Genomic DNA, 72,089 nt, shown 5'->3' on the forward strand with positions numbered 1-72,089 from the left:
CATACCGACACTGACTATAAATGTTACAGTGGAATTCAAATTCTTCTCTATATATTACTAAACAAAGTAAAATTTCAGAACCACTCCTCCAAAAAGAAGAAGGGGAGGATGAGGAAGAAGAGAAGAAAGAGGAAGCAGAGTAGGAAGAGGAAGAAGAGAAGAAGAGAAGAAGAAGAAGAAGAAGAAGAAGAAGAAGAAGAAGAAGAAGAAGAAGAAGAAGAAGAAGAAGAAGAAGAAGAAGAAGAAGAAGAAGAACTAGCTATTTCATCACCCATCCACTTAGTAATACATAGATCAGCCCACAGGGAGGCAGATGCCATTAATTAGTTTTTTTTCTCTCAATAGTAAGCATGCAGTATCCCACTGGTAACTTCTTGACACTCCCATTTTTTTTTTTTTTTTGTAGCATTTGGTATTATGTCACTAAGCTTCTCAGTGGATAATGATGGTGTTACCTGTATCACACACTTATCTTTTCCTTTTACATGAATTTCAATCTTCCACCACAGCTTCTATCTTAAGAAAACATGTAGTGAGCTCTTCCCTATTTATTTTTGAGGATTTTAAAAAATAACTGTAAAACTTTCTCAGGTAGAATCTGATATTTTCAGGCTGAGGAGAAATTTTCCTGGCCAGATGACCCTCCCCCCTCTCTAAAAAGGTTTTGGTCAGTGTAAATTAGAATATAGAAATTGCTTTAAGGAACATTCAACTTTCTTTTTTAAGTTTGGCTTAAGAATTAGTTTGATGGCAATATGAACTTCATTCAAGCTCAGGGCATGTGTCAGATGACTACAAATGTCAGCTCTATGACTGCTGTTTGACTAAAACAATGGATATGCATTGCATATGTGGTGCAAGTTGAATTATAAATTCAAGAATGAAAGACAAGTGGATCTATAAAGATTCTTAACCCCACACCAAGCTGAATACTCAAATCACCCAGGAATCTTCCCAAAACACTGACATCAGGCCCCCACATCAAGACTCTCTGACATAGTTGGCACATAAGCTTGGCCTTAATGTATTGAAAGCTCTTCCAGTGTTTTGGATCTGCTGTACATTATGTGTGTAGGAAAGCAATAATCTGAGAAAGGCATAATCCAGGAATTCCAGAGCCTTTCAGTTTCAGCTGGGGTTCTCTGCCCCAGTCTGAGTTACTAGAACATAAAGGTTATGAGGTATTCAACTCTGACATTTGATTGGATGGAATTTGGCTTGATTTTAGTTTCCAGAATTCCAAGAAGGAGTTGACAATATCTTTCTGTATGTTTGTCTTTGTTGTCTCTTGTATTCTACAGACTTTCACAAGAGCCAAAGGCTTTTGTTTTGTTTTGTTGTTTTTTAATGGGGATTTAAGAGCCATATCTTTTAAAAATCACTAGTAAGGCAGGAGCTATGTCTAATTTGTATTAAAACATTATATCCTTTTTATCTGTGCAGCTTCCCTCCACCACTCACTGTTAGATGGTCTAAATACTCAGGAACATTTTGGCAAGAAATACTTTCACTGAACACTAAAGGGATGGTCTCTAAGCAACCATGATGGGTGTAAGGCTTTCCTGGAATAGGTCCACTATAAAGGAACTCAGCCATGGTAAAGCCAGCTGCACATATTGAAAGACAATCAAAAAAAAATGGGAAGGGCAATGCTTCTTGGTGGATTAATATAAACTGGGTAGAGAATTCAAAGGTAACCTCAATTTTAATGTAACTGCTTGGAGGGGAGTATGGTGCTGTGTGTCAACACCAGCACAGGAGGAGCAGAGGCAGGAAGATCACAAGACCGAGGCCAGCCTGGGTTACACAGTGAGACAAAAGCCAAACAAGTTCACCTTTCTCTTTGAAATGGCATTTTGGTCACCTTTCTGATTATGAAAACGTCAGTTATTTTTATGTGGATCTGATTCACTTTATAGTGTTTGAGATTAGCAAAGATGAGCTGGAGATGAAAGCAAAGTAGTTAGGACAAGCCAGACTTTCCAGACATAAATGTCACCTTTCACTTTAGAATTGGGTGCTGGCATGGTTTCTGTGATTGGAGAATCCTATTACAGGGTAAGAATTCTGAAGGAAAACAGTGCCTTAAGGGGGTTGAATAAATACATGGCTTGGATTTGTTACAAGCATATCTGAAATACATTGCATTGACTTCTAGAAAGTCCCTAGAGGTTGCAGGGACAGGAAGATGCCGGCCTATGATAGATGAATGGTATGGAATTTTCAGACCAAAAGTAACAAGGAATCTAATAACGTTTCAGACAGTTTTTGCTGAGCTCAGCATGGGATCAAACCCCACACAGTAGGCAATGCCGAAGGCCTCTTACAAAACTTCCTGCTTTCTTCCCTCTGGTGTTTAAATTCTGTGAAGGATGATGCAGCTGTGAGCCGGTGACTGAGATGGGAGTCTGACTGGCTGTTCCTTGCTACCGATTGCCAGCTCTCAGTACCTAGAGTATACACCAATTTGTCAGGGTGTTATCCTCTTCCTGAGACTCTCGGGATACTTGGAAGAACTTTTGCTGTCCGCGGCTCTTCAGGTTTCTGTTAAGCAAGAGGCTCCTTAACATTTGGTTTTGTTGAAGAATAGTATTCACATTTTGTGAGTAATATGAGGAATAAGTCATGTGGTCTCAGGAAAGGCATTGCTTTGCGAAGGGCAGACTAATGATCATGAGGAATCTGGTTAGAGGTTCATATCTTTTACAAAGCGCCCTGTAAAGGCTTATTCTTAGAGAAAAGGGATCTTCAGAAGGCTCCGTACGCATCGCCTCTGGTGGTCACTGCAAAAGTAGGGTAGACCTCATAGGTTGTGTATGCTGCTAAGTCTTGTCCAAGTGTCACTGCTTGCTTGAGCTGGGCTGTAGACACAGGAACGGTGGCACTGGGGACAGCATATCCTAGAGGAGAAGGCAGAGAAAACTTTATGAAAGGAATTCAGATTTCCTCCTTCTTTGGCACATTGCTATAGCTTAATAAGAATTAGCATATTGCTTAAAACTCGGGAGTATGTATGGTGAAAATGTGCTCTGAGGAGATACAGTATGTGGGCTTAGTTGTGTAGAATAGCATTGGTTTTGCTCTTTGTAGGGTTTTTGAAACAGGGTCTCTCCATGTAGTTTTGCTAGCTATCCTAGAACTCAGGTTTTAGGCTGGCCTGGAACTCATAGAGATTCACCTGCCTCTACCTTTCTTGGGCTGAGACTAAAGGGAAATACCATCACACCATCTGGAATAGCATTCCGAGTGAACATGGCATTCTGCAGAGGAAATCAACTTCCTTGTGTGAGGCTTACTTTACCCCAGCAGAGAGAGAGACATGAGAGAGAGGGTCACAGAGAGGTACCTTATGTTGCCAGCTTCTAATGCAGAACTTTCTCAGAGGTGTCTATGCAGGAATGTATATGTGAGCCAAGATGTTGAGGAGTTGACATGGTAGCATGAGCTCTGTGGAGCTAGTTCTGCTGGACACTACATTGGCATAAAGCCTCACCCTTAAAAAAGTGTCAAGGCATCCTGGTTCATGCCTTTAAGGCCAGGGAAGAACATGGAGACAGTACCTGGAGGATCTCTGTGAGTTTGAGGCAGCTTGGTCTACACAGAGAGTTCAAGGACATCCAGGGCAAGAGACAGAGACCATGTCTCAAAAAAAAAAAAGATTAAAAATCACTCTCTCAGAAGGAGAACAGATAGAGACAGGGTATTCTAGTAGATGAGATACCGTACTGTTTTAGAGCATCTTAATGTATCACCCTAAAAACAAAAAAGATATACTTTGTAAAAAACTGCCATTTTGGTTTATTTTTACCTATTGCAAACGCATGAAAGATTCCTCATCAAATGCTGCTAACGGAGGCAGTAGAACGCTGAGAACCAAGCTTTGGGTTTTCTTTAGGAAAGTACCGCAAATCACATGGTAATAGTTCTTGAAGTTAGCACAAAGCCCTGTTGTAATGTTGCAATACGAGTCTTAGAAGGTCAGCGACTAATGGTGGCAGCCAGAGGTTGCAGGGACAGGAAGATACCAACCTATGACACCTGGAGAACTGTAAAAGCTATCTCATTTAACCCGCAGAAAAGATACCTTTTCCTTCTCCGATTTTTGGATAAAAGCTACACATGCTTTCCCTGGTATTCTGGGCTTTCTCCTTTTTCTCTGAAGTCCCACCCACTTCCTTTTGCTATGTGGCTTTTTGTAGATATCCTGGGCAAACAACATGGCTTACTTTCCTTCCTTCTCGATTGCCCTTCTAGCAGCTGTCAAGGTTTACCACTTGCTTACCTGCTATGTCTGTCTGTCTGTCTATCTATCTTCCATCTATCATCTGTTTGTCTATCTACCCCTATAATTTAACTGTCCTCAAGCGTCTTTAATCTACTTAAATTTTTTTTTTTTGTATTAAACAGACTAAGATCTCAGTATTTCTGGTAACACCAGTTTCAGTGAGGGATTTTCCTCAAATGACTTAAAGGGGTTGGAGATGGCTTGCGGTTGAATACACACTGCTCTCACAGAGGATCAGCATTCATATTGGCTGGCCAACTGCTAGCAACTACACAGATTCAGTGGATCTAACACCTGTGCCCTCTTCAGGAAGTTGCACTCATGTAAATGCACATGTGCACGCACTCACACACACACACACACACACACACACACACACACACACACGCACGCACGCACACACGGACACATGCAAGTACGTACACACCACATACATAGTTTATTTTTTAAAAATGAGGTAGAATGTGAGTGAGCAAAGCAGCCAACCCTGACCTTGGGGCTTCTCAATACACTTGCATACAAACAAACGCATTTTCACGACACAGAGATACACACATGTGTATGCACACACAGGCATACAAACACAAATATTAAAAAAAGTAGAAAAATCTCAAGCAACAACTGAAAGTTAACCAACAGTGGTCAAACTGCTTAACTTCCCAGCTCTAGATATCTTTATTTGTAATACAAAGGGATTGTGTTCTAGGACAACTGTTAAGTGCCATAATGGTCACTGGGGAACCCTCCATGTGTACTCTTTGGTTTAGCCACATATAACAGAGGATGGCATTGTCTGGCATCAATAGGAGGAGAAGCCCTTGGTCCTGTGAAGGCTCCTTCTAAAATGTAAATACATAAAATATCTAATAAAATGCAAAAAAGGGTCATTGGGGGAATATAAAGCTTGCTGAGCACTTCAGTGAGTACCCAGCTCATATCTAGAGCTCCGATAAATACCAGCTAATTATAGTACCAAAGTCTCTTAATAAGAGCAAAAGCCAATCCACACCAACACAGGCTCCTGGGTGTTGACTCATTCAGATCCCCATAGTCATTTAAAGAGGCAGACAACAACCAGCTTAGGCTGCACTGGCTCAGTTTCCCCATCTCTTTTCTGTCTATATGTAGTTGAGGAGTTGAGTGCCCTACACGGGACACTCCCCTCTTCAACTGCCCCCTTCCCCCCATCCCACCCCAGACCTTCTGCAGCCTGCAGTTTCTGGCTTGATTGATCCCTGCTCCCCAGTACCTGGGAACACAGTGGCAGATGTGGCAGTGGGTGCTGTAGTCCCAGCGTCCCCTCCATCTGTGGGGATGCCTAGTGTCTGTAGAGTGTGCTCTGCGGCATACCTCTTTGCTTCATCCACGTAGGCGCTTAGCTTTGGAGGTATAAACGGGTAGCTGGAAAGCACAGCCAGTCATTTTAATTACTTAGAAATCTGAGTACTCAGGTGAAAAACCAAAGACACCTTTTTTTCTTTTAAAGATGGGATTTTTATGGTGGGGGTATTTTTTTTCCCTGTTTGTTGTACAAAGCTTTTACATATCAGCCTACACAGGCATATTTGTGAATTGATTGATCTAGCACTTCAGTAGCAGATGACATCCCTGGGAACACATATAATTTTTACTACATGACTCTTCTAAGGCAAAGATGGTTCCTAAAGCATACAAATGCTGCCTGGAGATAAAATCTGGAAGATGATATCTTCTGCTGATCAGGTCTTTGATGTGAAATTTAAAAGGTGGGACAGAGGGTTATGTCATGATGTGACAATTTTACACAGGTCATTTGTGTCAACCTAAACACTGCTGGAAGGAACTACTGACAGTCTCTAACCATCTCTCCTTTCCAGTAGCCCACTATCATAGAGAGTCTTCCCGACGTATGGAACGTTGTAGCTTTTAGATGCCAGTCTAACAGCCGGTACATATCTACCAGTTGAGCACCTGCTGTATTATTTAATAACAAGGAAGCAGGTTGAGTTTGGTGCTGGGGTGATGATCAAACACAAGTTAATACCCAGGTTATTCTTATCTAAGATGTCTGTTACCAGGAGCTTGGGGAAGGTACCCACATGGCAGGATTCTGGCTGGCCAGCGCTGGGATTGTTACTTTGTATAGGAATAACTGTCTTTGGTCTTGTCCAATGGCAGAATGGAGCTGGTACACTGGCTGTCCCCAGTTATTTTTCTGACAGATTTCTTCTAATATCTACAAGAGAAAAACACAACGGTTTCTCCCTCCAAATGGCACATTTGCATTACTCTGAGCTCTGAACTTCAGATTCAACTAGTAGAAGAAGAGAAAAATGTCATAAGCTGTAATGACTCATAAAATTTAAGTTGAACTCAATCTGGACTCTATTTGAACTGTGAACATTTATTATAGCTCATAAAACCATTTTCACACCATCTACTCTAGTAATTTTAGCTTACTCCATATATATATATATATATATATATATATATATATATATATATATATATATATATATATATAACCAATAGCTCAGCTTAACTTGACTTTTATGTGCATGCATTTATTACAGTTTTTATAGGAAATTGGGGTTATAACAGTATGTAGATAGATTTCTTTCTTATCTCCACTTAAGCCCTTGTACATAGGCTTAGGGTTAGAGTTATGTTTATTACGGTTATGGTTAAGGTTAGGGTTATGGTTAGGGTTAGAATTAGAGCAATTAACCCGAGAACCATATCTTTACCTCTTGCCATTCATCAAATGTTTCTTTTAACTGATTTTTTAAAAACAGGAGGTCTTACAGGTTAGCATTTATTTTCTCACATATTTCATTTTATTAAATTTTATTTTATGTATATAAGTGAGTGTTTTGCCTGGATGTATGTGCATCACATGCATGTACCCTTAGAAGCCAACAGAGGGCATCAATCTGGAACTGGAGTTACAGATTGTTAGCTACTATACAGGGCTGTTAGGAATCCGACTGTGGTGGTGTAACCTCCATCTCAGCCCAGAGCCACAGACAGATCAGGCACACTGACATCAGGACTGGTGGCCTGCCCGCAGAGAACTGAGTGTCCAGGGAAGACACAGGAGCGCTCTCCCTAAGGAGCCCACAGGCCTTCATCTGCATCCAGAGCTAGTGCCTGCCCATTGCCATCAGAACTCACAGACTGCTCATAGAGAGCTGAACACCGATCAGGACTGGTGGCCTGCCCTCAGGCTGCTGCACACTCTGAAGACCCACAGGAGGGCTCTCACTCCTGAGCACTGGGGCAGGTTCACATTTCCTCCCCACTGTCTATCCAGGGAGAGGCCTCCTGGAACTCTCAGTATGCAGAGGGTAGTGCTGCCTGTAAACAGACACTTTCAGCACAAGGTCAGAGCTGGCCCAGTTGCATCAGGACTGGGCACTGCCTTTGGAACTCACAGCCTATCCAGAGAGCTAAACACCCAGGAACAATCTTCCTCTGGAAACCCACAGGAGAGACAAGCTCCAGTAAGAGACAGTAAGATCACCTAGTATCACCTATAACACGATGGCAAGAGACAAGCTCAAGAATCTAAGAAACAAAAACCAAGACAATCTGGCAACATCAGAACACAGTTTTTCCAACACAGCAAATAGTGGATATCCCAACTCACCAGAAAAGCAAGATACAGACTTAAAAATCATATTTCATGATAATGATGGAGATCCTCAAGAAGTGCATAAATAACACACTTAAAGAAGTGCAGGAAAGCCAGGAGAACACACAGAAACAAGTTGAAGTCCTTAAAGAGGAAACACAAAAATCACTTAAAGAGCTAAAGGAAAGCACAAACAAACAGGTGAAGGAACTGAAAACAGAAATAGAAACAATAAAAAAAAATCACAAAATTTTCTGAAGTTGGAATACCAAGGAAAGACATCAGGAGTCATAGATGCAAGCATCACCAACAGAATACAAGAGATTTAAGAGAGAATCTCAGCGGCAGAAGATACCATAGAAATCATTGACACAACAGTCAGAGAAAATGCAAAAATCAAAAAGATTCTAATCCAAAATATCCAAGAAATCCAGGACACAATGAAAAATATCAAACCTAAGGTTAATAAGTGTAGAAGAGAGTGAAGATTCCCAACTAAAAGGTCCAGTAAATATCTTCAACAAAATTATAAAAGAAAACTTCCCTAACATAGGAAAGAGATGACTACAAGCATACAAGAAGCCTACAGAACCTCAGATAGATTGGATCAGAAAAGAAATTCTTCCTGACACATAATAGTCAAAACAACAAATGTTCAAAACAAAGAAAGAATACTAAAAGCAGTAAGGAAAAAAAGGACAGGTAACATATAAAGGCAGACTGATCAGAATTATACCAGACTTTTTTAACAGAAACTATAAAAGCTAGAAGATCCTGGACTGACATCATACAGAACCTAAGAGAACACAAATGCCAGCCCAGGTTACTATATCCAGCAAAACTCTTAATTACCATAGATGGAGAAACCAAGATAATCCAGGACAAAAGAAAATTTACACAATATCTGTCCACAAATTCAGCACTATAAATAATAGATGGGAAACCTCATCACAAAGAAGGAAACTTCACCCTAGGAAGATCAAGAAACTAATCTTCTTGCAACAAATACCAAAGAATAAAAACACATGAACATCATTCTACCTCTAACAACAAAAATAGCAGTAAAGAACAATCACTATTTCTTAATGTCTTAACATCAATGGACTCCATTCCCCAATAAAAAGACATAGACTATCAGACTAGATACATAAACAGGATCCAGCATTTTGGTGCATACAGGAAACTTATCTGAGCAACAAAGACAGGCACTATCGTAGAGTAAAAGCTTGAGAAAAACTTTCCAAGCAAATGGGCCCAAGAAACAAGCTGGAGTAGCCATCCTAATATTGAATATAATAGATTTTCAACCAAAAGTCATCAAAAAAGACAAGGAAGGACACTTTTTACTCATCAAGGGAAAAAAAATCTATGAAGATGAACTCTCAATCCTGAACACCTATGCTCCAAATACAAGGGTACCCACATTCATAGGACAAACTCTACTAAAGCTCAAAGCATATATTGTACAACACAATAATAGTGGGAGACTTCAACACCTCACTCTCATCAATGGACAGATCATGAAAGCAGAAACAGAACAGAGACACAGTGAAACTAACAGAAGTTATGAACTAAATGGATTTAACAGACATCTATAGAATATTTCATTCTAAAACAAAAGAATATACCTTCTCAGTACCTCATGGCACCTTCTTCAAAACTGTCCATATAGTCGGTCACAAAACAGGCCTCAACAGATACAAGAAGAACAAAATAATCCCATGCATCCTATCAGATCACCATGGACTAAGGCTGGTCTTCAATAACAGCAAAAACAATAAAAAGCCCACATACAAATGGAAGCTTAATAATGTTCTATTCAATGATAACTTGGTCAAGGAAAAAACAAAGAAAGAAATCAAAGACTTTTTAGAATTTAACAAAAATGAAAGCAAAACATAACCAAACTTACAGAACACAATGAAAGCAGTGCTAAAAGGAAGACTCATAGTGCCGAGTGCCTTCAAAAATAACAACAAAACAAAACAAAACAAAAAACTGGAAAGAACATACACTAACATCTTGACAGCACACCTGAAAGCTCTAAAACAAAAAGAAGGAGATACACCCAAGAGGAGTAGACTTCAGGAAATAATCAAACTCAGAACTGAAATCAACTAAATAGAAACAAAAAGAACTATACAAAAAATCAACAAAACCAAGAGCTGATTCTTTGAGAAAATCAATAAGATCGATAAACCCTTAGCCAGACTAACTAGAGGATGGGGAAAAAGTATTCAAATTAACAAAACCAGAAATGGGAGACATGGCATAACGACAGAAACTGAGGAAATTCAAGAAGTCATCAGATCCTACTACAAAAGCCTATACTCAACAAAACTGGAAAGTCTAGAGGAAATAGACAATTTTCTAGTTTAGCTGAGATCAGATAGAACATCTAAAGAGCCCCATAATCCCTAAAGAAATAGAAACAGTCATTCCCGCCCCCCCAAAAAAACCCAAGACCCTGATGAGTTTAGTGCAGAATTCTATCAGACCTTCATAGAAGACCCAATACCAATACTCTCCAAACAATTCCACCAAACTAGAACCAGAAATAGAAATACCAAACTCATTCTTTGAGGCCACAATTATGCTCATTTTTAAACCACACAATGACCCTACAAAGAAAGAAAACTTTGGACCAATTTTCCTCATGAACATTGATGCAAAAATACTAAATAAAATTTTTACAAATTGAATCCAAAAACACACCAAAAGAATCACTTACTATGATCAAGTAGGCTTCATACCAGGAATGCAAGAATGGTTCAATATACAGAAATCCATCTATGCCATCCACTATATAAACAAACTCAAAGAAAAAAAAACACATGATCATCTCTCTAGATGCTGAGAAAGCATTTGACAAAATTCAACACACCTTCATGTTGAAAGTCTTGGAAAAGTAAGGAATTCAAGGCTCATACTTAAACATAGTAAAAATAATATATGACAAACCAGTAGCCAACATCAAACTAAATGGTGAGAAGCTTGAAGCCAGCCTACTAAATTCAGGGACTAGACAAGGCTGCCCAATCTCCCCTTATCTATTCAATATAGTACTAGAATTCCTTGCCATAGCCATTAAACAACAATAGGTCAAAGGGATAAAAATCAGAAAGAAAGAAATCAAAATATCACTATTTGCAGATGATATGATAGTATCATATACTTAATTGACCCCAAAAATTCCACCAGAGAACTTTTACAGCTTATAAATACCTTTAACAAAGTGGCTGGTTATAAAAGTAACTCAAATCAGTAGCCTTCCTTTACTGGAAGGACAAACAGTCTGAGAAAGAAATTAGAGAATTGACACCCTTCACAATAGTCACAAAGAATATAAAATACCTTGGGGGTGACCCTATCCAAGCAAGTAAAGGATCTGTATAACAAGAACTTCAAGTCTCTGAAGAAAAAAATTAACCTCAGAAGATGGAAAGATCTCTCATGCTCATGAATTGGAAGGATCAACACAGTAAAAATGGCCATGTTACCTAAGGCAATCTACAGATTAAATACAATCCCCATCCAAATTCCAACTCAATTCTTCATGGAGTTAGGAAGAGCAATTTGATAATTTATTTGGAATAATGAAAAATGCAGGATAGCAAAACCTATTCTCAACAATAAAAAAACTTCCTGGGGGAATCACCATCCCCGACCTCAAGCTGTATTACAGATCAGTTGTGATAAAAACTGTATGGTACTGGTACAGAGACAGGCAAGTTGATCAATGGAATAGAATTGAAGACCCAGAAATGATCTCACACACCTATGGTCTTGATCTTGGACAAAGGAACTAAAAACATTCATTGGAAAATAGTCTCTTCAACAAATGCTTCTGGTTCAACTGGCAGTCAGCATGCAGAAGAATGCAAATCAATTCTTTCTCATCTTCTTGTACAAAGCTGAAGTCCAAGTAGATCAAAGACCTCCAAATAAAACCAGGTACACTGAAACTAATAGAAAAGAATGTGGGAGAAGAGCTTAGAACACATAGGCACAGGGGAAATTCTCTAAACAGAACACCAATGGCTTACGCTCTAAGATCAAGAATTGACAATTGGGACCTCATGAAATTGCAAAACGTCTGTAAAGCAAAGGGCACTGTCAAAAGGAAAAAGGCAGCCAACTAATAGGGAAAAGATCTTTGCCATCTTGCATCTGATAGAGGACTAGTATCTAATATATACAAAGAACTCAAAAAGTTAAGCTCTAGAGAAACAATCTTATTAAAAATAGGGTACAGTGTTAATCAGAGAATGCTCAACTGAGAAATATTGAATGGCTTAGAAGCACCTAAAGAAGTGCTTAATACCCCTAGTCATCAGAGAAATGCAAATCAAAACAACCCGGAGATTCCACCTCATACCAGTCAGAATGGCTAAGTTCCAGAAACTCGGGTGACACCAGACGCTGGAGAGAATGTGGAGAAAGAGAAAGACTCTTCCACTGTCAGTGGGACTGTAAACTGGTACAACCATCATGGAAACCAGTCTGGTGGTTCCTCAGAAAATTGGACATAGTACTACCTGAGGACCCAGCTATACTACTCCTGGGCATATATACCACTCTTGGGCATATACCCAAAAGAAGCTCCAACAACTAACAAAGATACATGCACAACCATGGTCATAGCAGCCTTATAATATCCAGAAGCTGTAAAGAACCAAGATGTCTTTCAAAAGAGTAATGGATAGAGAAATTGTGGTACATATACACAATGGAGTACTACGCAGCTATCAAAAACAATGACTTCATGAAATTCCAAGGCAAATGGATGGAACTTGAAGCTATCATCATTAGTGAAGTAACCCAGTCACAAAAGAACACTCATAGTATGTACTCATTCATAAGTGGATATTAGCCCAATAATCTTTGAATATCCAAAGAACCATCCATAGAACTTACGAAGCTCAAAGAGAAGAAAGGCCAGAAAGTAGATTCCTCAGTCTTTCTTAGAAGGAGGAATAAAAGGTTCATGGGAGGAAATAAAGGGACAAATAAAGGAGCAGGGATTAAAGAAAAGATCATCCAGAGACTGCCTCACCTGGAGATACACCCCACATACACCCAATAAACCCAAGCACTATTGCTGATGCCAAATAGTGCTTACTGTTAAGAACCTGATATGGATGCCTCCTCAGAGGCTCTACCAGAGCTATACTGATACAGAGGAGGATGCTTACAGTTAACCATCAGACTGAACATGAGGACCCCAATGAATGAGTTATAGGAAGGACTGAAGGAGCTCAAAAAGTTTGCAACCCCATGGGAAGAACAAAATGATCAACTATACAAACCCACCACAGCTCCCAGGGACTAAAACTCCAACCAATGTGTTCCTGTGGAAAGACCCATGGCCCCAGGTGTATATGTAGCAGAGGATCACATTTTCTGACATCAGTGGGAGGATAGGCCTTTGGTTCAGGGAAGGCCCATTTTCCCAGTGTAGGGGAACTTTAAGATGCTGAGGTGGGAGAGGGTGGTTGGGAGGGAGCACCTTCATAGAGGTAATTGGAGTAGGAAGGGGGATGGGGTTGTGGGAAAGGGTTAACATCTGAAATGTAAATGCAGAGAATTTTCAATAAATTTGTTTTTTTGGGGGGGGGTTGGGGAAGGAATCTGTGTCCTGTTCAAGTGCATCAAATGTTTTTAACCACTGAGTCATCTTTCCATTCTTTGGGGCAATATTTATGAATAAGCATTAATAGGTATTCACAGTGGTGATTTTTCTATTTAGTTTGCAATGTGCTACTTTTAGTTATTTTTTATGAGAACCTGTTCTTATTACCCATTTGCACATCTACATGATTGCATCTGTAATTGCCGTAAACTGAATTCCCCGCCCCCAAAGATGCATACTTATTTTACCCTAAATCTTTGGTTAATGCTGAGGTCCTGACCCTCCATTCACACACCAGATTCAGTACCAGTGTCCAAAGAAATGTGTAAAGGAACAATGCTCCCCACCCATGGGTCTCTGGAGCCTCTTAGCTCATTGTTCTCATATCCCAGCTGCTGTCTCCCAGGACATTTTCCAGTTTATTAATTTTGAGATTGAGCTTATTTTTTCCCATTATTAAAAAGTACTTAGTAGCATCTTCCATAGTTTGTAAGCATGCTCTAAAGTTCCTGAGTAATATCAATTAGACTGGAAGATATTCTGTCTGCCTATTTATGCTTTTGAACAAACACACTGAGAGGCATGGTCTCTCTAGCTGCTGGTTGGGCAGGGTACTTCTTGAACCCTGTCTACTGGTTGGTGATGCCTACCTCTAATGGGAGATTAGTTTCCAGCCACATCGGCTGGGATGGCATAGTCTTCAATTTTTCAACTCTATTTGTACAAAGTCAGAGACATCTTGGTTAAATATCTCTCATTATGGCTAACCTCTCATTTAGGTTTAATGTATAGGCAGAGAGCTTTGCTCAGAATGTCTATATTCATAATGACACTTAATCTGATCTCATTGTAATAATCTGTTCATGAACCAATATTTTCCTACTGGGTTGCCACCTGATTTATGATAGCAAGGACTTTCGTTATATTCATTTTTTTTCTTTTTTGCATCTCTAGTGTCTAACAAACATGTTACACCAGAGAAGCTCAATAAATGTTACTTTTGAAACAAATGATTCCTGTTTGTCACTGGAATAGACATTCTTTCGCTTATTTATTTAATTTTCTGATTGCCTGAATAGAATCTGAAGAAAAACTACTTAGAGTTACATAAAAGAAAAACGTTGACAATATACCTGCTTTTATTCTCGGGCCAAGCCTCTAGATACTATGTTTGGCTCTTGGTTGCAGTTCTGAGGCTACTTTTTTTTCTTGAATCAGAGTTCTACGTTCTTCCTGAGAGCAGGGTTGTTCAGTGTTACAATCCACAGCCCATAACTACAGCTATTTGGCCAAAGTGGCTTCAGAAGGAGAGCAGGTGATACACCCTAATGGGAGAGCCTGGGCTTAAAAGGGATCGAGTCTGTTTTGTTTTCATTTATCAAACACGGTATGTTGTTTCCCTGTTTGGATAATAACTGTCACTTTCAGTTTCCACTAATTATAAAAACAAAACAAAAATAAAAACCAAACAAACAAGAAAAACACAGTCACACAGAAACACAGACTATTAAATGAAAGCAAATAGCAGTTACCATCACGAAATGATCACCACTCTAACCCTGCCCAGGACAGAGCGTGGCAGAGGCTTTGTATAGTTAAGGAACCACGAACGTTCCATGGTAGAGATCATGATATAATTACAAAATTTCTCCCTCCTCCTCCCTTTCTACGGAGCCTCCCACATGTCCCTTCCTACTCATCTTCCAATTCATTCGCTCTGTTCTCACTAATCGTTATTGTGTGCCTATATATATCATGCGCACATATATTTCTAAATGTGCTATTTTGCTTGTGTGGTGTTACTTGCATGTACATTTCCCGGCAGACCATTTGGCCCTGGACAACCAATTGCTGTGCTGTTCTCTAAAGCAGCCTGTCTTTCCTGCTCTCCGCTTGGCTAGAGTTACTCAGTTGCTAAGGTTCTTTGTGGAAAGAAAGAACTTTTTATAAAACTGGGGTGTACAGGACTGTTACCCATCCACGTTGGCATGCCCACTGGTGTTGTTCTTTAATGGCATGTTTACAAGAAAAGTCCTGAACAGTATACGTAGGGATTCGCCTGCGGGGCCTCTTCTCTGCAGATGTTGACCAACGTGCTTTAGTGAACATTTATCCTGAGCTGGCATCTGTGCCTTGTTTTATTTTCATTTAATATTTTCGTTGACATTCCTTTTGAGGATTTTGTTTGTTTTTCATTTTGCTGGGTCACGATAAAGGTCCATTTACTGCCATGCCGGTCTCAGCAGCCCCTCCGAGAATGCTGAACTGATTACCACAGAACAGTAGCCCAAATAAAGATCAACTGTAATCATTTGAACAAGGTCCGGTCCCTGGTCCAACTGGGGTGGGGCCCACTAGCTCTGGAGCCATCTTACCTACCTGAGGAGCGAGTTTAACGCCCTGCGGTTTTAAAGAGATAGCGTTCATTGGGGTGAGCTCCATCCCAGGCAGAAGGTCATATAGTTTGTCTTCTCTCTTGTCTCCTTTGACTTGGTATCCTCGACCCAGGCCTGTGTATGCCAAATACCCACGGCCGCCCAGTCCTCTCACTCCCGCGGCCCCTACAGGGACATTCATGTAAATTTCTAGGGATGTAAGAAGGCATTAAACCGAATCAAACCACCAGAAAATCACCCTGAATCTTACTGTAATGGAAAAGTTAGCCCGAGACACATTGATTATTGCCCTAAGGATGAACAGATAACCTAAGATTCTAATGTAATGAAACTCAGCATTAGGTAAGGCTCACCATAGACTCCTGCATTCTTAAAAGCTCCTTTGGGAGAAAGCAATCCCTTCAAAGAGATTGATAAGTACACACCACTTAATTTTTTTTTTTTCAGAAAGAAAAGTATTTTTTACTGCTGTTTTGTTAATTTTTTTGGGGGGGGATTCACTAAGGTTCATTATATACTTATTAAAACGTCTCAAATAATATGATGATTTGAATTATAGTTAATCTAGGATAGAGACTATTAAAGTGAATGCCACTCTGCCCATAAAGCAGAAATGAATTTGATTATCATGCCCCTGGTGGGTCATCACACAGACATGTAGAAAGCATCTTTTCTTTAAGTTCACCACTCTCTTATGCACTGTTGATGTGAGGCTTACTTTCTGTTGAGTTTCATACACAGATTCCTTTTGATTGTTGTTTATCCATATTTCTATATTGATTTCCTTTTGGTGACATAAAGGAATAGACTATTAAGTGGATCACTCTTTACCCATAAATATCATTCATTGATTATGTTTTTGTTAATGTTATGTATCATTTTCCCTTGGAGTGGAGTTTGTTTGTTTTTTTCTACATCACAACTGGTTGATAATATGTAAGATATATTGATTGATTAATGATATGTTAGATAAACGCATAATGTCTCACGACATAATTTGTTATATAGAGAAAGTATTTAAAAAATCTTTATCATTACTTTTGCATTACAATTTTGGTGGGGGTGATTGTACTGTGAGTATAGAGATTTTAGGCTATTAAAGAGGTCTTAAGATGCTCAATTAATTTTTTTTCCATTAAAAAAAAATGATGCTACCCAGTAAGGGAATTGTTTCCATAGTAATATCGATGGGCCTATTCTAAGTTACACCCAAGGGTGGATTTAAACACATCCACTGTTTGTTTCTAGTTGCCAGATTGCTGTCATATGCGGAAAAACAGGATTGGGATTCAGAAAATATTGGCTATAGCCAAGAAAAACTACAGTAAAAAATACCACTAGGCAGAGATAAACTACCTTTATAATTTGCTGAGCTCAGAAACCTGCTCAAACTGTGAATCTGTGTAGGATTTAAACATAAAATACAGTCTGGCAGTGAGATTGAGTTTATTTTTCTATTTTTAATTTATTTGGTTTCCATTATACCAAATAAATATTAATCTCCTTAAGTGGCTTTTTCAAGGTTATTGCATATGTGTGTGAAGTACAGCTGCCATTGCAGCAGTCAGGAGACAGAGGCAGATGCTGGGAGTTCCTGAGCAGCCTGGAATATATAGTAAGCTCTTGTCACCAACATACAAACAGACACATGGAATAAAAAAGTTATAACGCACATATTTGGGAGAGAGTTCACATGAGAATGCCTCATTTGAGGCAGTTCCCACTGGGCCGTGATGCTCTCCCTTGAAAGTTCTGTAATCAGTCTAGTTGGCCTAATAAGAAAAAAGAGGCAATGGTTTATAGAGCTAGGTGTTATTCTGTACGTATTTTGTGGATCCAATTTATATAATAAAAGTATATCATTTATGTACTGGGCTCTTTCATGCCATGTTCTGACAAGTATTTTCAATAACCAGTTGTAATGTGAAAAAATAGATTCCTATAAAACAAGAGATGCTGATGTATTTGATTTTTTTAAAAACAGTTTTCTACTCTTTTTTTTCTCCCATTGATTCCATCCACTCTATTTAAGGCTACTGAACTATAGTTTATAGTTCATTTAAACTATAATTTATTAGTCATTTGGAATTTAGAGTTATGGAAAGACAAGAACTAGCCAGTGTTACCTCTGACAGATGGGGTCCGGATGAGAGCCCTGTTGCTGAGATGTCCTTTGGTAGCTGGGAAATGAAGACTTGGAATGGCCGTGTAGGCTTGGGGGGTGTAGAAGACAGGAGCTCCAAGGTAGGTTGTGGTAGGGTCATAAACATGGCTCAGAGGGTAGGTGTATTCTCCTTGAAGCATGGTGTTCCTGCCACCGGTGCCCCGGGTGTACCTAACGTAACTGTCCTTGTCCACTGGCTTGGCCAAGGTCACTTCAATTGGGGAGCCATCCAGCACCTGTTGTGCAGAAAAAGGAAGAGCCAAGCTGAGAAGCCATCTGACAACTGGGTATCACAAACATGTCTATCATTTTCTGAAATGCAATTCTTAATGGCTTCTGTATCAGTTTACTATTCTCTAAGCAGTCTTGTTGATAACTGCACAAGATGCCAATATGTTTAAAAATTCCATTTTGACCACCACCGAATTTATAATACAGAGACAGTTACAGAGACAGAAAATTATGCAATATTTTCTTTAAGTGTGATACTTGTGTTTAAAATGACATAGTTATTCCAGTATAATACGTTGGAGATCTTTGTGGGTGAAATACAGGTTATGCAGCATGGTAAAATGATGGTGATAGAAATCAGTGAAGATATCTTATCTTTTATTAACACCATAGTGAGTACCAGGCTCAACATATGGCTCATCATAGCAGAAACACAACAGGTACCTCCTAGGAAGGGAGAGGAGCCTAGTTAGAGCCTTCTCAAAGCAGAGGAACCTAGTAGATGACTGCACTGTTCACATAAAGCAACTGTTTTCCCTGCTGAGAAGTTGGACATTTCTAAACAGGGATGGCAAGGATTGGGATATAGGTAAGAGGGATACTGAGAACTCTAAGCCATGTGCCACTTAAAGCATGTCCTTAAGAATTATTGCAATAGTCAGACAGGTTGCATACACTTTTAATTGCAGCACTAGGGAGGTAGACAGGAGAATCTCTGTGAGTTTGAAGCCAGCCTGATCTATATAGTGAGTTTCCAGAAAGTCCAGACTACAAAGAGATACCCCTCTCTATCTTCAATACCCAAATTTAATTTAATGAACGAGTCTTAAAGAAAAAGAAAAGAAGCCATCTTGCTAGCCACCCTGTGGCATTTCACTCATCTCCTTAAATTGCAATATAATCACTATCTTACAAAAGATTCCCAAAGCCTAACTTTTTCTAATAAATATAAATACCATGGCTATGATACGCAGCTTAGGAAAACTTCTGTTAGTTTTATATTATGATTAGACATAGCAGTTAACAGTATTTACTAGTAATGTTAAACACATATTTGGTTACATATCAGTAAACATTGTTATAGAAGTGTCTGGGGACAAGTAATAAATGAGCCTCCTGACCGGATACAATGTAACTAGCCACCCCATGCTCTTGTCATTGCCTCCAGCTACTTTGGAAGAAAGCAGTACACATAAGTGCAAAAGCAATTTTAGCTATTTTCAGTTACATGTTTGTTAATATTTATCTGTAGATTTATAATATTCAGTATGCACTTATTAAAACATCTCAACACAATATGACCACTTGAACTATATTTAGTTTTGGCATAGAGATTGTTACAATTTTAAGTCAGAGAAGAATTAGACTAGTTCATCCCTCCCCCACCACGATGGGCTATCTCTTCTTAAACTCTTAGCCAAACAAATCCTCCCTTCCTTAAAACTGTGAATAAATTGAACACTTTTCCACTGGCACTATTTTCGTGTATTATTTAGCACTGGGTTTATGATGGCTGATGTTGATAAGATGTACATTCTGGCATCTGTATCAAGAGAAAACAACCTTAAATGTTGTTTTTGAAATGCTATGCTATCAATTTCCTTATGCCAATGTAGTAATCAATGAAGAAATAATGTTTTGTTCATAGAGCACATTTAAATATCAATTGATTTTACTTTATTTTATTTATTTATTTTTTTACTGCTTCAGAGTTACCACTTTCTTCCATACAAGATTTAAGAATGTTGAAAGTCCCTGAGGCTGCATGCGCCATAGGCTTCCCCATGTATGGAGAAATCTGTGCTGGGAGGCCTAGGGCACAAGAAAGCCTTGTCCTTCCGATCCTGCAGTCTGTTCTTGTGATTATTCTATATAAGTTCCTCTTCTGGCTCTTGGACCCTCAGCTTTGTCATTGAGTTTGGTTAACCAAGAACCTTGGATATGGGGAGAGAGATGAGACAACAGTGAACATGGTGTTTTTTCCAGACTTCCTCCATGAGATGTCTTCTTGGACCCACTGTATTCCTTGACCAAAGACCCTTCAGAGAAGACCCAGCATCCTTAGTGTAGAATGATTCTAGATCAGTGTTCCTTTTCAAGGGGCCTGTTATCCATAGTTCTCATTTGGGTTTCTACTAATTCTTCATCTCCCGTAGGAGGAACCGTGGTGGCACCTTTAGGTAAATGCCAGAGGTCAAGCATCTCCTGAAGAAGAAACTAACTGATGACTGCCTAAGAGATCAAGGATGGCTGGCACAGACAATGCCCACCAATCAGAAACTGTTAATCAAGGAGTGTATAGGGAAAGATTCATGGCTTCAGATACATTTGTAGAAGAGGATGGCCTTGTCTGACATCAATGTGAAGGGAGGCTTTTGGTCCTGTGGAGGTCTGATGCCCCAGTGTTGGAAAATGCTGTAGTGATAGGGCAGAATAGGTTATGTGGGTGGCGGAGCATCCTCATACAGACAAAGAGGAGGAAGGAAAGGTTGGATGTAGGATGGGTGAGGAAAGGTAACTTGGAAGTGGGATATCATTTGAGAGGTAAACAAATGGAATGATTAATAATTAAAAAAATATGACATCAAAGACAGACAGAAAGAACAAAAGAAAGAAAGAAAGATGAAAAAGGAAGAAAGAAGGGAAGAAAGAGATGCTTTCTTGGGACCAATGGAGCATGGATGGAGGGTATTAAAGGAGCTTGCAGCAATGTTCAGATAAACTTTCTGCATCGTTTCTTACCTGCTCGCTCCTTCTGTGGTCTCTTTACTGTCAGAAATCTATGACTGCTAGACTCTGACACTGTATTTTTAAATCTCCCTCTCTCACAAATGTGGAGTAGATTTCTTTCTACCCATCCTCTACTGGAACCTGAACTGAGAGAAAACTCAAAGGACAGACCAGTCTCCCGTGTATTACACTCTGACCCAATTAGCTGTTCTCAGATATTCTTTTGGTATTTCAAATTCTGCCATTAAGTCAGACTCTCCTGGCTGCCATTACCCTTTGAATGTATATCCAATTTTCACAGGTTCTTTTGCATAGAATCTTCTCATCCATGACTGTTTTCTAAATGTTGATGACCCACTTCTTCATTTGAATTTTTTACTTTTAAATGTCTTCTAATATGATTGAGTCAACTACTTTGCAGGAGTGTTTGTGGCCCTGACTTAGCTTTCTAGACTTTCAACTCCTTTATAAGCATCTTGGCTTTGAGTATGTTGCAACCTGGATATTACTAACAGCTCAGTGGCACATATATGGGTTTTGTGTTTGTACTTTTATATAGACAAATAAACAGTAGAAATACAGAAGTTGATTTCCACCCAGGATCCACCTCTAGCAAGAAGAGGAATTCTAAGGCTCTATGTGGGAAGATCAAATACCGAGATCAGAATGACAGCTATCTTGACATTTTTTTGGGCTAATGTTCCTAAAGTTACTGCATTATAAAGTGCAATAATTAGAAATAATTGGAGGTTAGGGAATATGGAGCTTTAATGAGAATGTTTCCCATTCCCAGTTGATGACCTGTTTGGAAGGATTAGGAGATGTGGCTTGTTGGAATAGGTGTGTCCCTGGGGCTTTGAGATTTCAAAAGCTTACACCAAAAAAAAAAAAAAAAAAAAAAAAAAAAAAAAAGCCCACAGCAGGTCAGGTCTCTCCCCCTCTCCCTCTCCCTCCCTCCCTCCCTCCCTCCCTCCCTCCCTCCCTCCCTCCCTCCCTCCCTCTCTCTCTCTCTCTCTCTCTCTCTCTCTCTCTGCCTGATGCCCACAGACCAGGATGTGAAGCTGTCAGCTACTCTGTCTGCCTGCCACTGCATGCTTTCTGTCATGATGATAATGGACTCACCTCGGAAACTGTAAACCTCAATTAAATGGTTTCTTTTATAAGAGTTGCCTTGGTCATGGTGCTTCTTCACAGCAACAGAACACTATCGAGTACTGGGGAAACATCTGGAAAAACTTTATTCCCTTCTTCACACAAAATTGAGGCCAGCAACTTGTTTAAGTCATAAGAAGAAGTATGAGATAGGATTAGCTACCTAGCCATTTTTTTATTCGCTGTATCTTTTTCTGCCTGTTCTCTATTGTATATTCCTAAAGCACTTCTGGATCAGTGATGGGGAAAGAGAGCTTGGCTAAGATGGACTCCAGAGATTATGCTTTGGTAAAGCATGCACATACCAGGCTTGGACGGAATCTGTGCATTTTCTTCTCTCTGACATTACCTTGCCATTCAGAGCCTTCATAGCTTCAACTGCATCTTCTCGGTTACTGAAATGCACAAAAGCATAGTCTCGGATCTTCTTCACCCGTTCCACAGCACCTGTAGATATAGTGCCAGCCATACCTTTAGCACACTTGAGACAGTGATGTGGCTAGCTTCCAAGAGTATAAGCATCTTATGAGACTTCTTTGTGTGTCTAGATTTAGAATTCTGTATAAACAATATAAGCCTTTATTTGCCATAAAATGCTTATAATATGATCTATTATGAATAGTTATGAATTATGTTTTCTAATTCCTAGATTATAAGAAATGTAAAGATAAAAATGACATCTTCATAAAGATAGAAAAATATAAAAGATAATATTGTATACAAGGTAACATGTTACTAAACTGACTTGATATTGGTCATTTTTATATGCATATATGTAACTCATTTCTTCTAAACACTGTTGTATCTTGGAAGTTCAAAGCAAGATACAGAAGTAAGAAAATGCAATTGCAGCTAGAAAAAAAGGATGGACAGGGAACTACTGCATGCAGCCTTGGAGAGGACAGGTGGGTGTATCCACTGGGTACTAAAGTCTTTTCCCAGTCTCTGTTGTGGATAAGAAACAATACTGTTCAATGGGCAGGAGAGAACTCACAATTTCCCATCCTATTCCTATCGATCAAATTTCACCCCAGGAGTATTGCTGCTCTGTTTTTCCTACCACCACCTAATCTGGGTTAGTGTGATTCCATGGAGTGCCTGATCCTATTTCCTGTGGTGGAACATTCATGAAAATCTGCTGGGAAGAGAAGGGTCATTTGGATAGCCAATGTCATGAGGATGTGACATGGTTGGTATCTGTGACACATCCTTCAAAGTTCATGACTATCCTTAGTTCTAAGATGACAGAAGCACGACTTTTTACAATGTCATTTACTGGTAAGTGATCACGATGTCAGTGGAGTGTGATTCAGGACACTGTAGAAGCCTGTGGGTGCCGTCAGAAACGTCACACTCACTCTGCTGAGAATACCCTATTTTATTGTCCATAAAAGAATTCTGGAACTGGGGAGACTTTACAATGTGGTGTGCTAATTTCTGTTTAATTAACTTTATTTTACTTTTATATAAGTGTGAGGAAGCTATTGTCCTAATAAAGGTGTGTTTAGCATTCCTTTGTATTCACTTTATTTTTCAAAGAAACTACAGATCTATAGTTAATATATAATCTAATAAATATACCTATGTATCGATTCAGTAAAAAAAAAAAGGTGTGTTTATGATTCACACAGCACACAGCTAGCTAAGGTCTATAATCATGTCTTATGCCTTTAATCAATATCTTTAAGTTAATAAATGTTGAATCTGAAAGACCATCTAAAGTCTAAAATAATTTCCACCTGTAGTATTTGAAAGATTGGAAAAATTATGTATCTACTAATTCTAACTTGTTTTTTTTTTTAATAAAGATACCAGTGTGCCACTGTAGAAATAGCAAAATAAAGCAAGATCCATTTCTTTAGGAATGATTAGATTTGACTCATTTGTGTGAACTCCATTGAGTCTTTAGAGAGATGAAGGTAGTATTATATGTACTCACATGGAGGGATTGAATCCCTATTGTCTGTTTCTAAAATTTATAATGGGATAAAATGTGAGCACCTGTTTTCAATATCTAAACCCACACATAAATAAACACAAGGTCACCCATACTTGTACCCAGAGATACCTGGAAAGGTAGGTCTCAAACTGTTAAGCATGGTTACTTCAGGAATGGAGAAAAGTGTTGGGGAAGGTGAAAACATTTTAGATATTTATTCTGTTTTTAATTACTTGCTTATGTGTATGTGTCTGTGTAGTTATGTGCATGTGAGTGCAGGGGCCTGTGGAGGGTGGAAGATAGTGTTCGAACCCACGGAGCTCAGGTTACAGGCATTTGTGCTCCAGCTGACACGGATGCAACTGAGTTGGGGTCTTCTACAAGAACAGTGCACAATAACATTTTAATTGGCGTGTTTTTATAAAGATTAGCCAAGTTAGTTTAGCTTATTGTGTAAAAGCATCCAGAAAGCAACCTACCCTATTTTTATGTAGAAAGACTGCTGTGCATAGTGGTGGTGACATGTTTAAAAAAGTACTTGTATAAAGAGGCTTAATGTTGACTTTTAAACATATTTTTGCCCACTCAGTATTCTAAACAAATGTTTTTTTTTGTTGTTATTGATGGTTATGGGGAATTTTTTTCACTACTGCTTGAGCACACTACTCACCTTTCAGCTGGTGTCGTTTTGAAAGGCTAGGTTTTCTTCACTTAACACATACTTCTCAGAGACAACATGATGTAACACCAGTCCCAGGAAGAATAGGAAGAGGAGAAAATTCTTTCCCTATCCGAGTTCAGTTGCTCTCTCAGATTCAGGGTCACTGAAGCATTTTCAGCCCATAGTCTATTGCACGGGTCAATGACTACGAATTACCTTCCTTTGGAACAATGGGAGACATATAATCTAAAGATAATTTTAAACTATTACAGTAGTTCTCTCTCTGTTTAGTATCTTAAGTATCATAAGAAGCCCTTAGTGTCTCATGACCATAATTATACAGAGCAAAATTATCTGACCAGTCTGAGAAAATGAAATAAAGGCATGTGAGCCCATGGAGCACAGGGCATATCATTAACTGAGATTTTAGGCCAGTCTCTTTAGTCCTTCAGTGTTGGGTGGAAATGGTGAGAATGGCTTCATCTCACAGCTTGTTTTAGGTCAGTGAGAACCAAGTTTCCATTCTTCTCCTCTCTAGTTTCCCAAGTGGTGGGGGATGTTTGCTTTAGCTGCACAAATACCACCTTCACTTAGTTCTTCTGTAGTGTCAAGGGTACAAGAGCTATTCTCAGTAAACACACAGAGCTAATGTATTATCAATCAATTTCCACATACCCCATCATTCATGTGAATTGTGTAGCATTTACGTTGAGAATGGATTTGGGTATTCTGAAATTCCTGCTATAATACTGATACCATTATGCTTTTTTTTTTTTCTGGAGCAGCAATGTTCAAACTCTACTTATAGAAAGCTTCCTTTGTGAGAAATCTGAGCCTAGGAAGGAAATTAGCAAGTAGGGGTTTGAATACTACAACATGGATTTCTCCCATCTCAACACTACTCTGGTCTAACCCTACTTAGAGACCAAACAAGAGCCAAGCGTGGGTTATATTTAGGGTTGACTGGCTTCTGTAGAACAGCAATGGCCATATGCTTTAGGTTAATATCTTCCTTCTCAGTGCTTGCTATTATTACTCATGGGCTGTCCATCAGCAAAGAAGAACTAGATCTGTGCTCCTAACACAAGAATTAGAAAAACACTCCCTAAGTGTAAGTTCTTTACTCAGTCACATAAGCTATACGTAGGAACTTAAGAAACACAAATTTGTGGATGCAAATGGGATAAGCATCTGTTTTCAGCAGCCTTGCAGGTGATCCTGCTACTGGAGGGAGCAGATTTTATAGACTACCATACTTCGCTAGTGCTACAGCAGACACTCTAGACTTCATGGGAAAAAAAAGTATCAATGGCCTGAAGTTTCTGTGACACGTTTCGTTTGTTTTCCAGAGTATGGATGCAGTATTTTCCTAGGTCAGTCAGGGTTCAAATGATGTACAAAGTCATATTTTCGATGAATACTAAGTTTCTCCAAAACCCAAATCTTTAAAAATAAAAATGTAATGTTATCTTTTCTTTTTCCACAAAATTTCCTAATATAGTCATGATACATTATATTGTTGCACCTGAGAAGAAATTTGTGGATTTGTTTTTTTTGCCTCTCCAAAGGATAGGCACCTGCTAGTTGTTCATATTCTCTTATGCATCACATACATCATTATAGAGCCCCAAGCATTGTACCGGTGGCCTAAGAAGTGCCCCAGGATGGCTGGAGATGCTTTAGGCTGAAAATAAGACTAATATATAACTATGCTGGGGATGGTTTAGCTGAAGTCATGGGAGGAGATGAGGGAAGAGAGAGGAAGAGGCAAGAAGGAATAAGTTGGCATTGATTATTTTCTTACAGCTTCTAAGGCACTAGAGTCTAGGGATAGCTATCTTAAATGTGTAGACTAGACTGATAATCATTCCCTTAAAAAAAAGAGAAAGTCAGTCTTTTGACAGTTTCTCTTTCTAACCTCTTTCAAAACAAAAGCACCATTTTAACTGGAAGGGAAAGTAAGTGTTCTTTAGTCTGGGAAAAACAAATCCCAACCCGGAGTGCATGAAACACACACGTATGTACTAGTTCCCGGCCTGGCCAACCGCACTGAGGTTCATCGCTTATCCATGAGTGATTTGTCTTAGGACCTTGCTCTGCATTCCAAGGGCAGGATGATTTAGCTGTGACTTCTCTATAAATTCCTTCCCCACACAGCCCACATCTGTTCATTCCTGTACACGGCATGCCGGAGCTACTGATGGAACAGCAGCTGCATGAACGCATGTGGGAAGAGAATGAAGACTAGTGTGAGGGTTCAGAGGGTTGTTAAATCTGGGGTCTGCCAGCTGCTAGCTGTGCGACAATTTAACTACTCTGGGCTCTGTTTTTCGGGTTACAGGAAACAAGAGATGCCATGAGGGAACCTCCAGGATAGGGCATTGTGATAAATGGCATGTGACGTCAACACGCCCACTCTAATTCTAATGGACCTTTTTCTTTTTTTCAGTTTCTGAAGTAACTATGGATTCACGGCTGTTGGTATGGACCACACTGTGATACTTAATGTCAGGGAGGACAGAGTTCTTGCGGGTGAAGGAAGATAAATGTTTGAGAAATCTGTAAAAGGAAAAGTAGTATCCCTGCCAACTATCTGTAGAGCAAATTATATGCTTACCAACCTAGTATACACGTAATGTCATTATCCACTCACAGCTGGGAACAGACCATGTGAGAACCAGTGAGTACCGTTAGGAGGCTTAACACGAGAGCATCATGGCCCATGCTTGTTAGCATCCTATAGACATTGCCAGAAGCCCAAGAAATTCTCAGTTGCGGGAAGATGTTTCTATGACAGACACAGGCTCTGTGACTGAGTACATTTCCAGACATATGCATGGGAAATTTCAGGAGATGCTTTTGGTTGTCATCTGGGGCAAGTTGTTGTAGCTGCCACAGGGTAGGCATGGACGCTGCATGTTGTTCAATACCCTGAAATCTACCAAGAATGATTTACTCCAAAATGTCAGTATCAAAGAGGTTGAGCGACCTGGGTTAGAGGTTAAAACTCCAGTAAGATCCAGGCATCATTAACAAAGTAAATATTCATTTTGTTCTTAGTCTGAGCATCTAGGGACAGAGGAACTAATTAGAGGGAGAAGAACTCACAGAATTTAATTCAGCAGAGGTGATGTGTATTCATTAAATAACAACAGAGATAAATATAAACCATAATATTCCTAAGTGCTGTATATGTCTCTTTCGGATCCAAAAGTGGTAAACTACCTAAATAATATACAACCGATATATATATACATACATATACATACATACATATATATATATATATATATATATACATATACATATATATATATCGGAGAAGGGTCTGAATAAAAGCTATTCTCTTTAGCATTTTTGGTAATGGCCTCCAGCATAGGCATTTTAAAAGCACATTTTGAGGAAGTGATTGTGCATGTGGCCCACCTGGTTTAATACTGTTGAATTCCTTTTCAATCATCTCTTCCGAGGTAGACAGCATAAGGTTCCTTACGTACAGGATTTTCACGGAAGACATTGTGTCCTCGTCAACCTCAACTTCTGGTTCTGCCCAGTCTACGGCAATAGGATGTCCCCACAACTGAATTCTTCCTGTTGACAACAATCAGAGAGGGATTAATTATTTAGGAATCACGACATCATCTCAGCTCATGCTGATGGTCTTTTAAATTGAACTGACCGTTAAGGTCTTAAATGACCAAGACCACTAAAAAAGATTAATATTGATTTTTAAGACATTCAAATAAAGCAAGAGTCTGATAGGAGCCTTCAGTGTGACTAGTGGCTTGTAATGATCGACTGTAAAGAGACGCAGGATGTGGTTTGAAATGGAGAAGCAGTGAGAGAAGTGGTGGGCACATTTGACTCTCAGGACAGCTTTTACAAGGGGGAGTCAGTTTTTAAGGTGAGATAATAAAAGGGGAGAAAGAGCAGATTTAGGGTTCAGACACAGAGTCTGACTCCGTGAACCATTAAGAGGTCACTTGGAGAGCATCCGCTGTAGTTGGAATGTGTTGTCTATTAGCCAGACACCAGCACTGAGACACACAAATGAGCCTGAGTGAATGGGGCCAAACATTCTTTGTTCTCAGTCTCTGGTATTAGGATCAGGGCTCAGACCACTGTGTTCCTCCCACATTCTCAGTCTGAATACAGTCAATGTGGAAAACTTGGAGAAAACATACTTTTTAAAAATGCCAATTCAGAGAAGACTAAGAAGACAGTTGATGATAAAAAAAAACTTTAACTTGTCCTAAAAGAGGGGGTGTTACCCAAGTCAGCACAGGTTTCTGTACCCTACAGTGGTGACTTACTGGATGCTTCCTTCTATACTGTGTGTTTCCCATGAGCCTCTCAGTTCTCTCTAATCATGATCTTGCGGAAGAGGGGCAGCACCCACTTTTACAGTCTCAACGATTGTTACCAAACATTAATTCTCCATTACTTCCCCTTTGGTGTTGCCACCCAGCCACCATATCCCCAGGGGCTACATGTTGGTGCAGTGGGATAAGGGTGACAAATCAACTCAGTTTCTGCAGTTATGGAAAATCTGGGTTGTGTGTTTAATTCAGTGTTTGGAAGAAAGCTGTATCTTGTTGGATGCAAAGAATTGGACAGAACAAAATGAGAAATTATTTGTGTTGGGAAGGATTTATTGGTATAATTATTACATAGGGGAAGCAAATATCTATCCTTTAATTTCTTATAAATCAATCATGATCTTTGACAGAATATGCCAAGAGCATACAAACAAAAAGTGTAGTCTCTTTTTTGTTTCATTTTTTAAAAATTGGATATATTTTATTTACATTTCAAATGTTACCCTCTTTCCTGGTTTTCCCTCTATACCCCCTATCTCATCCCATCTCCCCATGTTCCTATGAGGGTGCTCTTCCACCCACCCATCCCCTCCTACCTCCCTGCCCTGACAGTTGCCTACACTGGGGCATTGAGCCTTGGCAAGACCAAGGGCTTCTCCCATTGATACCCAACAAGGCCATCCTCCGCTACATATGAAGCTGGAGTCATGGGTCCATCCAAGCATATTCTTTGGTTAGTAGTTTACTCTCTGGGAGCTCTGGTTGGTTGGTATTGTTGTTCTTATGGGGTTGCAGCTCCTTCAATCCCTTCAGCTCCTTCAATCCTTTCTCTAACTCTTCAATTGGGAACCCCATTCTCAGTTCAGTGGTTGGCTGTTAGTATCTGCCTCTGTATTTGTCACAGTGTGACAGAGCCTTGCAGGAGACAGCTAGATCAGGCTCCTGTCAACATGCACTTCTTGGATTAGCAATATTGTCTGGCTTTGGTGGCTGTATGTGGGCTAGATCTCCAGGTGGGACAGTATCTGGATGGCCTTTGCTATAATCTGTGCTTTAAACTTTGTCTCTGTATTTCCTCCTGTGAATACATTTGTTCTCTCTTCTAAGAAGGACTGAAGCATCTGCACTTTGGTCTTTTTTCTCGAGCTTCATGTGGTCTGTGAATTGTATATTGGGTAATTGGAGCTTTTGGGCTAATATCCACTTATCAGTGAGTACATACCATGTATTTGTTTGTGTGTGTGTGTGTGTGTGTGTGTGTGTGTGTGTGTGTGTGTGTTTGGGTTACCTTACTCAGGATATTTTCTAGTTCTATCCATTTACCTAAGAATTTCATGAAGTCATTGATTTTAATAGCTGAGTAGTACTCCACTGTGTAAATGTATCACATTGTTTGTATCCATTCTTCTGATGAAGGACATCTGGGTTCTTTCCAGCTTCTGTCTATTATAAATAAGGCTTCTTTGAACACAGTGGATCATGTGTCCTTGTTATATGTTGGAGCATCTTTTGGGTATATGTCCAGGAATGGTATAGCTGGGTCTTCAGGTACTATGTCCAATTTTCTGAGAAATCTCCAGACTGATTTCCAGAGTGGTGGTACCAGCTTACAATCCCACCAATAATGGAGGAGTGTTTCTTTCTCTACATTCTTGCTAGCATCTGCTGTCACCTGAGTTTTTATCTTAGTCATTTTAACTGGTATGAGGTGGAATCTCAGGTTTGTTTTTATTTGCATTTCCCTGATGACTAAAGATGTTGAGCGTTTCTTAAGGTGATTCTCAGCCATTCGATATTCCTCAGTTGAGAATTTTTTTGTTTAGGTGGGTACCCCATTTTTAATAGGATTATTTGATTCTCTAGAGTCTATCTTTTTGAGTTCTTTTTATACATTTGATACTAGCTCTCTATCAGATGTAGATCTTTTCCCAATCTGTTTGTTGCCATTTTGTCCTTTTGCCTTACAGAAGCTTTGCAATTTCATGAGGTCCCATTTGTTGATTCTTGGTCTTAGAGCATAAGTCTTTGATGTTCTGATCAGGAACTGTTCCCCTGTGCCTATGTGCTCTAAGCTCTTCCCCACTTTCTGTTTTATTAGTTTCAGTGTACCTGGTTTTATGTGGAGGCCTTTGATACACTTGGACTTGAGCTTTGTACAAGGAGATAAGAGAGGATTGATTTGCATTCTTCTACATGCTGACCTTCAGTTGAACCAGCATCATGTGTTGAAAATTCTATCTTTTTTTTCCACTGGATGATTTTTGCACCTTTGTCAAAGATCAAGTGACCACAGGTGTGTGGGTTCATTTCTGGGGCTTCAATTCTATTCCATTGATCTACCTATCTCTGTACAAATACCATACAGTTTTCATCACTATTGATCTGTAATAAAGCTTTAGGTCAGGGATGGTGATTCCCCCAGCAACTTTTTTATTGTTGAGAATAGTTTTTGCTATCCTGAACTTTTTGTTATTCCAAATGGATTTGCAAATTGCTCTCTCAAACTCTATGAAGAACTGACTTGGAATTTTGATGGCTATTGCATTGAATCTGCAGAATGCTTTTGGCAAGATGACCATTTTTACTATATTAATTCTGCCAATCCATGAGCATGGGGGATCTTTCCATTTCCTGATATCTTTTTCAATTTATTTTTTCACAGACTTGAAGTTTTTGTCATACAGATCTTTTACTTGCTTGATTAGAGTCACACCCAGGCATTTTATATTAATTCTGACTATTGTGAAGGTTGTCGCTACCCTAATTTCTTTTCCAGCCTGTTTAACCTTTGAGTAGAGATGAAAGATACTGATGTGTTTGAGTTAATTTTATTTCCAGGTATAGTCTGTTTAATAAATATCACTAGGTGTCAATGGGCATAGTGGTACTTGAGAGGCAGAGGGAGGAGGAGCTACAGGTTGAGGTCAGGCAGTGCTAAATAATATTTTAAAAATTTTTGAGTAAAGTTGTTATCCTAATCCACATGTAGAAATCAGACCTCTATTCTAAACCATATAAAAACACTAACAGGAGCTGAAGAGACATCAGTACTGTTAGCATTAGCTGCCCCTCCAGATGACTTTGTTTCAATTCTGAAAGCCTATGAACGGCTCAAAGCTATCTGAGAATCAGAGGAGGTAAAGAAAAGAAGATGAGGGGAAGGAAGTCTACTAAAACAAGTTGAAAATGTCTCAATGATACCCAATGCCTCATATGCTAACGTTTAAAAGAACATAAGCAGAGCCAGGACACAGTCAAATGGCAGAATGTTGGCCTAGGAAGCTCAAGACCCTCTGTTCAACCAACAGATCCATCAAAAACAAAACGTGCAGTCAAGAAAGACTGTAAAAAGTCAAAATAAAGTCAGAGTTTTGTTCTCTTCTACCTGTCACCTTCATAGTTTTTATAAGAATGTACCCTAGTGAGAAGTTATTTATATGCTAGATCATTGGTTCTCAACCTGTGGGTCACATATCTGATATTCTTTATGTTAGATATTGAGTGATAACAGTAACAAAATTACAGTTATGGAGTAGTAAGGAAATAATTTTACAGTTGAGGTCACCACAACTAAGGACCTGTATTAAAGAGTCAGTATTATGAAGATTGAGGATCACTGGTCTAGATAGTTTTTTTTCATTAATATAAATTTATATTAGCATTTGACTGTGTTTTAGTGAATATTTTACAGCAAGCCAAGGAACATTGAATATTTGCCTGCATTGGTCTGACCCAGGCAGTGTTGGTGTGTTGCTGAACTTATGAATTGACACTTCGTGCTGACATGCATGTCTATAAATAGAAGTGTCCAGGAAGAAAGCACAGGTTTCTTATCTTCAATTAGATGGGAATGATTAAAAATTGGGAAACACATTGAGAGCATGTCTGTTGGTTATCCTTGGGATGGTGTATTATAGGCTGGTGTGTTTGTCTACACTATGAAAGGTAACATTGCCCAATTCTAACTAGTCTGTGAACTTAATCTGCATGCTGTTATATCCGTGATGAATTTGTTTAATCTTAAATTGGTTTTTGCCACATATTCTCTGTAGGATTGCTATTGATTTACATTCTCCTGAGGCTCAAATGTGCAACTTCCCAGAATACATCTATAGAAACTTTACGGAACTGAATCAACTGTGAGAGAAATAAACAAGATGAAGAGCTTAAATGCAACAGGAAAGTTCATGCCAGGTCTGTTGTGGGGATGGAGTCCCTGTTCAGGAATCAAGCTTACCTGGCAGCAGCCTCCGTCTAGCCATGGCGGCTGCGCGGTGACTCTCATATTCCACAAAGGCAAACCCCCGGTTTTTGGTTTTATCGGCAGCACTTGGGTAGACAATGACATCAACAACTCCTTCGGTGACTTTTTTCATCTCTGATAAGATTTCTTCTCTCTTTTTGGTTTTGGGGATTCCTCCCACAAACAATCGGCAGTTGTCCACACTGGCACAGACCCCCAGGAGACGGCCATTTCTAAACGGGGGAGGGGGAAGCAATGTTCATAGGTGAGATCTTTGTGTATGAAAGACTGTGGCAGAGATTGCAAATGTATAACACTTTCAAAGATAATGTGGTTTCTTTAGAGGAAAGATGATTCGATATAGACTGACACCCCTCCTCTCTTTTCTTTTGTGGTATCAGGACCATCGTGTGTGCTGCACAGACTCTGCCATTGACCTCCTACATATACTCTCAGTCTTGACCTCTGAACTATTTAAGGGAAATTAGATGAAGAGCTCATCGGTACCTGGTTTCTTTAGACTGGTTGTAGTTTTACCACTTGCCATCCATTTCCTTCACATCCTGATGTCCCAGCTCCAAGGCATCTATACTGGGCCCTGCTCCTTACTTCACCTACTCACCCTGTGCTATTGGGATTTGCTACTTCTCAAGATGCATGTATGAAACTGCTAAGTCGAATAGCTTTTCTGATGTGATTACTGTTAAAAATGCGCCCCCCCCATCTTAGTTAGGGTTTTACTGCTGTGAACAGACATCATGACCATAGCAAGTCTTATAAGGACAACATTTAATTAAGGCTGGCTTACAGGCTCAGAGGTTCAGTTTTTTATCATCAAGGCAAGATCACGGTGGCATTCAGGCAGGCATGGTACATGCATTGTTGAGAGTTCAACATCTTCATCTCAACTGCTAGTAGAAGACTCATTTACAGGCAGCTAGGGTGAGGGCCTTAAGCCGTGACACACCTACTCCAACAAGGCCACACACCTCATAATAGAGCTACTCCCTGGGCCAAGCATATACAAACCATCGCAACCCCCAATCCCAAAATTACAGAGTCAACAACATGGCTCAGTGGGTAATGGTGCGGGTTTGTAAGTGTGATGGGATATTGATATATTTTCAATTGAATTTTTCTGGTAGCCAAAATCATTAAAAGATTTTTGTATAATTATAGGGTGCTTGTACTTGTATTGAGAAGGACCCCTTTTTAATCATTTGCATATGTTTTATTGATTTTTTTGATATTAGAAAGTATTTTAAAATTCATCTATTCTCTGAACATTTTCAAATTTTTCTCCTATTCCTTTTGTCTCTTCATTTTGAAGTTATTTTTCTTTGTTCTTCATAAGCTTTTATACTAGGCAAGTGGGAGACCAGTCTGATTTTCTTGGAACTAGTGGCTCTTGGTTGTGGCACAGGTCTTCTGACCTGTCTGGTCACTGGTTAGTACTTATCCTTTGCCAGAGAACCAGGGCAGGAGTGAGAATTCACAAACCTCTCTCACTCTTGCGACATTTCCCAGAGAATGTGGTTTCTTGATAAAGCGATCTTCCTGTTGGTTTCTCGGCAGGTTTTTTTGTTTGTTTGTTTGTTTGTTTGTTTTGTTTTTTGTTTTTATAATTTCAGCCAACTTTATTTAGTCAGAAGCTCTTGTGGCTGGTTCCAAATTCGCTATATAGCCAGTTATGACCCTGAACTCTTAATTCTGTCTCTCTCTCTCTCAAGTGCTAAGATTGCTAATTGTATATTACCATACTGGCTTATGAGATTCCCCAATTAAAACCCAGACTTTGTGCATGCTAGGCAAGCACTCTATCAAATAAGTTGCACATATAGCCCCTAGTTATGTGTGCTTTAAATTTTACTTAAGAAAGCACAATTATCTCTCTTATTTATTTAGAGATACTCTTTTTTTTTTTGGATAGTTAGTGGGCTATTCTGGTATCAGTTGCTAGCAGGAGAGAGTCTAAAATTTCTAAATGTGTGCGGCTGGTCAACATCCTTTCCCAGAATTTCCTGGAGACAAAAGACACTTTCTCACAAACCATCAACATGAGTTTAATGTCTCCAGAAGCCAAGCATTTAGAGGATGCTCAGTGAATATTTGATAAGGAGGAAGATGATGTGATAACAGCAGGTCTTTTCTGGGTAATAGCCTCATCCATCCCTTGAGAAATGGTGTCTGAGAGCAAAGTAAAGGTTATTGTTCCTTTCTGGAAGAAAGGTTTCTCTCTCTGACAGATTGACCACAGCAGAGTCGTAGTCATGAAGGCAGCTTTGCATCTCTTCTTGACTAGTTCTTGTTGAATCTATCACACTCTTTAATTTGTAAAGATTCTCTGTGCCTTTACCTTGCTTCTGGCTTCCAAATGAAGATTTGGCTGCTCTTGAATAATTTTTCTTTCCAAACTATTATATTTCCCCACTTCTCTGCCCTCCCCACCAGTCAGCCCCACAATTGTCAGTCACCCTACAGAACACCCAATCCTTTGAGTGCCAGAGATTTAAGTACCTTATCTTTGTTATTTGAGTGACACCCTGTGAGGTAGATGTTTTATAGTTTCTATAAAACGGATGAATAGTTTTAAAAAGACGGTCTTATAAAATCAGATTGTTGGTTGTACATCATCAGGCATACCTTTCTGTGCTCTCAGGGTTTAAAATGCTCTAGAGATGCATAACTGTCACCCTTCTCCTGCCTCCACTCACATCCACGCACACTACATCTTGCCTGAGGTGTCTGGTGTGAACCTTTAAGGTCAAAAATCAATGCTTTAAAATTCATAAAGTCATTTAAACTCTCCTCCAGTCCCAGGTCTTTATATAAATAAGTCCAGATTCTTCAGCAGGGATGATGTTCTTCAACTGTCTTGCCTTTAACCATTTTTTTTTATCTTTCACTTTCTGAATTTTTCTGTCTTTCAAGCACATCAAGCATCAGTTTTGCCTTAATTTTAGAAATGTTTTTACTTGCAGTTTGTTGCTTTTGCTTTCCTTTCTTTTTCTTTTTTTTTTCTTTTTTGAATAACCTTGTTTAGGATCTGACTGTCTTGACTGAATTTTTCATCCAAACAGAAGATCAAATTATACTTTCTCATAGAGTAGTTTCTTAAAGCTACCAAATTCAGGTGGTGTTCTCTCCACACAACTTTACCCCTCCTTGGTTTTATGTTTGTAAGTTATTTATTTAATCTTTTATATTTGTGTTCTATAGGAACAGAGGATATCTTAAAGAGTATTCAGTACATATTAATAAAATTAATTAATTAATTAATTAATTAATTATATCTCTGTGGACTTTATACCTCATACAGAAACGAGATTAAATAAATGTTTAAACAGATCATTTTTACTGAAGAAAGACATAGAATTTTATTCCTAGTTTGGGTAGCTTACACTCATACGCTATCTTGATACAAAACAGATCCGGGTGCAGTTTTAGGGTCAGCTTGCATCTAGCAGATGAGGGACTTACCGAATTTCATAATTATTAAGTTGCTTGATTGCATTCTTGGCTTCCTGCTTATTGGAGAATGTTACAAATGCGTAGCCTCTGTTGTTCCCATTAAAATCCATCATCATTCTCATTTCATAGATTTTTCCAATCTGTAATGAATAGAAGTAGAGCATTCTTATTTACATATTTATACTCCCAAATGCATGTATACACACACACACACACACACACACACACACACACACACACACACACACTACTTGTTGAATTGCCTCCTGCCATGTTTGTCATTTGTATCCATGGGGAACGGTTTGCATACTTTTATGCCAGCTTTAGATTAATTATCTTACTCATGAGGAAAAGCCAAGTTAAAGAAAGAAAATATAGACAAATGGCATTTCAGCCTCAGCTAATAGAATGTAATTTTTGGCAAGCAAATGACCTTTGTCATACAAGCATCTTGAAATTTATATAATGTCTTGGGGAACCAAAAGTGCATTTGTCATCAGAAGCACAGGTTCCTGATAGATTTGCCCATGCCTTCTGAGTTGTTCCCTATGGTCTCCATGCTTTGACCCTGACTTGGCTATGTTCTGTCACTGACATTTATAACAGGAAATGAAGGTACTCATTTGGGGCCTTGCTAACCTAACTTCCTGGCTGTCTTTCCCCAACTGCTATGATGTCAGAATGAATACAGCATATTTCATAGGTGGCCTAGGGAGCACTGTTATTTTAGCAGTTTCTAGGATGAAAAGAAATGCTAGCCTCACAGAAAAGGCTACTTGTTGTCCATCTGCCCTCTTCGCCCCCACTCTCTGTCTGTACTCCAACTATCATGCAGGCTAAGAAGTTCAATACCCCTAGCGTTTGTGAGCAGGGTGGGCCAACTGCATACAATAGGTATGTGGGAAGAGATGCCAGAAAACCTGCCCATGGATGGCTTCAGTGCTTCTATGCTTTCTGCTTAGCCATTCTCTACTGCACTCCAAAGGACTCATTGAGAAGGATCTGCTTCTTCATGAACGATGAACAAGTCCTTACCTGTTCCATGTGTCTGCCATTTTCAGGACTTTTAGCATGTCATATTGGATTCTGTGTATAAAACTAGGGGCTCTTGTTCAGAGACCACACATGCTAACACTTGAATTTTATTATGTATTGGATGGGCCAAACTCTCAAATGTGTGTGCTGAAAAATATACCTGGTAGTGTTACAGATTAAGTTTCAGATTGTGTTCTTTCTAGTTTTGAGTTTAGTCTCAAGATGCCATTTGGAACTAAGGAAATGTGTTCCTTAGTAATCATAGAAGGGCACCGAGCAACCATGTTCTTAAGGGCATTGAATAACCATGTTCTTAATCTGTTCAGTACATTAAATAAGACAGTCAACTCTTCTTGTAGAAGAAAATTTTACGTCAATACGTATAGATACATATTTAATCCATGACAAGCATACCTAATTTCTTATGTAAAGTGCTGTTCTTTATAAAGTCATAGTAAGTGGCCAAAATGGAGCGATATCTTGTCTTTGACAGATTGCTACTCTGCTCTGTATTGTTAGGTAACACTGAATTTACAGTCATTCATCTGACAGAACAGAAGCAGGAGGAAGAGGTAAGAATGTCAGTCGTGATCATTCAACATGTCTGTTCAACAGGACAAAGGCACTAATGATAAGGGGACAGTCACTGAAGTCCAGGAAGATTTTAACACTGTCTATATTTGATGTGTGGGACTTGGGAACGAACCATCAGACTGGGCCCTGGACAGATGGCACACTGGGAAAAGAGCTTACCATACAAGCATGAGGTTGTATGTAAAACCAGTTGAAGTAGCACACATCTGCAATCCCAGGGCACCTACAGTGAGCTGGGATGCTGAGGCAAGAGAAATCTGGAAGTTCACGAGCCAGCTAGCCTTGCATGTACAGTAATGAACAATAAGAAAGCCTGACTCAAACAAAATAGAGAGTGAAGACAGATACTGGTGCTGTGTTCTGGCTTCTATACACGTGGATGAGACTTTCATCCACTCCATCCACATGAGCATAGACACACACACACACACACACACACATTATATGTATGCATTATACACAGAGATCTAAAGAAAGGCAAAAAACAGTAGAACAAACTAAAAAGAATATTTGTCTCCCAAAAGGAGAAAGTAAATTCAGACTTACTTTTTCACACAATGGTATGAGTTCATCCTCAAAAAGGTCCCGGGGAATTTTCCCAATGAAAATCTCACAGCCCCTTTCTGGGGGTGGTGCATCCCAGCCTGGTGGAGGACCACCATATTTTCTTTGTCCATTTTCCTGTGTGTTCAGGAAGGAAACATGTATAAGGGAGAAAAGAAAACAACAAAATCTTTAGTTCATTTTTCTCACTTAAAGATTTATGTTAATTAAGGACTATTTGGGGAAATATTTGAGATTGTCAAGAAATAATAGTTGATTATCTAGAAGGCAAATATTAAAGACTTGCTTATGCCTCAATACAGTACTTCTCGGTTTCAAAAGCTTGCCAAAGATAAGCATGGCTGAACAATAGAAGTTATTTAAGATATATTTACTTGATTCCTTATCCATTACAATGTCTTAGAGTGAGAGTATGAGCCCAAATACAGAGGTGTGATTCAGAACCCACCACAGGTCTAGGGAAAGAGCCAAAGTCTGTGGCTCTGTGTTTCATCTTTTAAGAAATTATTATCTTTGTCATTTCATTTTACTGTGGTAGCACACTTAACAGAGCCCTAACGTCTTAACAGTTGAGGAGATGGTTGGTTCTATTGTTGTATGAATATCCCAAAGGCAGATTATCAGGTGATCAATTGTACTTGATATCTGGGCTCTGGTTTAATGTTAGAGCTGTGTGCAGTGACTGCCCTGTTCGAATGGATTGTTTTGACTCCATCCATTATTCACTGGCTGTGGGACTTTAGGAAAATGACTTAGTCTCTCAGAGCCTTAGTTTTCTCATGTACAAAGTAGTGGCAACCGCAGCCTTTGTTGAGAGAGTAACCTGCATCAGATAGGCAAGGCATGGCTCTTGGCCCAAAACTCAGCTGTTACCAATTCCTCTTTTCCCCTCTTTTCTAAGTTAAGCCAGGCAATGGCGAGACCCTCTAATTATAAAAACACGAAGATCCATGCGTGGAGATGTGAACTGTCTAATTTTGGGGATAGCTGCTGAGGGATTTACGTATGTTTCCAAAGAAGACAGGATAGTGGGATACGTTTCCTAATGTTGTCTCTTTATGTGAGGAGCAACGATGTTCTCAGTCCAAATAGAGCTGACTTCTAGTTTTCTCTCTTGACTTAATAGAGGTTCTTTTTGGAGAAGAATGATACTGCCACTTTCCTTAAGTACCAATTCTGTTTTCCTAGGGGTTAGGGGTCAGAGTTTATGCACAATCCAGTGCTACTTGCTGCTGCAGCCCATTTGCTGGGGGAAGATAAACAAGCCACACTGCACATCAAGCACAGTGAGAACTCTATACCATCACACTTTATCATGACTCTTAAAGGAGCCAAATGTTGGCGTTTATCACAAAAGTCACCGTTAATACATTAGGCAGTTGTGTGCCAGGATGCATGGTGTTGTGCAACAAATGTAACACAACAGAACAGAAAGAAAAGCGCTAGACTGTATCACTCCACCTGTCCTCAACAGTAATTATGGGCAGAAAACTCAGTCTGCCTTTCAAATGTTTTCTATGCACACTTTTTTCCCTTACAACTTTATTTGAAAAAGAGAGATATATGTACAGATTTTTTAAAGCATTTTGGCATAAAACTATATGAATATATTTTTGTTAGTACTTGATTTTTTTAGAGGTTTGACAGTATGCATTGAAATCCCACTAGTTACCATAAGCATAAAGTACATGTAGGACAGAACATAACATGTAAACAGTTAAAGTTTTCCTGGTGTGTATAAATTAAACATAATGATACCAAAAATTGCCACAAGACTACATTTTTAGCTCTTGAATTATTAAGGTCTAGGTGTACCACACTCTGAGAGGGTGCTATACACTTTTTTTTTTCTTAGAAGGACTGAGGCTTTCACTTTTTAGCCTTTTTATTTTATTTTATTTTTGAGCTTCATATGGCCTGTGAGTTGTTTCTGGTGTGTTCAGAGCTTTCTGGGGCTAGTATCCAATTATCAGTGACTGCATATAAAGTCATTGTTTCTAATAGCTGAGTAGTATTCCATTGTGCAAATATACCACAATCTTTGTATCCATTCATCTACTGAAGGACATCTGGGTTCTTTCCAGCTTCTGGCTATTATAAATAGAGCTGCTATGAACATTGTGGTGCATGTATTTTTGTTGTATGTTGGAGCATCTCTGGGGTATATGCCCAGAAGTGGAATAACTGGGTCTTCAGGTAGGACTATGTCCAATTTTCTGAGGAACTGCCAGACTGATTTCTATGCACATTTTAAAAAGGTATACTTTAGTTTAAAGATATTTTTTGGGAGGTGACTTTATTTTTTTTAAAAAAAAGGAAATTGGCTTGTCATACCACGTTCACTCTGTGTGTTTACTAACTTTAGCTGTTATTTGTTCAGAGTTTGCTCCACTGCTCTCTGGATTGCAGTATTTTAAAAGGTGTCTGTAGTCAGGTTCACCTTCATATGCTTAGTGTTGTATTCGATGTTGCTTTAAATAATAAGACAAAAAAGAAAAAAAGGATGCCTGGGTTACATCTTTGCTTCAAGCAATTGGCCAGGCTTCATCTTACTAAATCTGTAAAGGTTCACCTATACAGTGCTTGTAATTTCTTACCCTATAGTCTTACCCTAGCAGCAAAACCTTGATATTACTAACAAACCAGAAAAATGATGTGTTTTATCCTTTTGCTAAATCAACAACAAAAAGTATACTCCTGCCAAGAATGTGGTATCTGTAGTTCAACCGAGAGTCTTCCAAACATATCCAGTTGACATTTCATTTATGAAGATGGTCAAAGTTTCATTTTCTGGTTATTCAGCTGCTATCTGTATATCAGATCCTGCATGCCACATAGTATCCTGGCCTCAGAGCAATGTTTGGTCCAGGAGCCATAGTGGTCCCATTTTACAGAAGATGCAAAGTCAGAGAGTGACTTTCTAACATCATAAGGCAGAGTTTGAACACAGAAAGTCAGCCTGAGTTTATCATCATAATTCTTACCTAAACTACGTAACAAATATATAAATATATATTACATAATTATTACATATTATGACATGATGTTGGAAAGCCTAGGGACTTACAATCAACAAAGACATAAAACTCAACATTTGAAAATGTCCTGTCACTAAGCAGAAAGTGCCCTGCCTCACTTAACACTTTTTCTAATTTCTAGTCCCTCAATTACACTAAATTCTGTGGAGAACATATCTTATACTGACTATATACAAAGTAGCAAATTATTAATGTCGATCACTTTTCCCTCTCTGGGACAAATCTCACTGTTTGGGTGATAGCTGTTGCTGCTATACTGTTTCCTGATCATTTCAGATATTCGTAACACCCAACTAATTATTAGAATGCACAGTATAAATTTGACTAATATTTTTAACCCTCAGATTGAAGAAACCAAATTCATATATTCTAACAGCAAAGTGGCATCTGGAATCTTTGACTTTGCAAGATTCCTTCGACTTGAAAATAAATAAACAATAAGTTGCTTGACCTTTTGAAGTCACACTTCTATTGTCTTTACTGCTGTAGTTTCTAAAAATACTGATGTGTACGGAATGGTTATGAGAGCTCCATTTGCTCATGTGGTTCAGAAGCTTATTAATTGTGTTTTTGTGGTTTCTATAAACACATTTTAAAAAAATGCCCAATAATAGTCCTGGGGATTGCAGAGCCTGACCGGTTTAGAGCTGCCCTGAAGTTCAGGCAATGGGGAGCATTTGCCCCGGGAACCACCCACCAGGCTAGGAATGTGCCTGCAGCAGAAGTTCAGAGCAATTTGAAGCAGGCCTTGGGCATGAGTCACGGGGTCACAATAGCTGTCCATTGCTCTGACAGGACAGTGAGCTGATATTTCAGGCCTGATTTTTATAGTTGAGGAGTTTAAAATAGGTAAAGCCAGACTAGAACTGTGCTTCGACCTTCTGCCTCACATCCTCTGGGCCTTACTTTCCTCAGCAACCCAGACATATTAATAGTTTAGGAAGACAGATTAGAGATATTTTCTTAGAGTCTTTATTACAAGTGAGAGGATGTTGATTCAACGCTGGGAGCTTTTACTTTTCTTTATAATCAGATTTGTAAAATCTTTTCTGTTTCTTCACCCACATAAATAGGCAGAAAACTTTTAGTTGTCTAATTAAAAGACTCCATTCTAGCTACAAATCCTGTTTCTTTTTTATGTATTGCATGCCAAGGCTGCCTAGTAACACAGTTTATGTCAAGAGTGTTTGGAATTTCCTCCTTCTCAGATATTTCAAGTTTTTCTTAATGAAATATGTCTACCATATTTTTGACCCTGCATAAACCCAGATAACTTTGTTTAATAGATCATGCTGGGCAGTCAGTCTTAAAATTAATGCTAAAAATTAATTATGTCCACCACACATTGGAACTTTTTGTACATTTGGGGGAAAAAATTCCTTCTTGAGGTTTTAAAGATGTCAGCCATTTGCTTTTCTAGCTTTCCTTTGCAGTGAGGATAGCCATGGTTTTATCAGTGATAAAATTGAACTCTGGCACAAAATTCTAATCGCTCACACTTCTGTGTTGAGCCCTTGAGGATGGTGAGTTAATTTTCTCATAATTATAAATCTGTGATGTGCCTTTGGGTTTTATCCAGAAGAGATTTCCCTTAACTTGGCTTTCAAAATTTAAACTTTCAACATTTATCTATGTATATAAGTATGTATGTATATGCATTTATGTATGTATGTATTTTCTTTCTTTCTATCTATGTATGTCTCTATGTCTCTATGTCTCTATCTATCTATCTGTCTGTCTGTCTGTCTATCTATCTATCTATCTATCTATCTATCTATCTATCTATCTATCATCACTAACAATACTGAAGAAGAGATTAGGAATGAGAGAGAAGGGGGGAAGAGAAAGGAGAGAGAGAGGAGGGTATGTTGGCATATGGACATGAGGGAAATTAGAGGGGGAGAGAGAAGGGTGGAAGCAATGCCAATATGGTACTCATTTATGCAATTCAGAAAAATATTGGATGAAAAACTAAAAAAAATTAAGATATAATATTTTTTAAACACCAGATTTTTCTGTCTAATCAGCCCAAATTAACTTTTGTTATTTGTACATAAAACAATGGCAACAAAACAATTGTTTTTTTTTTTTTTTTGGTAATTGAGTCAAGCACTATGTACACGCTTCAAATGTACTGACTCACATAATCTTCCCCACTTGCGAAGATGAGGACTCAAAGGCACAGAACACACCTGAACTCACACACTCAGTTTTAATGGCAAAGGCAAGTGAATCCCAAGACCAGACATTTAGTTAGAACATTGTTTTCCATAGTTCATACAGTATCAGCCCATATATACTTATTTTATAGAAAAGCAGGGCTTAGAGACATTACAGAAACTGTAAAATGCCATAGTTTAACTTATTGCAGAAAACACTATATTCAGGATCTTGTGTCTCAATCAAGTGAGCTTCATGACAAATTTATTACTCAAAACTTTTATTTTTTTGCTATTTTATTCTCAGGCTAATCAACCTTTTGCTTTCCTGCTACTTTGCTTACTTTCTTTCCCAACTTCACCAAGTGGGGAGTCCGGATGGTGTGAGCTCCTTTATAAAACAGGGAGATCGCTAATTCTTGGCCCTTGCCCAGTCATTACTAATTTCAATTCTTTTAATGGCTGAAGATTTATATTACATTTGTAATAATTTTTCTGGTTCTCTTTGGTTTTTTGTACTTTCTGCCTCCTCTCTAAAAGTGAAGAAATTATGCATATTTTCAAAGTGAACTGCTTTAGGATCCCCCCCCTTTTTTTTAACCTGGCTGTTTATACACAGATGCTGGCCAATTGATCACTTTCTGGTGGCATTTCTAGCTCCTGCAAGCCTCCTGTATGCAGAAAAATGGCTTTGGGGTGAATACCTCCACATGGTTCTCAGCATCAGCATTGGGAACATGTGTCCAGATTATGCCTACGAAAGTTCACGAGTCTTCAGTACATTTTCCCTGCTATCAATTTGCAAGATTGAAAGATCTTATCTAGACAATATTTCTTTTATATTCTTCCTGCATTACACCTATCCCATTATATGATAGGCAAGTCTCATAGGTCAGAGTTAAGATATACTAAAATATAGATTTGTTGCCTTACACAACAGTGCTATAGTGGACATTTCTCTTTTAAATTCTACACAAAGAATCATTTTTTGGTATAGTCTGTTTATATATTTATTTTTTCAGCGAGACACAGGTACTACTCAGTCGTCCAAGCTGGTGTTTCATCCTTCTGAAAACTGGGATAAGAGGCGTGTATCACCGTACCTGACCAGATTTGGAGGTTTTTTGTTATTCTCCTTTTGTACATACTCTCAGTGTTGGTGTTACCCTTATTCTGTTTTTAAAATAATCCACGCAAGGTATAAGCTATAGTTATGTAAAACATTGTTTGCCTGAAGGCTATTGAAGGTCAGTTGCTTTGGTAAATAAATAGTCTCATTTTCATTTTAAGTTATTGGTATCTTAAGAAAAAAAAGACAGTTTTAAAAAAGCAAATTGATAAAAATCTTTTAATAAAATCTCTTGATCTTTATCTTTGAGGAGCATGTGTTGCAAACTTCTCAATAAATCAGTATCTTAATGTATGGAACATTCAAACGCAACTTTCTTTAAAAACAATCTGTACCTTATAACGTTGTTGGCCATCCACCAGAATACTACATTCAAGCAGAAATAAAATCAGAAGTCAGAAAACATATTCTGAGCATGTGTATTTATGTCTATATAAGAGAACATATAAAGTGCCAACTGGCTTCAGACACCCTCTCATGTCATGTAAAGCAGTTTGCATAAGACGGACTGCCAATGTGTTTCCCTGCTGAGTCCAGGGATCACCGAGCTCTGCCCACTCTAGGTTCTGGACATGCATCTTGATGCATCATTCTAATACCTAGGTGTCTCTTTAGACATGCAGGGTAAAGAGCTTGGCCAACATGTGTTTTGAGCTGTTACAAGCATGGCATTTAGCCAGTAGCCTCATCTTGTTAAACATCAGGCAGTGTTTTCCATGTGGGGTTGCATCAATAAACATGGAGTCCTGAAAATTTTGGTATTAATGTTTCTCAACCCTCAACAACCAAAAAGGCATTCAGAATCAAATGTGCAATGAATTCTAGGTGTTTCCAGAGGCACTCACCTGCGCTGTGCCCTGAGACTTCCCTGCAGCCTTAGTTGTAAACACACAACATATGAGCTGCCCATAGTGCCACTCAGTGCCAGTGAGGGATTGCTAATACACCAGGGCGCAAGTTCAAAACTATCCTACGTCACAAACCATTTTGTGGCATATAAAATTTTGACTTACACATAAAACTTATGGTTTGAGAGAAGCATAAAGGTTTAATGACGGGAAATGACTATTTTTCTACGTGTACCCCACAGCATGTAATCATTAAATTAGAATACCTTTGGGTTTTTGTATGCTAGGATGTTTGACCTTTTTTTAAAGTTTTGTTTGAATTATTGATTTGAGTTTTGGAAAATTATCATTAGATGAATTTTGGCTTATTTTGGAGACACAATTTCCAACACTTTCTGGAATGACCTGGTAATCTTTACTATGTGTGTATATGATGAGCTATTCTCAGCATCGATGATTACAAGATCAAAATATCAATCAATTCTGAAAACCACTAATGATGTTCTGAGCCTCTCACTACCAAATGTGCAGCCAAGATTTAATTCTTCATGCAAAGCAAGCATATCAGCTCCGAGTATTATGTTTGCTTCCATTTTTGATCAATGATAAAGCCATGCATATATGAAAGGGAATTTTAAAGATAAATTTAATTTGACTTATTATCAATAAATGTTTGATTTGTATACCTATTTTATATACTCATATATATAGAAGTGCATAAAAGCTTACTAGGCAAAGGCGGAGTTACAAATAGAAAAAAAATTAAAAGACTTAATTTAGGTATAACTTTTAAGCTAAAGATCTTGTTAAATGACATAAACTGCCCATGTGTATATGGGCATGATATGGAAGACTGGGTTTGGATAATTGCTCTTCTGTCTGTCCTTGTTTCCACACATGCCAAGGGCTGTCTCCTCTAATGAAGCTGGCTTTAGTTGTGTAAGACATTCCATAGCATCTTTATTCTCTTTATCACACCCTTGTGAAACTTGATTCTTTGAAAGCTGAGGGACTTGGACAGACAGCGTTCAGGCTTTCTTTAACCTATTAAAAAGTAGCCTTTACTAGGTAATTGTTGTAGTCTTGTGGGAGTGTCAGGATGGTTTTGGAAAGAAGTTTTGATGTGGTATTGGAACATGCGAAAAATGTTTACAGGAAAAATGTGAGCTAATTGGTGGAAGCCTTACAAATACTCTTCTTACAGTTTAAAACAGTCAGTGGATTTCCAGTTGCAATACATAGCTCTTCTTCTAGTTTCATAATGACTTTTCTTGGAACTGTCCCATCTTATACCTAAAGAAGAGTATGCATATATGTGTGTGTGTGCCTGTGTATTATAAATCTAGATAGTTATAAAGACATTTATAAAACAAGCAAATCATGATCAAGTTATTGGTTGAGACCATATCTACTGAGAGCTCAAATCATCTGTCCTGCTCTCCGAATGATTATCATGGTTGAAGGATTAAGAGATGATTCCAACTTTCCTTACCAAAACGCCTGGATGAATTGAAAATGGCATAATCCTGAATAAGATTAATTTTACTTACTCCTGTTTCAACATTCTATGTAAGACTGCCTCAGCCTCCTGCCCAGGACTTTTAGGTCAACATAAAGATTCAAAGCTGCTGAAGTCATCAATTTCTTTATTGATCCATATTTGACCATGTTGTGGTGTCTTGTTGCAGTTGTTTATTTGTTCTGTTTTGTTTTTATCTCTGGCTAAGGTTTAGATTCTAAAGATGAAGAGTCACTTGTTTCTGTTTGCTAGCCAACACCAACAAGTTGATAGCTCTTAGGAAACTCTTGAGATTGCATGAAAACAGAGTCCAAAGTTAAAGCCCTTGTCTGCCTCTGCACATTTGGATAAAGAAGTCCACACTAATTTTTAAGTTGATGAAGTAGAACACTTCTTTGCTTCTAGTCTTAGGGAAGGCACCACAATGCTAGCTTGTGGTGATACTGATTCTCCTGTTTAGAATCTCTTGTGCTAAGTTTCTGTGAGGGTATTGGAGGATAGATCCATCACTATTTGAAAACAGTTGCAGGAACACGTGTATTTCCTGGGATGATGGAGTTTCCAATCATATGATGTTGGACCCATTTACCAAAGGGCTCATAGCATAGTTCCTTCATTTGGAGGATTCCACACTTCTTCATTACATCTTTGTCTAGAAGAAGCAAGGCAACGTCTGAGCTTTAAAATAAAACTGGCCTGTGAGTGGCAGGAGGGACAAGCCTCCAAGAATTTGACTCTTTCCACTCTGTGTTCTTAGAACTGACATATATGATTGAAGTTCATGGGCAGCCTGGGAAGGAAGAGGTGGTCAGAGAAGACAAAGAAGAGAGAGGACCAGAAGCTGTGCTTCACTGTGAACTCTGTTTTCTCTCCATCTTTAGGATTTATGTGCAGTGATGGAAAATACTAAGTTAAAGCTGCTCCGATTTTGCCTTTCTGAGCCAGTGTGGGTGACAGCAGCTACTCTCCTCCGAATTCCCCGCAGTGCAGTCCCCACCCCACAGTGCCCTGCTGTCCCCACAGCCACCGTAGCCCCTGCCTTCCACTCGGTTTAGTGAATTTTCTCTGGCACTGTATTTTTATTTGTTTTATAATGTAGCTCTAATGAAGATTTTAAAATAAGATTAATTTTAATTAATCAACCACTGCTTGGTGTTCTTTCCAATTCTCTTTTTTGTCTGACCCTTGACAGTTTGATACCTCTAACTAAAGGGGGGGGGGTAATTAGCTTAGTTTGAGTTGCCTTTCAAGGGAAGCAAATCAGATATCCAAATAGGGTATCCAAATCAGATTTATGCTGACATAATGCCATTCTTTTTATGTCGTGGAAAAAAATGTGTGTGTGTGTGTGTGTGTGTGTGTGTGTGTGTGTGTTGTGTTTGCTTAATACTATTTGAAAATTAGAATAAAAGCATATAATTCTATTGAAACCCTTTTACTCAGGCAGCCTACATGTAGAGTTTAAGGATGAGAATTAAAGATGGTGGATTGTTAAAGTAACCAGGCTGATGCCTGGTTAATGTGGTGATCTTTGAAACAAATTTTTTACTTTCTTAAAGGTGTTATGCACTTGACAAATATTTTAGTTAAGACATGGTTCCTCTGCCTGGGATGCTGGTATCTTTTCGCATCCTTAAAGTTTTGCTTGCTTCCATCTCTTAAATCTCAGCTTCAGTGGTATCAAACCCAAGGTGCTCAGGACCTGACATTAATTGTTGCTGCTTTTTTCTTTCTTGTTGCTGTTTTCCAATGAGAATATTCTTCGCAAAGGTAGAAACTACAATTCCCTTGTGGAATCAGTCAATATATCAATACATGGAGAAATTGCTCACTGCTTGCTTGAGTTAGAATGAATGGTGGAAATAAAAAAGGTCTCATCTATTTCTCGGGACAAATAGCTAAACTGGTATCTATTTAATATATCCAAGTAGACCTGGCTGCCAGCATCTTCCAGCATCCCTTGGTCCCTATTTGTTACAAAGTATAGCTGGAATACCCCACCCACTTCTCTAAAATTTTCCAGCCTACAAACTGGGCTGGGCTGCTGTTTCCCCAGCTGTTCTCCATATAGTCCAGCCATTTTGGCCATGCCAGTCTTTTTACCCTTTTACCATCTTGGCCCAGGCCACCTCTCTTGGTAGGTCCCTGGCTCCTCTCTTGCTCTTCCTCTCCCTCTCTACTCTCTTGGTCTGGTTTCGTCTGCTGGCTATGTTCAGCCTACACTCTTCCCTTCGCCTACTTTCTCCCTTTTATCTACAATAAACATCTTCTCCATGCTATGTGAGTAGGCATGTCCTCTTCCTTTCTACTTCTATTTCTAGTTTTCTATTCCTTTTCTTTCATTCCCTATTGTCTTTGGAAACGTGATTTTCTATGTTGGAGACTTTCCTTAAGATTTGTGGATTAGCTTCTGAAACAGGGTTCTAGATTAAGGTCAACATTGGAGATCAGCAAACTCATTTCTATAAAAGGACAAACGATTCAAATTTAGGATTTTAAACAAAATATTAACCCTTTAAATTGTATAAGCTGTTTGTGTCCAGCCTTGAGTTTAGACAGGGGATAGCCACACTTGGCTCATGGATCATTGTCTTGCAATCTCTGGCGTGTGCTTCCAGGGCAGTTGTCTAACTGCCAAACAGAGGTTTGGACTCTGTCGATCAGAAACAAACATTAAAAATAAAGACTTGCCCAATGACTCCAGGTACCCATCACCCAGATGAGCTAGTGAATTTTCCTCTGTGAAAATTGCCCAGTTTTCCTAATTGAGCAATTATGGTAGTCTTTTCTACTTTATGATAGTTCCCTTCCTATCACTGCAGAAAGACTGGAAAATAAAGATGAAGATCAGGCATGAAAATGTGCACTTAATTAGAGAGAATCTTTTATTTTCTAGTTTTAAAATGATGCATATGTAGTTTCTTAACATGTTATTCCACGTGTTCAGGTTTTAAAACTGACTGTTGAGGTGTAGACACTTTTCCATGTCATGTGACTTTTTCCTTTGACTCTCAAAACAATATTTGCTGGCTTAGAAAGCAAGGAAATGTAATTAGGGCGAAAAAGTAGAAAAAGAGAACTCTCAAATAGCTTCATAACCCAGAGGCAAGTGCTGTTTACATTTTAAAACTGTCGAATAATTTCCAAATCTTTTTACATCAATCAGTGCTGCCATTGTCCATAAACTTCAACTTGCTGGTTTTATATATATTTTTAGAAGCAATATTTATTTAAATATTTTGGTTTTAAGGAGGCTGCATTGAATCTCTTTTCTTAATGAACTTTGGTAAAATATAGAAGGCTATTCAGTTATTAAAAAAACAGGTTTATGCTTTTAATTCTCATAAGCACAGGCTGTTGCATCTGTTGCAACATTAAAGGCTCGTTTATGTTATTAAGTAACTTATGAAATTCTGTTTTTGATAACTATGTTTGTCCTGCTGGTGATAAGAGAGCCCAGATCTTTCACCTTTGTGGTTTGAATTTTGATACCACTGGAAAGACACAGAAAGACAAATCCTTCAAATCAGAAGTTAATTAGCATCTTAATTTTTGTTCAGAGATGTTTTTTAAATCTATACTCCTTTTTATTCTGTATTAGTCATTCCTTTATTCCAGCACAGGAACTGTAAATATTAGGAAGAGTAAGGAGACGTCCCTGAATCACAGAGCCTGAGACTTTGTCGACTCTTCCACCTAAACAGTTGACTGCCCAGCAGTAAACTGAGATGAAACAGATCACAAATCAAGGCTAACAGTGTGGGGATGGACCTAGTGACCTTAGGGGAAATTAACGTCCTCAGAAGTTAGGAAACTTAGGATCTTGCGTGTGAGAAGGAGCAGGTGAGACTACAGAACTTCTGATTGTATCACGTTCTACATTTTGAGCCCAATGCAGGACACATTTGCCAGTGCAAAATCATTTAATTATGTATGAATTTTAAAACATAATAAAGTGTATATCTGCATATATATATATACAAATAATTAAAGCGATTGCACACGCACATGCAATGACTTTAATTAGAACACTTAGGTCTAAGCACCTAGTGTTTGGAATGCTGTGCTTTCATATTATTAAAGAACTTCAGATCCAATAATCATTCTGCTAGCAAATATTACTTAAGTAGTGCTGAAGTGTTTGTCCAACAAGGTAGTTTTTCAAGGTCTTGATATCTCTCTAAAATGACCCATAGCTTGTCTTCTATCCTCTCATGAGGTAGCCATGTCTAGATGAGCCCAATGGAAAGAAGCCTGGTCAAAGAAAGTGTAAGTGTAAGATCACAGAGGCTCTCAATAGCTTCAGTGTCTCAGTTTCTTGTGCCACAGTTAGTCAAGCCTAGACTCCTCCCTGCTCTCAACTGCTTTATTCATCCTGTTGATTCAAGGCAAAGTAAGAACTTGCAGCTAGAAGAGCAAAGAATAAGCCAGGAAATACAAAAGAAATTCTTTTCCACTCTGATGTTTATAGGAAAGGGCCCGAGAGTAGAACCTACATAATTATACTTGATAGAAACCTTAGCATTTTCACAAAAAAGCTTATTTTTAACTTGAATGTTCCTAAAATATCATGCAGCTTACCCCACCCCAAATTCTATCCTGCATGTGGTGTGCCTGCATGAAGAATAAAGTTGAAATGGCACTCTATGCTAGAAGATTTTCCCTTGGAGTTTTGCTTGTTGAAGTCAATGGCTCTGAAATAACAGATTATTTAATCATTTTCTTACTTTCTTCTACCTAGGTTTGTGAGAGCAAGGTACTCATTGCTCTTCTAGACAGATTTTTACACACTTCTTTTATAGGTAGACCCCCCTTATGTGCCTAAAATCGATCATTAGGTCTTGAAAAGGTCAAAATATCTTTTCATCGTTGCTTCCCTTGAACAAATGTTTCAGCCCCAGGGAAAGCACAAAATAAAAAGAACTGATAAAGTCACTTTCTTTTTTTTTCAATATTTACAGAAGAAAGAATTGACTAAAAGAGGAAAGAAAACGCATTTCACTTTAAAAAGGAAGACCATTTTTACAGAAAACTGTGCCTGTTGACATGTGAAAAAGAAATTACCTTAAATATCTTTCTTTTGTAGACTGAGTTCATTAGAATTTTCAGTGATTATTTTAGTGCAGTGGAAAGATACATAAATATTTAAATTATTCATTAATTTTAGAGATTAAGAATATTTACAGTTCACTAATTCTAAAATCAGCTTTTAGTGAAGCAAATATTTTAGTGTCTCCCTTGACTTAATGAAACTTTAAAAAGTCACTACAGAATAATAAAAATGTATGAAATATTTAAAAAGCCCGACTATCACTCCTTATTGGGATAAAAATATAAATACTTGAGGTACTGTATCATGTATAAGAATGCATTTATGATTTATAGCATTAGTATAAGTAAATCTAGGGCATTTCCAATAATACAACTCCATGAGAGCTAATAAAACCAGGACATGGCACATTCTGTTATTACTCACATGTAATATTTGTATTGCAAATGTTAGGGAGATTTGAGTTTATTGGAAAAGTATGTAGGTGAAAACTGGTTGTTGTTGGATATAAATACATTTTCTTACTACCGAAGAGGGGGTGCCATTCATTCTAATGGGATAGTTTTGATGATTCTAATACTAGCCTGCTTCTTAACACAGCATGTATTCTCTAAGAGGCAATATCCCAACAGCAATAGACTTATGCAAATAATTTCTAATAATTAGATCTTTTTTTGTGGCCCTTGTATTTTTGCTTTTCAAAGGTCTAACATGGACAGAAGTTATTGTTATATACCTTAGACTGGGTAAAGTGGAATAGCTAGACTAAAAGAAGGCTACCTTCTTGGAAGCCACATCTTGAAGTTTTTATCTGCACCGAACTCTCTTGAAACCAAGGTGATTATTCCTGAGGTTTGTTCTTCACTGATTGCTAAAGCATTAGCTAAAGTCTTCACTAAGAACTGAGGACCCTACCCGTCTTTTTGTACTATAGAAACGTTCTTTTGAAATTGTGATAGTCTTCATGACTGTGGTTAGTGGTTGTATTTTCAAGAAACAAATTAAGATCTAGAGGATACCAATGGAGTTGTTAGAGAAAAGACCGAAGGAGCTGAAGAGGTTTGCAAACCCACAGAAAGAACAACAATATCCAACCAACCAGAACCCCCGAGAGCTCCCAGAGACTAAACCACCAACCAGAAAGTACACATGAAGGGAACCATGGCTCCAGTAACATATGTAGCAGAGGATGGCCTAATCAGGCATTAACGAGAGGAGAGACCCTTGACCCTGTGAAGGCTCATTGCCCCAGTGTAGGGGAATGCCAGGGCAGGGAAGTGGGAGGGAGTGGGTGAGTGGGGGAGGGTGGATGAGACAGGGGGATTCCAGAGGGGAAACCAGGAGAGAAGATAACATTTAAAATGTAAGTAAAGAAAATATATTAAAAAATGTTTAGTGGATAACCCAGGTAGAATGAATCCAATAACCTTCAGAGCTGAATATGTTATTTCCTTCTTTTCTATGAAAGACATTAATACAGGAGTTATGCCAGGGCTGATGGATTTCTGCATCAAGGAATATTAGTGTTTCCAGGACTCTGGATTTAGTGTTGAGTCTCAGCAGACGTCACAAGAGGTTCCTACCTGGACCAAGCTATATCCTGTGCGCTGGACCAGTGCGCGGAGGGCTGCTTCCTTCTGGGTGCCGCTCAATCCATCCCCGGATTTGTGATTTGATTCCATTGAGAGTGATTATCAGCAAAAAATCAGGTTAATTAGGGTTGCTCACTGAAACCAAATTTAAGATAAATTAAATAAATTACTATAGCCACATCTACATTGCCCTTCCTATGAGGGGCATCTTTAGAATAGGCCTATAAATGTTATAGCTGCTAACTGCCACATTCAAACAAGACTGGCCAACAGCTTTATTTAGAATCATGTTTTTATAATTATATATAATTTTTAATTGTTCAACCTTTTAAATGAAAACTGAATTGTTTCCTTTCTCTAATTAGAACACAGTCCACTCATTCTCAGTTCAGTTGTTTTAAGATGTCACTAAATAAACAAACAAATTAGTTCATGTCAATTAAAAAAGATGGTAAGGGATATGGTTTAGCAGGTAACAGTGCTTGGTGTTCAAGCCCGAAGATCTGAGTTTGAATTTCCAGCATCACCTACAGAGCTTGTAACCCTAGCTCCATGGCGGCATCCCTGGAGCTTGCTTGTCACCAACCTGGCTCTGGGTTCAGCAGAAGACTTCCTTCTTAAGAAGTGAGGCACAGAGTGATAGAGCAGGGTGCCTGGTGTGTTCCTCAGGCCTCCAGGTGTACACTCGGACATCATATACCTGTGCATGTAACACTCATGTGCGTGTGTACGCACACACACACACACACACACACACACACATACACACACACAGGGGGTAGAAGAGAAAAAGGAGAAGAGAAGAGAGGAGGGGAGGGGTGGGAAGAGAGAAAGAGAGAGAATGGTTTATCTGCATAGATTCAGGAAGAAGGAACTATCACTAAATCAAATATCCTGAGGTAGGAAGTAAAAATTGTGAGATTGAGCTTTGTTGTCTATTCTGTGTTTTGCAAGAGAGACTTGTCTATTTCACAATCAAACAAGACATGTTAAAAGATTTTTAAAAATTATTTACACACACATACATTTCTTACATTTTATATACATACAGTCACATTATATAAAAATTTAGAAGATTTCAGTGTTTACAGTTAAAAAAGTTTTTTTAAGTATTTAAATTAATATATTTGTGCTTGTATGCATGCGAGTGTGTGCATTTGTACATGCATAAAGCACACACAGAGGTCAGAGGACAACTTGCAGAAGTCAGTTCTTTCCACCATTGGTCCTGGGGATTGAACTCAGGAAGTTAGATTTGGCAACACGTGCTGAGCCATCTCACCTCTCCACAAGTTGAGCCCGTGTTTTTAATCTTGATTGAGGAATTAGTGTCTTTTACATGATAGTGGTGAGTTGACCTTATGAGGCAACTCAGGTTAGGTCATGTAGCTTTACTTCTGTAGTTGGAGAGCACACTGTTTCTATGGGTACTGAAATATAGGTGAGTTGATCCCCATATTCAGTTTATAATCTTTATCTGTTGGCAGATACAGTTGTACAAATTGCTGTGAAGTAATTGCAGGAATAAAATGATAAAAGTTATTTTCGAAGATTTATGAAGGGAACTATTGAAAGAGTTACTACATTTTGCCTGAGGTCACTTTTATGTCAATGTTACCTAAATTACTAAATATTGTTAAAGTTACTGTTAAATCAGAAAGCTTTCAGGTTCTCCTATTGTGCCTAGCTTATCCCGGATGACCAGGAAGGACATGGAAGATCTGATAAGGTTTTTTTTCTATGTGCCTTAATTGCTTAGATGACAAAGTCTACAGTATGTTGGCTAAGCTGTAGTTTGCTTCTTTGATAGACTTCATCATTTTCATCAAAAAGGTAATAACAGTTCATGGTTACATGATGAGTCCATTTTTTTGCAAAACCTGCCTTGAGTTTGGGTTAAGAATTAGTAGATCTCAAAATATCTAAATCTCATACTATTGCAATCAGCACATTAGAATAAAACTCACAATTTGCTACCAAAGACACCTCAGGGTCTGGGTATGTTTTCTAGTGGCAGACCACTTGAGTAACATGCTTGAAGTCCTAGGCTTAGACACCAGAACTTCCAAACAAAACCCAACCTGATCCTGAACAAAACAAAACAAATAATCAAAAAGGCAAATTTTTAATAGAGTTATGGGGGTGCTGGTTTTCACAGTACCTTTAGCTATCCAAACAGATAAACTGACTGTCAGGTAGCCTGACCTTCAAGTCTGAATTTCAAGGGAGAGTTCCAGCCAAGACACTGACTTGGAGCTGATGTATGACAGATGTTTAGTCTTAAGATTGGATGAGCTCATGTAAAGACTGGGGAGAGGGTTTGTATCTAAGGCAGATCTCAAGATAACTCCAACTTCTAGAAGCCAAGAGATAAGGAAGATCCAGCAAAGAAGATCTAAATCAGAAGCCAAAATGAAAAGAGAACAAGTATGCTGAGGTGGTTTAGAAGAAAGTAAAGAGATCTGGCAATGGGGAGGTCAGCTCTCCCAGGCCCACTGATCAGGCAGAGGCCTGAGCAAGAACACAGACAAGGAAGAGCCTTTCTGTTCTCTTTCTGCCTTTCTGTTCTCTTTCTGCCTTTCTATTTTCTTCCTCTTTCATTGTTGTCTCCAGCAACAAGTTACCCTGAGTCCCAGGAGAGTAACATGTTGATGCAGCTTTGGAAAAGCTTCTGGCTTGTTGTGTCATAGCGTGTCATTAAGCATAGAAACATAGCACTCATCAGTGGAAGCAGGCAAGGCAAAGCAGCCACCAAGCACCTCTACTTTCAATTCCCAGGTTCCGCTCTGAAAACTTAGGTAGGTTCCTGGCACAGCTGTGTTTGTCAGTGCAGATCGAGAGCGATATAAAAATAGAAGTTGTTGGAAGAGGGTCATGGCAGAATTGCAGGGAGGAATTATATTTACATGTCCACTCTGAGCATCAAGCTTTTCATTTGCGAATTGTAGTCAAACAGGCTGTGGACAAGTGGCTATGGTGAAGATGAAGGAGAAAACACTTCGGATGCATTTTGTTGATGTCTAGCATATGTGATTCAATATTTTTGCTAATAAGTCATAATGGCAGATATCTGTGAGATCCAGGGGCAACAGAATAAATCCAGAGAGGCCTTGTCTTAATTTATTTTCAAAGTTGCTGTGATAAATGCCATGAACAAAGGTGATTTATTTATTTTTTAAACGACTTTATTTTACAAAACAAAGATAAATGTACAGATTTTAAACATTTTTTGCTTAAAATTATACATTTTTGTCAGTACTGTTTTTTCAGATATTAAAATAATTTTTACATAAAACTATGTGAATATATTTTTTAGTCAGTACTTGATTTTTTCAAGGGCTTGACAGTATGCATTGAAAACCTAATAGTTACCATGAGCGTAAAGTACATGCAAAAAAAAAAAAAAAAAAAAGCCGCACCATGGAAATAGTGATAAATGCCATGACCAAAGGTGATTTATTTTAACTTACAGGTTATAGCCCTTCATTTATGGAGTTCAGGGCAGGAGCTCTAGCAGAAACGATGAAAGAATGCAGTTTCACGGCTTTGCTCACTGAATTCTGCTGAGCTAGGTAGACCTTATACAACACAGGTCTACTTACTTAGGAATGGTACTGCCCATAGTGGACTGAGCCCTCATATCAATTAGCAATACAGAAAGTGCTTCACATGCCCCCAGGGCAATTTGATGGAGGCAGGTCTTCAAAGGAGGTTCCCTCTTCCCAGGTTGCTAGGTTGCATCACATCACAATAAAAACTAACCAGGACAGACTCTCCGACAGTATTCATTCAAAAGATTTGATATAAAATATCATGGGTTTTCACTAGCACTGCCTACCTACCATTTAACATGTCATATTCATGGGAGAGACAAGAGTAAATGTTTCTCTACGACAAAGTTACAAGAACTAGAGCTTGTATGGACATGATCTCTCTTCTATGCATTTAGGATTTCACATCTGTAATAATCCATTTGATTCAGCAGGACCTAGAAATTGTTCTTCAAGATCACTGCTTCCTCTGAAGTTGAGGAAAGGTTGGAATGGGCCTTTTATCACCTCTCTGGTCTTCCAGAGTTCACTGCTGGAAGGGGTCAGGTCTCTGGTGTCAGTGGGACTTGGGTCAGGGAAGGAGGAAGGAGAGGGTGAAGAGAAGAGAAGGCGTTGTGGAGAAAATGATCTGTCAGGTAGAGATGCATGCTGCTCTGTAGTTATAGCCCTGCCTATCACGGGGAAAGGAAATACATTTATTTGCCAGTAAAAGTTTGGTGTCACAAAGAGTTGCAAGATACAGAATAAAACCAGGACAGGTTTGAAAGTGGGGATTGTCTCTTGGATTTTATTGTCCTAGAGTGGTGACCAGAAAGACAAAAGATATAGGGAAGCAAACTTCACTTTCTTTTTTTTTTTTTTAACGACTTTATTTTGCAAAACAATGATAAATGTACAGATTTTAAACATTTTTTGCTTAAAATTATACATTTTTGTCAGTACTGTTTTTTCAGACATTAAAATAAATTTTACATAAAACCATGTGAATATATTTTTTAGTCAGTACTTGATTTTTTTCAAGGGCTTGACAGTATGCATTGAAAACCTACTAGTCACTTTCATTTCTGAGGTCTCTCAACATGTGACAGGGGCAGGGTGTGAGACCACAGCTGGGAAAGTACCTGAGATGAAAGTCTGTTTAAAGGCAAGGAAGCTAGAGCTTGCAAAGTAAAAGCCGAAATTACAGGCAGAGAAGACAAAGGGAGGTGCAGGGAGTGGCTGTCAGAAACGAGGTGCAGACTGAAGACGTCAGTGGGCACCTTGATTAGAAATGAAATGAAATAGTTATCCTCAACTTTAATGAAGAGTCCAATAAGTATTGATTTCCGCTATGTGAATTTCCTGTCTTTGGCAGTTTTGAACTTGCAAAGCTTAGTTCTGTTACTACACTTACTATGCCACCCTCTCATTGGATGCTCTGGAAGAGGTTGGACAGGAAGACCACATGGGGAAAGAGACTTGATCAGTAGTGGATAGAGGTCCTTCTCACTGAGTGGGAACCTCGGGGCTGTAGTGACACCAGACCCCAGGTGCATTTGAAGTTGTCAAAGGCTTCACTGGCTGTTCAGATCTCTCTAAGCCATATCAATCTTTCTCTAATGTTCTGTTGTGACCTAGTCTTGCACAGTGTAAGTGAGGTGTTCATCACCACTGTAAAACGTGGACAAGCCATTTGGAGAAGAAATTCAGCCTTTTAGAGTATCTGCTGGACTTTCACAGAGTTCCAGATTGCACAGAAATGAAGGGTTTGTGACAAAAGTCTCTTGATGTGATGTAAGCAATACTGTGCATTGCTCAATAAAAGAAGCATAGATTAATTTCAAAACTCGACTTAGAAAAATGTTTACAAATGAAAGCAATAGCTCATTTGAGTTTTCATCATGAAACATAGAACGAGAATATGCTTACCCACACATTCCAAAAGGTTGCTGTGGTGATTACATGAATTAAAAAAAATAAACACCATGCATTTGGAGATGAAATAAAGGAGGATAATGGGAAGGGCTTTAGGGAGGAAAAATGAGAGAAATTATGTAATTATATTTTAACTTTAAAAACTAACAAGCATTTTAAAAGTCAATGTATTACCTTATTATTTTAAAAATATATCAGTTAATTGGTTAATTAGAACAATCTTCATGTTATTAAGGTACCAGTTAATGTATGATGCATTTATTTGGACCCAGATAATCTTGAAATAAATTAATTCAAGTTGTTTTTAGTGACTGTATGGATTCTTCAGACAAGAGGAGGGTCCATAATCACAAGGCAGAAACTTATTACAAATGAGCATATAGCTTCTGATAATTAAAAAGAAGGTATAATGGTGTATTGGATATTTACTTAGAAAAGTATAATTTTATTTATTTACACATTTGTTCCAAGGATAAATTAATGTTTTACATAATCTAATAACTATTTACTTGAACTGAAAAACATTTAATGCTATTTTTTCAAAACAGTTTAGTTAGCAATATTTTAACCACTGTTAAAGAAACCGTGGCTGGAGAGATAGATAGGTCAGTGGTTAGAAATATTTACTACTCTTTCAAGAAAATCATTATTCAGTACCTATGTCGGGATGCTCCCAACTCTAGGAGGATCTGATGCCCTTTTCTGGTTGTGGGTGCTCACACACAAACCACACGCACTTATGCATATATGTATACGCACACACACACACACAAATAAATAAATAAAATGAATGTAAAAAAAGAGAACATAATAATTGTTTTATTACAGAAAGCCCTTTGAATAATAAGAATTATGGAAATTTGTGAAATTATGTGTGGTCATATTTCATCTTTGATTAAAAACCCACACAAATAATATAATATATAAAATCAGAAAACGAGTAGAAAAAAAATCACAGATGAGTTTCCATATAAGCTGTCAGCACAGTGCCAAGATTTTAAGTCAGCATCATTATAAAACATAAAGATTGTTGAGTATTAGGGATTCTATACATCTAATTCACTTCACTAATGAAAACATGAACAGTTTTCATAGTAAATAAAGATGTGGTACTAAGTAAAATGATATCCATATTAGTTTAAAGATAATGAAGTTTTCTGTGCATTAGGAATAGAACTCAGTATCCTCATATTGATAACTGCACAGCAAAGGTGTCACATCAGGGCAGTGCAACTATTCATTATTATTCAGAGTAAGTAAATCAGTTCAATGGTCTTGCAGCCGGTCAGAGAGCAGTTCAAGGGCAAGCACAACTGTTTGCTGAGAGAACAAACAAGACACCAGGAGGAAAGTACGACCAATAAAAAGAAATAGTAAGAACAAACCAAGTGCCTGGAATCATGTGAAGAAAATGATAAAATTCAACAGAAAGGCCTAATGAACCTTTCAAGTGAAAAGTCCACTATGTGATGAAACCGGTTCTTTCACGTTTATCATGTGCTGTCATTTCATTTTATTCTAGATTCTATTATTTTGAAACTTGAGAAATCTATCCCATGATTCTTCTGGCAGTAAAAATACATTTGATGCTTGCCACAAGATTGATTAAACACATGAAATGATCTGGAGCCAGCTTAACCAACAGTAAGAAATTAAACATTCCCAAGAACACAAAATTCATGTCCACAGAATCAAAAGCCTTGATCTAAAGTTGTTTTGAAATGGGTGCTTGCCAATAGGTGTTATTTCAGGACATAGGGAGGTCATGGACAATGTGAGAAATAGATAAAGTTGGACTATCACCTAATAACTGATGTCCAAATTCTAAGAGGATTAAAGAGATAACCTTTAAAAGTGTTATGTAACTGTTAGAACACAGGAGAACATTCTCATACTCTTGTGGCATGGAGTCTTTCAAAGTAAGTGTAAAAATCCACAATGAAAAGAATGCCAGATCTGACTACATAAAATCACAAGCACATGTAATTGTGATGTAACCTTGGCAGAGACTAAAACAAATGATTGACAAATAAATAATAGTTAAGAATGATTTCTGTAAAATTCAAAAACAAAAAAATCCCATGGTTAAATCATTAGCAGAGAGACTCACATTTTAGTGGACAGATAAACAAAGGGCACAGTGAGTCAAGGGAATAATAACTTTAAAACTTGGGTTCACCACATAATAATAATAATAATAATAATAATAATAATAATAATAATAATAATAATAATAATAATAATAGTTTATAATAATTGTAACCATGTAAACCTCAATTATTCATTATCCTCATTATCATTATTATTGCTTTTGTGAGACAGGGTTTCTCTATGAAGCCCTGGTGGTCCTGGAACTCACTCTGTAGAGAAGACTGGCCCAGAACTCATGGAGATCTGTGTGTCTCTGTCTCTCAAGTGCTGGGATTAAAAGCACATGCTGTTACCACTACGACCAGGTTTACACATGACAACCTTTAGTAACCAAGTTAAAGTGCTGTTACTGCTTTTTGGCTGTTAAGTGGCAAAATTTAAAATAAGAAGTGAGAATAATGAACAAGGTCAGCATGTACTAAACATGTATTACATGCTATGTTTCACATTTAAACATGACTTAATTTTACCCCCATTAGAAGTGAAGTAGGTACTAGCATGTTTATGATTAGTGAAGAAGGCAGTAAGCATAGAAAGAGAGAAGTTAGTTCACATGCCCAAGGTGCTATGGGTAACAAGTAACAGAAAATCTGAATCTAAGTGTCCTAAGGCTCAGATCTGTTACTTTAATTACAAACTTTTTCCTAATGACTTTGTGTTCCTCATACAGAAAGTGAGTGAGGGTTGAAGAGATTAAAGATATCTCTTGATTTTGTCAGTATTGCTGCGAGGAACCCAGGATGCGGTGGGAAGCCAGAAAGAGCAGCGCTGTGAGTTTGCATTCTCCTCCACAGGGACACATGGGTTTGTTTAACTAGAGCATTATACAGTTTAGTCTCTGGTCTGGACTGGATATCTATCGCACTAAGTCTGTTGACTAGGTCTAATGGATTGTGGGATGATGCACATGGACCAGGTCCTGACTTCCTTTGCCTGTGACCCAGTGTAAACACGTGGTCATTGTCAGCCCTGTGTTATACCCTGGTCAGTTCTCATCCAAATTCTCCAGCAGAATGTAGCACTTTCATTGTTTCCCCTGGGCCATATCATTTGGCAGGATGTAATATGACTTTGTATTTATTTTTATTCCTCAATGTAAATTAAAGCTTTAAGTTTCTTCCATAGCTCTTTAGCTCTTCTAAACAGAAGAAAGTCAATTATGGACCAAATGCCTGATGAGATAGTGCGATGTTGGATCAATGAAACTACAGAACCTTGTCCATCACTAACACGACTGCCCTGAGAGTGGGGTCTTGTCCTCTCTGGCCAGCTGTACTTGTGATCCCTCTTTCTTACCCTTCCTCTTGCTCTTATTCTTGCTCCAGCTTCTTTGATGATTCTCATGGCTAAAATGTTGCTGATAGCGTTTTATTATTTGTGGAATGCAATGTTGAAAGGCACATATTTCTAGAAAAAAGCAGCTTTTGCAAAGAATGTTTTGGACCACTAATTACTTTGTTTATTGTTTGCTCATACTTAAAATCTATCCACCGTCTGATGTGGAATCATTTAGGGTCTTACCTAGAGTAACTTGAGGTAACAAACCCAAAATGCTGAGAAATTAATAATAATAAAATATCTACAGAAAACTAACTATGTGGTGGGAACCACTGGAGCTATTGACTTAGAGTTCATTGGAGAAAAATAATAAGCAAATATCTTATAGACATGATATTTTGAATATGTTTTATACACACGTGCACACAAATGTATGAATGAACATACGTATTCACTTATTCAGTCATTCAAATTTGTTCTATGTCAAGGCATTAAAGCATGCATAGTGAAGAGGAAATATATTTTCTAATTTTTTTTAGCTTATTTTTTACCATGTCAAAATATTTTTTCTTTACGGAGGCACAATCTAATTCCAAATTCCAAAATTAAACATAATCAGATGGTGAATTGATCACCATTTTTGCTAAACAATCCTGATACATAGATTTGGGTTTTTATGTTTGTTTGTTTGTTTGTTTTGTTTGAGGATAAACTGTAGTTAGTCAGAATCATCTATTTTTATTTAAAAATCTGTTTAAGAAGTGTGTACACTGCTGGAAATGCTTCTTGTTGAGTAACAGTCTTATTAAAATAGGTATCATAGAGATAGGTCTTTTCTGCTTCAAAGACATTCTACCACTTATCTGCTTGAAACTTCCTTTAGCCATCAAAGTGAAGCTCTTCAGATCCCTGGAATTTAGCTGGAAACTAAGTCATACAAGAGGAGAGAAGAAGAGGAAGCATTAACTTCTCTATATCTCAAAGCAGGACATTTGAGATTTAACTATGCTCTTAAACGTTAGCACGTGCCATTTATAACACCGAATCTCACTTTCTTCTTCTTTTATCTTTATTCTCAGAAACAACATCACTGTAATAATCTGCTCAAACAGAGATTGTGTCCAGCCTGAGTAAAGTTGTTAACTGCTTTAAGGCTTTACCCTTGTGTCATTAGTTACACATTATGTGTACTGCTCTTTACTCTTCACCAGAGGGTAACCTCAGTACAGCCAGCAGATAACACATATGAGAAAGTGGGGACCTCTGAAGGAAGAACAGACTCTGTTTGAAGTCAGCTCCTCTTAGGTATATGTGGCATTGGTATGGTGTGTGTGTGTGTGTGTGTGTGTGTGTGTGTGTGTGTGATTCAATTCATCTGTAGCGAAGACCAAAAAATGATATAAATGGACTCTTGGTAACAGCACTATGCAGTTAAGTTAATAATAGCTCACTGGAGCACTAATATAAACATGATACATGTTCAAACAAGTTAACAGAGAACAATTGAACACATACTGTTAAATAGGGTAGACACATAAAAATGTATTGAAAAGAAGAAAGTAGAACCTCGATGACAGGAGAGAAACTGAATCCACATTTTCTCTAGTAATTTGTTGTTGACATACTCATGACTTTCAATGGATAATTGTTTCTTAAGATAGTCTTATTCTACTATATCATTACTAGATATGGCTCAATTGATTTGGGTTGAACTTAGTCTCAGTGAAGTTTACCCAAGAAGTATTTTTGTTAATACCCGAATAAAGATATTAATATTAGCTGAATAAAATGATAACTTGTAGTGGTGTTTAGAGGGAAAGAAACAGCTATGAAGAGAGAACAATCAGAGCAAGTCAGGAAACTTTCGCATGAGTATGAAAGGATAGGAAAGAGCCAAGTAATTCTATGGGGTTCTATCTTAAAGGCTTTTATTAATCTGTATAGCACAATACCCTGGATAGAAGATACAGAGAGCCTAGGTCTTGACTATTCTTGATTCCTATGTACACATATTCTTACTGGATCTTGTCCTTTCTTACAGTGTATGGCTAAAGCAAGCTTATACCCACTCCATAAGGTCTTGTGAGTAGGTATGTGCTTATAGACTTCCAATGATGAATGTGGATGTCTTTACAGAAGGGCAAATGAAGCCCTGGTGGCCAGTGGTGACAGTAACATATGCTGTCTATTTTTCTTTTCTTTTATGACTAGGCTGGAAACAAAAATCTCTTAGAAAGAATAGACAAGAAGAATAGAAACGATGAAATGGAGATACTCAAACACAACTACTGCTCTTTCAACATTTAAAAATTAAAAAGAAATGGTGGCTTCTTAAAATAATTTAGTCCATGAAATGAGTTCAGAAAATGTTAGCAGGTGGAAACTGCACAGGTTTTGTAAGGGCATTGGGGTGGATAGTTGGAACTAAAGAAGTTTTAGGATCAGAAAACATAAAGAGCTTTCCACTTCCTTTATGTTTATCCCATGGTTAATTGTATAGGTCAAATTGTGTGTCTTGTTACAGAGATGACAATTGGAAAAGCTTCATTTGTTAAGTTAGTTTTGCTTTGAGATGGGGTCTATGTGTATCCAACATTGTCCTGAAGCTTGTCATCCTCTGCCTCAGTATCCCTATGCTGGGGCTACCTGCACGGTTAATGGCCATACTTTATTATTGTTTTTATTTACTTACATTATTTATTATAATGAACTTATGAATGTAAACATCACATAGCAATTCAAATTAATATTTGACTATTTCTAAACTCTGCATCTTAGTAAACTTCTGTACAGTTAGAATGTTTCTTCAGATGATTCAGAAGTGTTTCATACTTCCCCTATCAATTATATCTTTACTTTTTGATCCATCCTACATAAAAGGAAACAGCTCTGACAGTTGAAACTATAGGAATAATTGTCTTTATATCTTTTTTCATGACATGTGTGTCCTTGTGCCTACAATCTGGCCTTCCTTATCATGTACTGTTACCCTTCTGTGGCCTCCTTTTAAAATGCTATTATATCTACCGGTCAGCTTCTATGTATGTCTACATTACAGGCTATGATTCACATATCAGTAAGAACATAAAGTTTTCTCTTTATGTGTTTATGTTCCTTTGCTTATCCATTTTCTACAACTATCCCAATTCGTTATTTCCACAGCTGAATAATAATCAAATTTGCACATGTAGCCTCTCAGATAATTCCAGACACAATTTGTTCTGCTTTACATAATTTTAAAATTGTGCTGTATGATATTGAAATCCAGTGTCTCTCATCCAATATTGATTATTATTCATGATTATGATACTGTCCTTCTTGATTAACTGATACTTGAAGGCTGGAGTTCTGCCACTTAACACTTTGCAAACTTGGGTCAAGTTAATTAAGCTGTTTCTTCATTCTGAGTTTGGGTTAGGAATGCCTTCTTCACAGAGGCACAGTAGCAATTCACCAGGCCAGAGAGAGTATGACTATGCAGGGTAGAGCTTAGCAAAGGGTGCTCAAGGTTTTCATGGCTTTTCTTCTTCATCTTTCTGGTGAGGGGGCTCTTTCATCCTACAAATGAGAAATATTGTAACTTAAAAAAGAATAAGATGATTTTCCTGCATTTAGGAAACCACAAGTTTAATATAATTAATAGGGATGCAGGGTTTCCTTGTTTGTTTGTTTGTTTTTAGGAAACTAAATACTTTGGGGGGAAAGGGATGATCATTTAATCTCAGTTTTCAAGAGATGGTTCTATAAATTTTTTGATTTTAGAAAGAAAGTCATCTTTGAATGCAACACTGAACTTAGGAAAAGATAAACTTATATGAGGAGGTGTTGACACATGTGATTAAGTCAGTTCTCAGAGTGTTAGACTAATAGCACATCCAGATCCAACGGGGAAGTTGGCATCCACACAGCTATTGTGACAGGAGGCTCATCAGTCTTGTGTACTTGCTCACAAGAATGGTCAGCTGCTGATGTGGAGATAGAAATGGAGTGGAAATTGCTCAACACAGTGTTTGGGACTGTTGAAACAAGACAAGCTGCTAGAATTATTGGTAGCAAAAGGGCACCTCTTTGTCCTACAAGGAGAGAAGCATTTTCTTGGTGTCCCTTGGTGGATACAGGTCTGCAACTCTTTCAATGCAGCATTGATGATTCACTTAGCCCCCACTCCACGACATCTTCTACATTTAGTTTTCTCTTCTGGAGTATGCTCTTTATAAAGTTTCACTTTTGTTCAGAGGATTTGGGGATGGGATAATGTACTCAATGCCTGCATTTTGTCACACTAAAGTTAGATGACTAGTAGTAATCATTTTAAACAGTCACCTAAGGTTTTATAAGTATCTTTGAGTGTTGAGTAGTTTTGGTTTCTCTGACTGTAACTATGTGAATAACAAAACCTGAGAGGTTTGTACTATACTGTGAAAAATTCATCTTTCTAGTCTGCTTGCTTTAATTATTACCCAAGATACTTTAAATCATTCTATAAAAAAATATCAGATGATCTTGTCAGTGATAGAATTCAATGTATTTATATATGTAGTATATGTGTGCATGTGTGTGTATTTATGTGTCTCTCTGTGTGTATCTGTATGTTAGTGTATATGTGGGTGGCTATGAATAAGTACACATATTTTATGGTATGTATGTGAAGTCAGAGGATTATTATCAGGAGTCTGTTCTGCTTGGTCACCATGTGAGATGTGGACTTCAAATTCATGTGATCAGTCCAGTCCACAAGTGCTCTTGCCAATCCCATTTTAGGAATTTTCACTCAGGTATCATAAAGGACCACATAATAACATTCTCAGGGTGACTCCAGTTCAGGTCATTGTACATCCAACATGTGTTTGTTACAGCAAGGGAGTGAGAGACATGCTGGGGTCAGTGTCTAGTATATATGATGCTCCCTTGACTAATAAGTCAGAATTGTTTAATAAGTTAACTGTTCACACAGACACCTCCTTCAAGTCCATCATTTTACTCTTCCCTCTGTGCCTTCTCTCCTCCACTATTCAACTTTGCCTTCTTTAATTACCATTTCTACTCAGCTTTATAATACTTGGCCTTGTCTAGTCTTTGAATGCTAGAACTCACAGTCTACCTTCCAACTAATTTGTTTCTCTAGAAAACATATGAAAAATGCACTCTAACGCTAAGTGAATCCTACTCTATTCAAGCTGGCGAAGTCATATTTAGCAGCATTAGACTCTTCATTTAAAGTCCCAAATGAAGGCGGTCTCATCCAGGACTCATTGCATACACACAGGGCTAGTTATTCTTCCAACTGGGAAAAGGATATATATCCCAGGAGATATACTTTGTTATCTTCCAGACATTACAAAAATTTGAATGGGAGGCAACTAAGTCTTTATGACAATTGCTTCATGTGTTCAGTGATAGTTCTATGTCTGGTCTGGCCACTGTATTAACTAGACTTTTGCACACACATGTTTCTTCTGTGAGTTTAACATCTTAGTCTGTAAGTCACAGCTGAGTTTCCTTTAACTGAGTCTTTGTCTATAAATCTGATTAAAGAGAGGAAGGTGAGACTTTAAGAAAAAGGTCCTATTGATATTGGAGGACCTATTAGCCTGCTTCCTAGAATTTGAGGAGAACCAGGCTGCATTAGAGATGTGTATGGTAGGTGGTAATAAAAGCAATGGCCCAATGGAAGTCTAGAGTTTTGAATTTTGATTACTGTTTTTAAGAAGACATTTTGTTTTATTTTTGGGACATTTACTTAGTTTTTCTCTGTCATTAGATCTCAGTTTCTGTCCCAAGCCAAGCTACAATATGTTTTAGAATCACCTATCTGCTCTTAGTTTGCAAGCTGATGCATGCAACGTGCCTTGTTCTTGTTTCTTCATGATCCTAAGACTTAGTTCCTTTATTGGAAAAATGATATAGTAATAGAATCTTTATTGCAGAGGATTAAATCGGTTCACCACAGTGCCTAGCATGCGAGGGAGCCATGGGAGAATGTGAAAGTTAACTTATTATTAATACCACTGTTCTCATACTTACAGCTTGTAAGTTCTAATTGGTTAGGAGTAAATGTCTGCATCTTGCCGAAAGTATGTGTGTGTGTGCTGTTATGCGGCTTCAAGAAAGAGGATTAGAAGAGTCTTCTGCCAACGTTGTTCATTCCCCCATGATATCAGATTTAGATTCCTGACTTCCAGAACAAATAATCAGAGGCAATAGGATTTGAGCACATCTAATAAGCGTGTTTGCTTCATGCTAATAGCCCCAGTGGAGTAGGTAAGAGCTGTGCAGAAGCCTAATAAAACAGTGAAAGGGAAGATTACTAACACTGCTAGAAACAGAAAAAAAAAATGACATCTGTGTATAGTTCTTTGCACTCTCCCAGAGTCTGTTAGGAGAGTTTATGATTGTCAATATCTTCATTTCTCTCACTGCATTCTTCCACAGTAAGTGAATGGCTCCGTTTGCTTTAGGTCTGCTTTCTTCTGGAGCCTCTTTGGAACTGGCTTTTCATTCACCTTGCTGTACCCTGACTTTATTGTTTCATGTAGCCTCCTATTGACTGATAAGTTGGCTGATATCTGCTAGAATAGCTGAAGACCCATGAATCAGTAGTAATCTGCATGCACCGATAACATTTTCTTTAACCATCTTGAACCCATGGAATGATGAATTATAACTCATTTGCTTTAAACTAGAACATACTAAAATGAACATGAAGACGGTTGACATTAAAGTCATTTAAATTCTTAGGAGTGAACTGTTTTAAAAGCATTTACTTGTTATTGCTACTTGCAGGAGCAGTAGGAGGCTGAAGAGCAGTGTTATCCAGTGTGGGATGCTTTTTATAGAAATTGCTGGTTAGTAAGCCTCCAGAAGTCTTCTCAAACAGTACAGGCTTCAATCTTTGATCTTTGTTGGTCACCAGGACTACATGATAAGAGTCCATTCCTGATGATATCATACACCTTGTTTGTAATATATATGTTCAACCAAGCTGGAACTTAACTTGATACTTCCATTCTGATGTATCACTTGAAGGTGACAAAAACTGCTACTTAGACTACTAGGGGAGAAAATATATCAACGGTCTTACTCAGTTACCTACTGAATGAACTATTATATAAACCTATCAAAAATATGCTCACATACACAATAGTGACATGACTGTTATGGGGCTAACCAATCACTCCCAGGATGTAATGTGAGGCCTGCTCTATGAGAGGAAATTTATGTTTGGCATTGTAAACCTGGTTAAAAGTAAAAACAACACTATTATGTCTAGGAAGGTCATAGATCCTAGAGGCCAACTTACTACTGATCTTTATATAAATAGGCATACCACCAAACTGCCTTCTGTACATGTTTGTTTATACATATAGACAAATACTAGCCTCGGTTCTAATGAAAGAAGATTCTCTCTTCCATGAATAGCAATGAATAAAGAGACTCATGACTACCCAAGATTTTGAAAATGATAGGATGAAGGCTCAGCCCTAAACACATGCTTATATTACTCCCCCTGTGGTTCAGGGATCATTCTGGAAGAAGGCATGGGAAGAAGCCAGAATAAAGGGAGAAGAACTACAAAATGCTGTTCTCCAAAAATTACATGGTCATTATAATCACGAAGTCACAGCAGCTACAGCTTACTTGCACTAAACCTTTATAAGACAAGCGTTGCCAATAATCAATAATCAATGGGGAAGAAGGTCACAGGGCCCTATTCATTATTTCTGAAATGATAAATTCTGGAAGAGTAGGAACCGTTGTTTTCAGTTGTGCCCCCACTGCTGAACCCACTAGATTCCAATGATTATATCCAAACTGAGAATCATCATAACTTCCAAGTGGGCAAAGTCAGTAGGTCACAAACAAAACAAAGTGCCTTGAATGTGACGAAAAGATTTTCAGAACAAGGGTGAGAGAGACATAAAGAGTTAAGGACAATGAAGGGTTTAGAGGAAGGATGGTTAACATTAGAGATGATTGAAAAAGCCATATAAGAATCAGTTTTATAATTTTCACATATACATATAGTCGTATAAAATCCTCAAATCAGAATCACTCTACACTGAGAATGAAGAGGATGCAGCTTTCTCAAAAGCCACAGGCCGTCCTTCCTGACAATGTTTAGTGCTAGGTGGGATACTGTGCCTTGATTTGTTGGTCAGAGGTATTCCATAGACTTTACAAACAATGCAGCCTGTGACATTGCTTTTGGTTGTCCACCATAAATAAATGAGATTGTATACAGAACATAGAGAAATCAAGTCAACACTGACTAGGAAGCCTCCTCCCAGCTGAAATGTTTTCATAAGTAAGGTGCTATGCAGCCTCCTGATGGAAAAATGTCATCCATAGTTTTACTTTAGTTTAGAATCCTTGAACTGCATTGATATTTGGCATAGTAAGTCATGGCAGAATAGTGACACAAATGTTATAGGTGTAACACCTGCTTTTAGATAGGAGATAAGTCCTGCCCCACAGAATGAAACTCATACTTTTTTCTGCACACCTGGCCAAGAACCCACAATTAAGGAACTCATAAATCTGAGGGTTGAATCTGATACTACTATTCTGCTAAACTGACATAGTATGAAACATCTCTTAGAGAGAGATCTCTGCGGAGTGCACACGGAAAGTGCACACACTGCCTTGACCTGCCCTGTCCTGCCTGATCCAGTGACCGGGAACAGAACTTAGGAACTTCTGTTTCCACCCAGAGGCGACTTCAGGACGCAGAGCGGAGCCTGGCCCATCTGCCACCCGGAACGACAGCTCGTAGAGGCTGAGCAACTGGTGGGTGGGAGACCTGGGCTCCCAGGGAGCAGAGAGATCTCTGT

The 72,089-nt window shown here is 38.3% G+C and overlaps 1 protein-coding gene across 2 annotated transcripts; it reads right to left on the reverse strand.

The window, feature by feature from the left end:
* Nucleotides 1-2,748: 2,748 nt before the first annotated feature.
* A1CF (APOBEC1 complementation factor) lies at nt 2,749-54,454 on the reverse strand (the record flags this gene model as incomplete). Of its 2 annotated transcripts, none has more annotated exons than XM_080912475.1 (11): nt 2,749-2,900; nt 5,535-5,686; nt 6,364-6,500; nt 15,910-16,091; nt 18,053-18,326; nt 22,553-22,650; nt 28,230-28,394; nt 33,360-33,598; nt 36,846-36,976; nt 39,012-39,146; nt 54,356-54,454. In XM_080912475.1, the coding sequence occupies 11 exons, from the start codon at nt 54,452-54,454 to the stop codon at nt 2,749-2,751; spliced, it is 1,764 nt and encodes a 587-aa protein (XP_080768601.1). The 2 variants fall into 2 exon arrangements, with proteins under 2 accessions (XP_080768601.1, XP_080768600.1); XM_080912474.1 differs by having other exon boundaries at nt 15,910-16,115.
* Nucleotides 54,455-72,089: the final 17,635 nt, after the last annotated feature.

The sequence above is a fragment of the Micromys minutus genome (genome assembly GCF_963924665.1).
Source record: "Micromys minutus genome assembly, chromosome: 2".
Classification (NCBI taxonomy): Eukaryota; Metazoa; Chordata; class Mammalia; order Rodentia; family Muridae; genus Micromys; species Micromys minutus.